General features: G+C 38.2%; 1 protein-coding gene, 1 non-coding gene and 2 pseudogenes across 2 annotated transcripts; 2 read left to right on the top strand and 2 right to left on the bottom strand.

The window, feature by feature from the left end:
• Positions 1-34,501: 34,501 nt before the first annotated feature.
• Positions 34,502-35,117, bottom strand: LOC127675428 (serine/arginine-rich splicing factor 7-like; annotated as a pseudogene).
• A 3,498-nt stretch (positions 35,118-38,615) lies between these two features.
• Positions 38,616-42,525, top strand: LOC127674678 (ferritin light chain 1-like; annotated as a pseudogene).
• Positions 42,526-44,014: 1,489 nt separating this feature from the next.
• LOC127675923 (small nucleolar RNA SNORA17) lies at positions 44,015-44,146 on the top strand. Its single transcript, XR_007975600.1, has one exon. It is a non-coding gene; the product is annotated as a small nucleolar RNA SNORA17 (small nucleolar RNA).
• A 3,887-nt stretch (positions 44,147-48,033) lies between these two features.
• LOC127674778 (olfactory receptor 1468-like) lies at positions 48,034-49,021 on the bottom strand. Its single transcript, XM_052170480.1, has one exon. The coding sequence runs from the start codon at positions 49,012-49,014 to the stop codon at positions 48,034-48,036; it is 981 nt and encodes a 326-aa protein (XP_052026440.1). The 5' UTR covers positions 49,015-49,021.
• Between the last annotated feature and the right edge of the window lie 23,068 nt (positions 49,022-72,089).

A 72,089-nucleotide genomic window follows, 5' to 3' on the forward strand; every position in this document is an offset into this window, starting at 1 on the left:
AGGCCACTGAAGCAGGAGTGGGAGCACCCTCATAGAGGCAGGGGAAGGGAGGAAGAGATAGGGGACTTGCGAAGGGAAAACTGGGAAGGGGGTAACATTTGAAATGTAAATAAATCAAATAACCAATAAAAATGAAAAAATTAAATCCTTTTACAAAGAAAAAAAGAATTGTGCATCATTTTTGGAACAGTTCTTTATTTCTAAAACATTTTGTTGATTTGAAGGAGTTACGTATCCATAAGCAATCATGTAATCTACACACAAATACAAATACAACTTTAGCCTGGCAGGGGTAGTGCACGCCTTTAGTCCCAGCACTTGGGAGGCAGAGGCGGGTGGATTTCTGAGTTCTAGGCCAGCCTGGTCTACAAAGTAAGTTCCAGGACAGCCAGGGCTACACAGAGAAACCCTGTCTCAAAAAAAAATTAAAAAAAAAAAACAAATACAACTTTGTTTCTTCCTTTCTGATATGCTAGATATTTTATTTTCCTTTCTGGTATTGTTATATCACTTTCTGTTTCCAGTAAAATTTGGAACCATAGTGTGGAGGGGAAAATGCTGAACCTCTTCCTGACAATACTCATTAGACATCTCTTTATCATTATTACGTTTTATATTAGCTTCAGGCTACTAGTAGTGGCAGAAGATATTTTATTCTTACTTATGTTGCCTGATATCAGTGTCTTTTTTGTTTGTTTTGCTTTGTTTTTTCAGACAGGGTTTATCTGCTTAACAATGGAACTCATTCTGTAGACCAAGTTAACCTCAAGCTCACAGTGATCTGTTTCTATCTCCTGATTGCTGGGATAAAGGCATGAACTATCATAATCGGGCCATCAAATGAAAGATGCTAAACTATAATTTTAATTTCTTGTGATGTCTTTACTGAGTTTACTTTTATTAGGCTAATACTGACCTTAAAGGACAAGGTAGGAAATGTTCCCTGTTTTGGAAGATATTTTAGGGAACTGATAGTATTTCTTTCTTAAATATTTGCTTTAATTTACTATTAAACTCATTTAGACATAGTGCTGTCTAATTTTTATTATTATTAGATTTTTGTGTGATGACTTCATAGATGATTTCATTCATACCTCACTCTCACTTACCTCCCTTACACTCATGTAAGTTCTTTTCCCTTGTTCTTGCTATGTCTGACTGCCTCTATCTCTCCCTGTCCCAATCCTGCTCGCATTCCCTCTCTTTCTGTCTGCCTCTGTGTGTGTGTGTCTGTATATATCTGTCTGTCTGTCTGTCTGCCTGTCTGTTGACTCACTCAATTTAAATGTATCATCTTTCTGACCATGCTTTATAATTTTAAAAGTCATGGACTCAACAGTGGAAGTGGAACTTAAGATAACCCAGAATATTAGTATCTAAGAGATCAGAATGGAGTAGCATTCTCAGTCTCCTGCAGGTCCAGATATAGTTGCCTCCTACAGGCCACTATAGCTTCTGTGAGCCCATGATTGAAATGATAATGCCTTCCCCAGAAGACAGCATTTTGCATCCTTGTTTTCTACCATGAAGCTCTTTCAGTTGTTCGATACCCTCTTCCATGATGTTTTCTGTGCTTTAGAGTATGTGGCATAAATGTCCTAGTTAAGGCCGGGTGCTCTGTGTTTTTGAATGCTATTGTTGGCCCTGTTTATTTTATTCACAACAACTTACCCAGAATTTTTTTTTTACTTGTGTGAATAGTAGTAGGTTATAACATAAGTAGAGATTGGTTCATTTCAATGGGAGAATTATGAATATGAGTTCCTTGTAGTCACTGGTCAATGGAGTAAGAATCAATGAGACTTCTTTCATTCTTGTTATTGTTCTTTGTGTTTTCTCCATTTTTATATAGCTAACTTACAACAAATATTTCTGCAAAATCATTTGTCAACCTTATTAATCTTGAAATAAATGACTGTTTCATTTATTATTTTGATTTTCTGTTTTAAATTTCAATTATAATTGAACATTTTTTTTATTTTCCTTATTATATATTATGCAAGACCTAATCAACTCCCAGAGGCCTTATGTCTTGACATTATCCCCTTAAGGCTTATATTTCAACATATGAGTTGTACAGAGTAGTCACATTTGACTATCACTAGTGATTCTTAGTTTATTTATTGCCTCCCTTAGGTAAGATAGAGCATTTGTAAAAGCAGTGAGCTATTTCCTTCCTTCCTCAATGGACAGAATAGAAGGAATATTAATAAATTCCATAATCCTACTAAATATATTCAGAATACATAAAGACCTTTAAAACTCATTAATAAAACATAAATAATGCGATAAAAATGAGCTGATGATTTTAATGGGCATTTTTGAAGAAAATATATTAATTGTCACCACACAAAAGGTGCTCAGCCACATTACCTACTACAGAGACAGTACAAGTCAAAACCATAATGAGTTGCTACTTTGCACGTACTAGAATTGCTCTCATAAAAAGACAATATATCCAAATGGTGTTAGAAAATGGGACACAAAATATATTTGTAGAAATAAAGTAAAATGAGTGGTCAACTGACATTTAAAAATATTCAAAAACTTAGAAATAAAGTTAACAATGGCCCAATAATTCTACTTCTAAGAGTATACACAAAATAAATGAAAATACATGCTCACACAAATCTTTGCTAACGAGTATGTATAGTATGTTAATCATCATATCCATAAATAGGATTTCCTAAATGTCTATAAAGTAATAAACAGGTAAAGTCATGATAAATATAAAATGAATTCTTATCAATGTATAAAATGAAATAAGTTACTGATAAGATTCTACAACATGAATGGAGCTTATAAAACACACAGTATGAAAAGATGCACATAATTGTCCACATACTGTATGATTCTGTATGAACTGTTGATTACTAGCTATTAGAAGGAAGGGTGAAGAGTGACTGTTAGTGTGCCTAAGATGGACATTGGACTAATGAAATTCTCTACAAATTATGTTGATGAAAATACTTCAAGAAATACAAATATACCAGGCCATGAAAGAGAATTTTAGGATTCTTTTATATTCTGGAAAATTCACAAGTTGTGGCCATCTATTCAAAAGTGTTTGGGGAAGTACAGTGAGTAACACAGCATCTCCAATGGATTTAGACAACCATTAAAATTTTATAATTTCATCTTTATATGTTATTTTTATTTATCTTATCCAAGTTCAACTATAAACTTGGAAAATCTTTACAAGAGTTTTACATATGAAATTATGTTTTTTGCTTATAATATCTTTTATAAAACTGCATTGTGCTAGCAAGAATATAGAACAAGGCAAATGACATATGTTTTATTTAATCTTCCAGCTTTGTAGCTTAATAATTAGTCTAAAATACAAGAAAACTGACCATTCAGATCTATGTGTTTTTGCAGAATTACTTTAATAGAATTATTCTTTGACATAATGTTACCAGCCTTCACTGAAGTTTATTATTAAAATGAATTCTATGGAAACACTTGCTTATTGTGTTGCAGTGCCAGCTATCAAGAAAACAACATTCTCTATTATTTTCCTGTTTTACAAAAGCCGACAGCACAATTTTCTGTCTCAATTTAATACCAAAAAGATTGTTGCTTATGAAAATTTTGTTTCATTGTGCTATCGCAAGTTCTGGCACTCTTGTGTCTTTTCTTGTGTCCCTAAACAGGTCTGAAAGGATTTATGGATCATTTCATACCACGGTCCATGAGTATATGGACTTTGCCCGTTTGCTTTAACTACAGTTTTCTGTTTATCTTGTTTTATACTTGGCTTTGTAATATCTCAAATAATTTGGTAACAATAATATAAAATATTGAGAAAATAGGTGGGAAAACAGACATAAGACAAGATATTAGATTGATCATCACAGACACAGAATTACCCTGACTCCACAAAAACCCTTTAACAAATTCATACTACGGACCCAAATGAGTAAGACTAAGAACTTGACTGGTTCTATACCACCAGTGATTATTGCTTTCTCTTTGCTCAAAGCTTGTTTTTGCTATTGTATGCATGATTTTCATTAGCAAAAAGTGCTTCATACACAAATGCAACTCAAATTGTGTGACATATTGATTGATGAGGGGTTTTAGAACATTATCAACTCATTTCTGCAACAGTAACATTTTCATTACATATATCTACTTAAACACAAAACTTAAAAAAAATAACTATTTTCTTACCAAAAAGTTGGAAAAACTGTTCTGCTTTTCCTTTTAAGACATGGAAAGAATGGGTCATACTGTGCCTACTTACGTGTGTGAGCCTTTTGGAAAGTTTGACTGATTGATTGATTGAATTTTTTACTTTTTTATTAAATTGTTTAGTGTCATGGTAACCCAGGGTTGTCTCTTACTCAAGAGAGAAGCAGATCATGACATTTTTATTACATGTCTTCAAGAATGACAGGATTGAAAGGCCCCACTTGACTGGGGAAAGTGTAATAATTTGCCAGGATGCCTGAGTTGGTGGCATTTGCGTCATTGCTAACGGGGGTGGACAAACAACTTTGATGCTTTGCTACAAGATTGTTCCAGAAAGAATACTTGAGTGGTCTTTAGAATGACCACACATTCCTTTCTATTTCCTGTCATGCTCAAGATATGGCCCACAGCACACAAAGTATCTAAGTTTTTAAAAACAAAAAAGACAAACCAACTTCTAAGAGGTTGTGAATGCAGGTGCTATTAACTGGAAACTTGTGGATAGTAGAGGAAATTTTACATTAAGAAATGTGGCATTGTATAAATAGTTCCATATGGCATCTTATACACCATCTGTGTTGCAGCCTGTTAAATAGGAACACATAACTAAGCTTTGTAGGCACTGGACAGTGCTTGGCTAGACTTAATGAAATACCTGTGAGATTTGATTCTGAGAGTAGAGAAGAATGGTCAAAAAGGCTGTTAATAGAACAGGTCATTTTTTGTCAAAACTGTTCCCAGCCTGACTCTTCTTATCACAACAAAATGAAATTCCATAAAAGGAGTAATACCAACAAGAAATTTGGAAATTATCCTTTTAGCCAACCATTTTCTTCATTACTAGGATGTAAATTTTATCTTTGAAATCCACAAGAAAAATACTATGTACTCAATTCTAAATGATGCTTTGAACAGAAGCATTCTGTCATACCTCAACCACACTATGTTTTTGACCCTAAATAAGGGATCCCAAGAAGCTTTGACTCATAGATTCTAAAATCCTCCACAAATTAAAAAGTCTTCTTTAAAATAGTGTAAAGTAGAAGATGCCACTGATATAAACATACCACATCAGAAACCCAGTGCAAAAAAATATTACAGTAAAAGTGATATTACCAAACTATTCAGGATATTCATCTTGGGTGGTGATATGATTACTCATTATGCCAGATGGTAGTGGATGCATCATGATAGGACACTGATACTGAGCTTCTGAATTAGAGATCACACTGAGAAATCAGCAGTACTTACATAGCTTTGCTTTAGAACAAAGAGGAAGGTCCTGGGTCAAGGAATAAGACTCAGCATTCTCTGGCAAGAACAAAGCCTAGTGCAATATGAATGAAGGCCAGCTGTCACCTTCACCTATGTAGTTTCAGAACCACATTGGCTGACAGCCTTGCTCATAGACCAAGACTTCAGCATCAGAGTAGGTACAGCTACAGGTGTTTCTCTGGGCAAGATCTGTGCTTGGGCAAATCCAATCTATGAGCTTCCATAGAGTAAAGGAGCACGGGCACCGTCCAGAGTAGAGCAGTCAAAAGGGGCCTATGAAAATCATGCCCACGTGGGCTCTGGCCATCATTACAGAGGTGGGCTCTGTCTGAAGCATTCACTTTCTTCTCTGCAAAGTTTCCTCTTCCTGCAACAAGCATACAAGTAACAGTGACTACTCGGTGCTGCCTAATCACATCTGTCCCTGGTGACCCTGTCTTTCCAGCATGAGGACTCAAGAACAAGTATCCCAACGCCAGGTCAGAGAAGGTCACCCACTGGCCTCACTCAAAAGATGAGTCCATCTTAATAGGGTTCTCTCATCTCTAGGTGAGTTTGGAAACACTGACAGGAAGGAAAATAATTGCATTTTCTCCCAAAGCCACCAGAAATGATTTTCTACGTTAGTGGTGAAAACAGGACTCCTTACATCTCTGGACATTTTATAGTGCAGGCTGTAATGAGTGAGAAAATGCCTTGCTTTTAATAGCTAATCCTCTGATGCTTCGTGTCTTCGAAGGTAAGTTGATGTAGCAAATTGTCAGTGTTGAAGACAGATATTGAGCCCAGAACAGCCTCCTTGCCTGGTCCACTGTGTCACTTCGCTGCTGTTAGCACAGCAGGAAAATTGGCACTTCTTTGAAACAGTTATTTTCAGCAGGGATGGCAGAGTCTCACCATGCACAAACAGACCAACCCAGAAGCCAGAGGAGAGGAGTCATGCTGTCCCAACTTTCTCCACCTGCGCAGGACTCCTTTAGCCTAACATATGGTGAGAGGTACATGAGTAACAGCAACCACGAGTAGTGTTTTAACCATGTCAACTTCATTATGTGGCTATGTTTCAATTCTTCTAATGTAGAGCTGAGTTTTGCTTTATTTCTAAGTCTCTGCTACATTCTTCTTTGTGTGAATGAAAATGACCTTAACTTTCTATTTCTATATGTATCATGTAATCAGATTTATAATGAAATTTGTAGAATTTTTATGTGCCTTTGCCCAAAAAGACTTATTTCAAAACATTTCTTTCTGATCATAGGTATTGAAAATTTTTTGAAATTTCATTTATATCAGTTTTACCTTATTTTCAACAGAACTATATTCTCCAGAAATTTTTTGGTTTTGATAATTTTGAAATATTTTCATTAATATGAAGACTTCTAAACATAAGGATACTACTGTTAGGATTATTTTTTTTACATTGTGGTTAATTATATATGTAGCTTTTAAAAGCCTTAATTAACAAAATTTTCTATACTACCCTCCTCTACATACTTTCTAGTGTATGTGAATTTCAAGACTCATGAACATGCTAACATGTTCTCACTTAAGTTAACTTAGATTTATAGTTCAAATATCTGTTTGGTGAGTCCTTTATAAACGTCCCCTTCACTGAGGAGAAGAGAATAAAATTTTCTTGCCTATTAACTTTACTGATGTAATGTTTTTCTCTAGACCTTTCTTTTTTATTGTGTGATAGCAAGGAAATGATGCAAAGCCATTGGTGGCTTCCTCGTGGCATAATTTTTTTGAATTAACTTTGGCATCTGGTTTTGCTTTCTGTATGTCTCCTGAAGGAATATTAAAGATAATATATAGTCAGTGCTACATAAGGATATTTGTACAAAGGGTGTGTGTGTGTGTGTGTGTGTGTGTGTGTGTGTGTGTGTGTGTGTGTGTGTGTTTTGCTAAGAGAACAAAATACAGATCAAGGTCTTATTCATGCCATAAGTCCTCTTGTTCCTGTATGAACTTGGAACAACTTCAACTATCAAACACTTCTAGCGAAATTTGAAATTTCATTTAGGTTTTCATTAAAAACCTTATAAATTACCCTTAAACATTGGAGTTAGTTACCAATGTTTCATCAAGAAATTCATTACAAAAGAATCCCAGAATTTTGAGACATTGGAAGCATGTGGATTAATCTCTTTGTTTTGCATACAAGGAATCTTGAGAACAAAGAAACAACAATACCCAAGAATTTTCTGATAGAATCCAGATCATTCTTTCAAAACAACCTGTAATTGGCTTGGTGTACATTGTTATAGTTTCAGGTCATGGCATTAAGTCCTGTTATACTGCTCATGATAGAGTCCATTAAAATATATCCATAACTCCAGACCTCATATTTCTTCCAAACTGCAGATTAATGTTGCTAAATAACATGTTGTAGTATCTACTTAACTTTCCTTTGAGGCCAAATTTTAAATGGAAATGTATGTTTCACTTGAAACTTTGAGAGATAGACATTTCACTTAAATGTGTAGGAATTGACTACTTGGTATAGGTCTCTAAAATGTAATTAAATATAATTTCAATGTTCATTTTTATAATGTTTCACGGCTTCATACTCGAAACCATAGGACCATTATAAAATTGCTTTTGTGAATTTTAATTTTACTAATATTTCTTCTGGGTCACAAGCATTTTGACTCATATATGGGTCACAAACACATGCTGGCTGTGTCCTGAGTGAAACTTTGTATATCATTGGCACACTGAATTTATTATCTATCTGTATGGATACTCTTTGAATTACATAAATTTTATCAAATTCCTGAGGAATTATCATACAGTGGCAAAAAGTAGATCATTTAAGGCCAGTTGTGGATCAACAAATTGAGATACAGGCATAAGATTAGAGAGTGATGAAAGTGCTCTGTATTTACTTCTGAAATCGTACTTTCATTTGAATAAACAATTTGTTCCCACTCATTGATCTGTTCACTTTAACTTGTTACATTTCACTGAAAATTAAAACCTAATAAAGTTAATTATGCTATAAGGTAAAAAAAAAAATCTATAATGAGGGTCTATGTGCAGAAATCATTGATAATGTATATTTGGTCAGGACATTGGCTCATGGTTGAGAACTTCTAGATTTTTGAATCTCAGGCAAGCTTTCACTGTCAAGATGCTAATGCTTAAAATCATGGTCTTTTCAAAAAAAAAATCTCTTTTACTGTGGTGAAGGGTTTGCTGTGGAGTAGAACATCATGTGTTCACTAAACAGCTTGATCACTGGCACTGCCTCCAGAGTCCTCAGACTTTCTTACAACCAGAAATAGCATAGAGCTAGAGAAGGCATCATCTTCTCTAAAGGCCAGGTCAACTGTGGCTGAGGTCTGTAGACATCATGTTTAGCTGATGAAGCCATACTGACTCAGTGTTTTGGGTGGTGTGTGTGTGTGTGTGTGTTGTATCTTGTGGGTGGAGCTAATCATTAAGAAATTTGTAGTTCTTGTACAAACTATAAATTTTGCATAGCCATTTGAGGGTGCCCTTGAAAATACAATTCACCTAGAACACAGAGCTTACTTCCTTGTGTAGAGAAATTTTAATTCAGCAACATGGCTGCCCTGGCAAGGGATTCACATCCAAAAAGCTAGGTCTGATCCTTGGAGCCACCATCAAACTGAATTCAGGGAACCTGACGGGGCAGTTAGCAGAAAGACTGGTGGAGCAGAGGAGGATTGCAACCCCATTGGAAGAACAACATAGGGTAGCCCAACCACCCAGTTCTCCCAGAGACTGGACCACCAACAAAGGAGTGTACCTAGAGGGATCCATGGCTCCAGATACATATGTAGCAGAGGATGGCCTTGCCAGAGAGCAAGAGCAGGGGAAGCCCTTGATCCCAGGGATGCTTGATGCCCGAGTAGGGGGATGCTGGAGCAGTGTAACAGGGGAGTGTGGGTGAGTTGGGGAGCACTCTCATACAGGCACAAGGGAGGGGGGCAGATGTGAGATGGGGAGGTGGCAGAGAGATAATCAGAAAGTGGGAAAACATGGAATAGGTGGTTGGTGGAGGCAGTAACTGGGAAGAGGTATATCATTTGAGATGTAAAGAAATAGAATGACTAATAATAATTTTAAAAGGGATAAAAAGGGAGGTCTATGTGATCAAGCTAGAATGCAAACATCCCATACAACTTTAATCCCTCTGACCTGAATACAGGAATGACTTTAGTACACATTGTTAACATAAAATTAATTTATAGAAAGAAGCAGCCATGTTTGAAAGTGACATCTAGTTGAGGGGCAGAGAAAGTGATGAATCAGAGAAATGTCTGATATAATGAGTCAGAGACAGGATGCACCCAACTCCCAGGAGAAAGGAAAAGAAAGAGAGATGACTTAAATTGAGCGGCACTGGGAGAGAGAGTCAGTTCCATTGAGTCAATTGGGAGTCAGTGCAGTGAGTGCAATGCAGTGGAGTTGAGTTTTCTCGTGATTTCATGCAGTTCTGTGCATGCCAGAAGATGCAATTGAAGCCAGAAAATGGAGAGCCAGAATATTATAACAAATTTCCAGAATTAGTTTAAAGCCAGGCAGAGCAATTCAGTCATAAGTTGAGAGAAGCCAGATTGAATCAGTTAGATTGTAGAAGAGTTTGAGCCAGAAGAGCCAACCAGAGTTCAGAAATAACAAAAAAAAATGGGAAAAGTATTTAGCAGTAAGCCCCTCCCAGACAACAATTACATCAGTTGAATACAAGTAACTTTTATACTTGATGTTCATGAACCTAGTCTTTAGGACTTGAATTCTGTGAAACATATCAGGGTACAATGGGCTCTGGCTTGGACCACCTCTGCCAGTGCCTCCGTCATCCCTTCTCTTCAAACCCCAATCAAGCTTTTATATCAATATTTGAAGAGGCATTATACAATCCTATTTTCTGAGGCATGCTTAAATTAAATTTAGTTAATGTGAAATTATTAACAAAGTTCTTTGGCTGTGAAAAATAATACCTCAATTTTTGATTTAGATTTAGTTTCAATTCACAGAAATTTATGAATTTTCCTACAATGAATAATTAGATGATCTTTATTCATTTGTGTTCCTGTTATACAAAATCCATCAAACGAAATGCTGAGGAGATATAAAGCATTTTCTTTTCTTTTTTCTTTTCTTTTTGTTTGTTTGTTTTTTGAGACAGGGTTTCTCTGTGTAGCCCTGGCTGTCCTGGAACTAACTCTGTAGACCAGGCTGGCCTTGAACTCAGAAATCCACCTGCCTCTACCTCCCAAGTGCTGGTATTGAAGGCATGTACCACCACTGCTCGGATCGATATAAAGCGTTTCCTTTGGGTATATCTAAATTACCTAGTTTTAAGAAATATATACTGTTGAAGAGTATATGAGTTTGTAGAGTACTCAGTTATGAATACGGCATATATATCATCTTCCCCACTCTCCGAAAGTCTCAGAGAACAACACTGAAGAAGGACAGAAAGATTGTTAGAGAGAGATGGCTTCTGGACATTACAGGATTATCTTATTCATGAACCTACATGCAGCTATGGTGGCCTGCATAAAACCAGCACAAGATCAAGCCTGAAGTGGAAACTTCTAGTTTCATTGCAAAGTTAGTTGTGTCTAATTCTGGGGAACACAGATGAAAGGATGTATTGCTGAAGCAGACACAGGTGAAAGGATGTTTTGTTATAGCAGACACATGAAAGGACACGTGATGAAGGAACATAAATATGACCCCACAGACAGGGTTTGTTGGAACATTGGTTTGCTTTGTTTTGTCTCCATATTCTTCACTAACATGTATTGGTTTGCCTTACATTGCATTTCTGAGCATGACATGTGGTGATTCCATACAGAGAAGCTCATCAAAGAACTTCTCATGAGGTTCTTGCAGCGTCTTGCCAATTCTGCACCTTAGGCCAGTTGGCCAGCTTGTGGCTTCAACTGCCATTGCTAGTTCATGTATGGTGGCTGCAAAGTGGACTAGACAACAGCGGATGGTTTGTGTGTGGTGTCTGCCGAGAAGAATGGACTGTGGCTGCTGATTTGTATTTGGTGTCAGCTACTGGACTGATCTGTTGATATCCTGACAATGAAAATTGGACTTGCTCCCAAAGAACTATTTCCAAACAGGTCTACTTCCACCCCAACCCTCATGCCCTAATAACATTTCTTTTACACTACTGCTGGTTGGTAGTGTATTAAAGGAGAGAGTCAACATTTAATAAAGTAGGTTGGAAAAAGTTTAAATCTACACAAGCCTGTCAAAATTCCAGCAGGAAGGGGAAGACCTCATGACTCCCAACCCCCATAGCTGAGAATCTACTGTTAGTTGATGATTACTAGGGAATGGAGATTCAGGTTCTTTAATGGATGTGATCCCTGATAGATCAGCCATACACTGGCAAAGAGCCCCGCTTTTTGAGAGCCCACACATATATTGAGAGCAAAAATTGGACTCAGTTGTGTATGAAATAAGAGTTATGAATAACTATTATTAAGAAATATGAAGTTGCAAAATAAGTAGAGAAGTGGAGAAGACCATGAAGGAGTTAGGTGCTAGAGTGTGACAGTATTATAATAAATATATATGCATGCTTGAAATTCTCATTGAATCACTAAAAATATTTTTGAGCAGTCTCTGGCTGGTGCTGGAGGCCATCCTCAGTAACCTTCCTATACACAAAGGAAAAACAGCCTGAGAAAGAAATTAGGGAAACCCTTCACAATAGTCACAAACAATATAATGTATCTTGGTGTGACTCTAACCAAACAAGTGAAAGATCTTTATGACAAGAACTTCAGGTCTCTGAAGAAGGAAATGAAAGAAGACCTCAGAAGATGGAAAGATCTCCCATGTTTGTGGTTTGGCAGGATTAATATAGCAAAAATGGCCATTTTGCCAAAATCAGTAACCTTCCTATACACAAAGGAAAAACAGCCTGAGAAAGAAATTAGGGAAACCCTTCACAATAGTCACAAACAATATAATGTATCTTGGTGTGACTCTAACCAAACAAGTGAAAGATCTTTATGACAAGAACTTCAGGTCTCTGAAGAAGGAAATGAAAGAAGACTTCAGAAGATGGAACGATCTCCCATGTTTGTGGTTTGGCAGGATTAATATAGCAAAAATGGCCATTTTGCCAAAATCAATCTACAGATACAATGCAATCCCCATTAAAATTCCACCTCAATTCTTCATAGAGCTTGAAAGAACAATTATCAAATTCATCTGGAATAACAAAAACCCCAGAATAGCTAAAATTCTAAAATTATTCTCAACAATAAAAGAACTTCTGGGCGAATCAGCATCCAAGACTGCAAGCTGTACTATAGAGCAAGAGTGACAAAAACTGCAAGGCATTGGTACAGTGACAGGCAGGTAGCTCAATGGAATAGAAGATAAGTCCCAGAAATGAAAGCACATCTATGACCAATTGATCTTTGACAAAGGAGTTAAAACCATCAAGTGGAAAAAGATAGCCTTTTCAACAAATGGTGCTGGTTCAACTGGCATTTAGCATGCTGGAGAATGCAAATCAATCCATTATTATCTCCTTGTACAAAGTTCACATCCAAGTGGGTCAAGGACCGCTACATAAAACTAGACACACTGAAACTAATAGAAAAGAAAGTGCGAAAGACCTTTGAGCACATGGGCACATGGGAAAATGTCCCCAATAGCTTATGCTCCAAGATCAAGAACTCACAAATGGCACCTCATAAAATTACAAAGTTCCTGAAAGGCAAAGGACACTGTCAATAGAACAAAATGCAAACAACAAATTGGGAAAAGATCTTTACCAACACTACATCTGACAGAGGGCTAATATCCCATATATACAAAGAACTCAAGAAGGTAGACTCCAGAGAGCCAAATAACCATATTAAAAATGGGGTACAGAGCTAAACAGAGAATTTTCTCCTGAGGAGTATGGAATGGCTGAGACATACCTAAAGAAATAAATGTTTAATATCCTTAATCATCAGGAAAATGCAAATCAAATCAACCCTGAGATTTCACCTCATACCAGTCAGAATGGCTGAGATCAAAAACTCAAGAGACAGCAGGTGCTGTCGAGGATGTGGAGAAAGAGGAACACTCCACTGCTGGTGGGATTGCAAGTTGGTACAACTACTCTGGAAATCAGATTGGTGGTTCCTCAGAAAATCAGACATTGTACTACTGGTAGACACAGCTATACCACTCCTGGGCATATACTCAGAAGATTCTCAAATATGTCATAAGGACACATGCTCCACTATGTTCATAGCAGCCTTATTTACAATAGCCAGAAGCTGGAAAGAACCCAGATGTCCCTCAACAGAGGAATGGATACAGAAAATGTGGTATATTTACACAATGGAACACAACTCAGCTATTAAAAACAATGAATTCATTAAAATTTTAGGCCAATAGATGGCACTAGAAAATATTATCCTGAGTATGCACATGGTATGCACTCGCTGGTAAGTAGCTTGGATACCCAAGATACAATTCACAGACCAAATGGAGCTCAAGAATAGGATGGCATTGTTGGTCATCAAAGGGAGGACAGGCCTTTGGTCCTGAGGAATGGCAGGACAAGAAAGAGGCAGTGGGTGGGTGGGTAAGTAGGGGGAGGGGGAATGGGACATGGTGTTTTTGGATGGGAAACCAGGAAAAGAGATAACATCAAAATTTAAATTAAGAAAATATCTAATAAAAGAAAAAAGGAAAATAAAAAATTGAATGAATAAATAAATAAATAAACCTCTTTGGAAAGTGAAATATTTTAGAATTACCATGGCATTGTGTAAAAATGCAATGTGTTAAGAAATGTGGTATCTTGCTATACCACTTCTGGGCATATACCCAGAGTATTCCCCACCATGTAATAAGGATACATGCTCTACTATGTTCATAGCAGCCCTATTTATAATTGCCAGATGCTGGAAAGAACCCAGGTATCCCTCAACAGAAGAGTGGATGCAAAAAATGTGGTATATCTACACAATGGAGTACTATTCAGCCATTAGAAACAATGAATTCATGAAATTCTTAGGCAAATGGATGGAGCTAGAGAGCATCATACTAAGTGAGGTAACCCAGACTCAAAAGATGAATCATGGTATGCACTCACTAATAAGTGGATATTAACCTAGAAAACTGGAATACCCAAAACATAATCCACACATCAAATGAGGTACAAGAAGAAAGGAAGAGTGGCCCCTTGTTCTAGAAAGACTCAGTGAAGCAGTATTCGGCAAAACCAGAAAGGGGAAGTGGGAAGGGGTGGGTGGGAGGACAGGGGGAGAGAAGGGGGCTTACGGGACTTTTGGGGAGTGGGGGGGCTAGAAAAGGGGAAATCATTTGAAATGTAAATAAAAAATATATCGAATAAAAAAAAAGAAATGTGGTATCTAATAGGACAGAAAACTCCAACTTCATCGTCATGATGAGTGTTCATGTTCATCAAAAATGACTCCATCTTAAAGTAATGGAAATGTAAGTTTGAGATCTAGAGAAGTCTTAAGTCACTGAGTTCCAAAGCCTTATTTATCTGTTGGCTAAAAATACATGCTTTATACCATGTACTCTTTATCTTGCATTGTGAAAAACTTTGTATCTAGCCTATGAGGTCCTCCGGGAAGGAAGCTATATATTTTATATTTGTACCATCATCTTATTACAGAAGTCACATTCTTTAATGTGAAGGCAATGTAAATGTAAATGGAATCCATTAGTGAAATTACTAAGCAAAGTAAACTTAACTATGCATTAGAATACATAAAATACAAGTAAATTAAAAAATGCTAGGATTGTCACAATCAATTCCTATGAACTGTATACCATGTTTGGGTTGGGGGATTTGTTTTTGTTGTTGTTTTGTTGTTTTTAAATTTTTTGGGTCATTTTCTTCAAAGACAGGCTATCTATACAATGAGTTCAAGAATTTATCAAAGCATCTACTACATATAAAATCAAGGCCATATTCCCATGTAGAATTAACAGTTGGTGGAATTACTATTTTGAAAGAATGAAATGATGTGTTTCACATGATATACTAAATTATTGTTTTATTTCCACAGATAAAACCAAAAGCAGTGTGATCTAGACACCTAAAAATAAAGACTAATATTCTTGCATCTATCAATATTCAATATTCCATGATAATACCTGAACATAAACACCCATGCCTATGCATGTGCATAAGAATATAGACAGAAACTTTAACGATTGCTATTCTTACCTGTGTGCTATTTTTATTTTGAGATAAGAAGATACAGCAGTTGAGAACAAATATACACAAAAGAAGCACAGTTTGATTTTTAAAATCCAGAAACAAAGTTTGTTCTATCTTAAAGTACAACTGACCCCTACATGCAAATTTTCAATTTTGAGGTATCTATTTTGGTATGTGTATTCTCTTTCATGGGAATTTTTGATTACCAGTCATGTATAGGTATTAGTCACAATATTGAACCACTGCATTCCTCAGGGGTTCTTTGTTGCAGTTTTGCATTAGGTACTCAGTCACTGTCTCAAAGTGCCAGTGAATATCTTAGCAAAGACACTGTTCTTTCATCCTTTTATGTGATCAAAATGTTGATAGTTTTGTTCTTTGTTTCTACTAAATGTTATCGTCTAGATGTCCTTATATAAAACTTTAATATCATATACATATACAGCCATGTGATCAGGTTTGGGAATTATGATATACAACTAGTGACTACATGAGTAGTCATTCATACTGAGAATTTAGGGGAGTTAATTTGATGTTTAACTTTATCAAAATCATAATAATCTTCTTTTATGCCACTTCCTCCATTTTGATTCTTGTGCTTGGACATTATAAAATGAATCATATGTTTTTAGGTATTTTTGGTTTATTCATTGAGAATTTCAACCATTTAAACTCTCTGATGTGGATCATTCCCTCTGTTGGTAATCTTTCCTGCCTACATATTCATCATTGCAATTCTTCTAATTGAAATTCTTCTAAGCTGCAGACAAAACCAAATTTCTTCCCACTTTTTATTCATATTTGAGTGCTTTATTCTCTTCTGTGGGGCCCTCTTCTTCTCTCTCCCCTCCTTTCTGCCTCACACACATACATACACACAAACACAAACAAATACACACATACATACACAACACACACACACACACACACACACACACATACACACCTACCCCACAGCATTCTTCTAACTATTCTCTGGACTAAAATCAGTCCATGTCCATTTTGTATGTATTTCCAATATTTTTGTTAAATTCCATTTATAGTATTTAAGATTGCTAACCAAGAAGTTTGTCTTAGTTAGGGTTTCTATTCCTGCACAAACATCATGACCAAGAAGCAAATTGGGGACGAAAGGGTTTATTTCAGCGTACACTTACAAGTTGCAGTTCATCACCAAAGGAGGTCAGGACTGGAACTCAAACAGGTCAGGAAGCAGGAGCTGATGCAGAGGCAATGGAGGGATGTTACTTACTTACTGGCTTGCTTCCCCTGGCTTGCTCGGCTTTCTTTCTTTTTTTTTTTTTTCTCTTTTTCTTTTTTGATATATTTTTTATTTACATTTCAAATGATTTCCCCTTTTCTAGCCCCCCACTCCCCGAAAGTCCCATAAGTCTCCTTCTCTCCCCCTGTCCTCCCACCCATCCCTTCCCACTTCCCCATTCTGGTTTTGCCCTATACTGCTTCACTGAGTCTTTCCTGAACAAGGGGCCACTCCTCCTTTCTTCTCATTTGATGTGTGGATTATGTTTTGGGTATTCCAGTTTTCTAGGTTAATATCCACTTATTAGTGAGTGCATACCATGATTCAGCTTTTGAGTCTGGGTTACCTCACTTAGTATGATGTTCTCTAGCTCCATCCATTTGCCTAAGAATTTCATGAATTCATTGTTTCTAATGGCTGAATAGTACTCCATTGTGTAGATATACCACATTTTTTGCATCCACTCTTCTGTTGAGGGATACCTGGGTTCTTTCCAGCATCTGGCAATTATAAATAGGGCTGCTATGAACATAGTAGAGCATGTATCCTTATTACATGGTGGGGAATCCTCTGGGTATATGCCCAGGAGTGGTATAGCAGGATCTTCTGGAAGTGAGGTGCCCAGTTTTCTGAGGAACCGCCAGACTGATTTCCAGAGAGGTTGTAAACCCCACCAGTAGTGGAGGAGTGTTCCTCTTTCTCCACATCCTCGCCAACACTTGCTGTCCCCTGAATTTTTAATCTTAGCCATTCTGACTGGTGTAAGGTGAAATCTCAGGGTTGTTTTGATTTGCATTTCCCTAATGACTAATGAAGTTGAGCATTTTTTAAGATGCTTCTCCGCCATCTGAATTTCTTCAGGTGAGAATTCTTTGTTTAACTCTGTACCCCATTTTTAATAGGGTTGTTTGGTTTTCTGGAGTCTAACTTCTTGAGTTCTTTATATATATTGGATATTAGCCCTCTATCTGATGTAGGATTGGTGAAGATCTTTTCCCAATTTGTTGGTTTCAGCTTGCTTTCTTATAGAACCCAAGACCACCAGCCCAGGGATAGCACCACCTACAATGGGCCCTCCTGCCTTGATCACCAACTGACAAAATGCCCCAAAGCTGGATCTCATGGAGGCATTTCCCCAACTGAAGCTGCTTTCTCTATGATAACTCCAGCCTGTGTCAAGTTGACACAGAAAACCAGCTAGGTCAAAACTATTTGTAATTGATAATAGTGAGAAAGGAAAAAACAATAGTTTTCTCTTGTAAAAGTGTAATGGTTTGTATATGCTAGTCCCAGGAAGTGACACTATTAGAAGGTATGGCCTTGTTAGAGGAAGTGTGTCACTGTGGGGGTGGGCTTGGATATCTTCCTCCTAGCTGCCTGAGAATGCACAGTCTGTTCCTGATTTTGTTTGGGTAAATATGTAGACATCTCAGCTCCTCCTGCACCATGCCTACCTGGATGCTGCCATGTTCTGCCTTGGTGACAATGGACTGTACCTCTGAACCTGTAAACCAGCCCCAATTTAATGTTGTCTTTTTTAAAATTTGCATTGGCCATGGTGTCTGTCACAGCAGTAAAACAGTGTCACTGGGTAAAGCTACTACATTCTGTGCCATGGTTCATGACCAAAAGTAATTGACCAACAGAAAATGGACACAACATTTTTGGTGGTGCTAGTAATGCTTTTCTTTTTCATTTTCTTTTTGTCTCTGTGTGTGTGTGTGTTTGTGTGCATTTGTATGTGTGTGCATGTATGTGAATGTGTGTGCACATGTGCACTTTTTGTTTCGTTTTTTTTTGTCTTATTGAACTTTAAATATTTGGTATTTTTTAGAGAGCAAGAGAAAGAAAAAATAGTGATGGAACCTGAAAACACTATGTCTTGAAACCAGAAAAGACTTCCAATGAGAGGACTGGGACACCAACCCAGCCACAATAACTTAGGCTCACAATTTGTGCTGCCTACAAGTTACCAAGGGTTAAAAATGGTGTATAAATTAAAGGAATGGTCAACCAATGACTGGCCCATCTTGAGATTCTTAAAATGAGAGACCACTGCTCATACTGTTAATTATATTCTACTATACTTGTAGACAGGCACCTATCATAACTGTCATCTGAGTAGCTTCACCCAGAAAATGATGGAAACAGATGCAGAGATCCACAGTCAAACATTAGGTGGATCTTGAAGAATCCTATGGAAGAGGGGAAGAAAGGATTGAAGGAGCCAGAGAAGTCAAGGACACAACAAGAAAACCTACGGAATCAACTAACCTGGGCTCATAGGGGACGACAAAAACTGAACTGCCAAACAGAGAACATGCATGAGACAGACCTAGGCCCTCTGCACATATGTAACAGTTGTGCAGCTCGGTCTTCATGTGGGATAGGAACACAGACTGTATCTGACTCTGTGGCCTACCTTGGAATTCCTTTCCCCTCACTGGGTAGCCTTGTCTAGCCTCAATAGAAGACTGTGCCTAGTCGTACTGCAACTTGGTATGTCAAGGCAGATTAATATCCTGCTTTTTTCCGAGAAGAAAGGGAGGACTGGAGGATGAGTTGGAAAAGGTCAGAGTGAAGGATTGGGAGTAGAGGAAGGAGGGAAAGATGCAATTGCCAAGGAAATTTCAAAATTATTAATTTTAATAAAATTTTCAAGAAGAGCATACTTAATGTCTTCCAGCATTTAAGCAGAATTAATTTTCTATTTAGAACTTTTACATTTCTGATGATAAACTGATTAATCCACTCACTATATTTTAAAGCCCCCTTGTTCAGTATCTAACAATACTGCCTTGAATAGGGAAGGAGAAATTAAGACATCATCAGCAAAAATTTAAGCTGAATGAGTTAATTATCAGTACATCAATCCTGTAAGAAAGTCTCAAGGGGAAATGAAAAACCAAAACATACAATGAAGACAATTCAAAGCAGTGTAAAGAAATAAAAAATGTGAACAAAACACAGCATGGTTTAGGTTATTAAAGTAAAATTAACAAGCTGTATGTGTATATGTGTGTCCATTAACAATATCCCTGTGGCCACGATCGTCCCTCCCAGTAGTCATCTATTGCTGACAGCTTCTTGTATGGGAGTGGGACCTCAGGAGCCCCTCCTCTCTTCTTTCTGGAACTTGTAAGTACCTAGATCTTATACATATCTTGTGTAAGTAAACTATTTTTTTTTGCTGTGAGTTTCTGTGTTCAATAGCCATGTCATATCCAGAGAACAACACAAGTTCTTATCCTCCAACTCTGCATTCTTTCTGCATTCTCTTCCATTAGGTTCCCTAAGCCTCTGAGAAGGTTGCTCATTCAGATATACCACATGCACCTAAACACTAATAATCACTTGTTTTTAGCACTTTGAATGGTAATGCCAGCAACATAACTGCTCTGACTGGAATACAGACATGACCTCGGTACATACCTTTAATCCCAGCACTCCAGAGGCAGAGGCAGAGGCAGGAAAGTCTCTGAGTTCAAGACCAGCCTGGTTCAGCATAAATTCCAGATTAAAAACAAAAAATCTTAGGTGCAGACATGCTGGTACACACCTTTAATCACAGTATTTAGGAAACAGAGACATGCAGATATCTGAATTCTAGTAAGTCAATTCAGTTGAGTACCATTGAATTCTGTTCAATTCAGTCATTCGGTTCCATACAGTTAGTTGAATTCAATACAGTAGAGTTGCATCAATTGGGAGTCAGCTCACTGCGTACAGTGCATTGGAGCTGAGTTTGCTCTTGGGTTCATAAAGTTCAGTATCTGTCAGCAGAGGGAGTTGAAGCCACTGAATGAGGAGCCTGAAGATTAGAATAAACTGCCAGAGTTAATTTGAGGCCAACAGAGCAATTCTGGGAGAAGCTGAAAAATGCCAAATTGAGTCAATCAGCTTGTAGGGGACTTTAAGCCAGAACAGGTGAGTTGATGCCGATGGCCAGAGTTCAGAAAAAGCTAGGAATGGTGAGCTTATTCCATAGAAAGCCTTTGAAATGACAATTATATCAGGGGAATAAAAGTTACTTTTATAATACTTCTCTGAATTAGCCTCTATCTATTGAAAAAAGTTTCTCTAACCAATGTTGGTAGCAGCTAAAATCTGTGTATATAAACAAATATTAAGTCAGTTACCATTTATCAAAACAATAACAATAGATTTTCTCCTAGGGTCTATGAAATCTCTATCCATGAGTGTTAACCATATTTCTAGAATCAGGTATAAATTCTTTCCCATTGATTAAAGTACAAGTCCAGTGAAAACAGAGATTTATTCATCCTATAAAACATTTTGCAGCTATAGCCCCAGTGGACATATCTTGCCTGATGGGTCAGTGTTATAGCATGCAAGTGTTGGATACGACCATTGATTGCTTTTCTTCCACAGCAACCTGCATAGCATCTTCCTTCACTATGAAAGCTAGCAGCAGAGAGTGTTTTCTGATTACTTCAAGACTTATTTCTCTATGCCCTACAAGAAAAATTTGTAGTGTCTTTAGCAATAATGTTTTAAGTACTTACAGCAGGCAGCCAAAAGCAATGGCAATAGTCTATCTCATTATTGGTGCTTTTTAAGATTCTCTGATTACTTATAGCAAGATAACCTGTGAGTGATACTGACTTTTTCATTTAGTAACCAACAAGAACAATATTGTTAAATGATTGTGGTGGTTTGAATATGCTTGGCCCAAGGAGTGGCACTGTTAGGAAGTATGGCCCTGTTGGTGTAGATGTGTGGCCTTGGAGTAGGTATGTCCCTGTGGGGATAAACTTTGACACACTCTGCCTAGCTACCTAGAAGTCAGTCTTCCCCTGACTGCCTGTGGATACAGATGTAACACTCTCAGCTCCTTTTCTAGCACCATGTCTGACTGCATGCTGCCATGTTTCCTGCCTTAAGGATAATGAACTGAACCTCTGAACTTTGATCCAGTCCGAATTACATGTTTTCCTTATAAGAGTTGCCTTGGTCATGGTGTCTCTTCAAAGCAATGGAAATCCAAACTAAGACAATAATATTTGGTACTTGCATTTAAACTCATTTTAAAGGTGTATTTTTAAGTTAATTTATTCAACAATGAGGTTTCAGAAGGCTTCTTTCTACTTAGTTTTGATTAAACCTTCCCTTCCCTTATACTCCATGTTTCCATCTCTGCTTACTCTTTATGCTCACAATATTTTTCCATGTTCTTTCATATAACAAATGTTCTACTATCCCATTTTTGTATTTTTATACAGATTATAAATCATAGTTTCCCAAATGATATTTTCATACAGCAAATATCCTTATAAAATTTTCATACGTACTTAGTTTTGGTCGCAAATTTCTATTAATCTTGTTTCTAACATAATTTTGATCCTTCATCTGTGAAAAGCACCAGAGTACAAAATAGCACCTTAATGATGAAGACATGGCCTCTGCATTTTGAACCTACTTGTTCTAAAATACCTTTTGTCTAAAAAGGACAGAATCAGCAACATAAAAACTTTGGTAGTCGCATTTACATTTCAGGCTCTGTCAGAGAGAAATTTTCTATCAAACACAATCTGCTCTGGCCTATTCTGACCTTATGGTATGACTTGAACAAAAATATTATTTTGTTGGTATGGCAACAATCCTATTTTACGACTCCTTTATTCTTATATAACCTCATTTCATGTTCTCATCAACTTGATGAGTATATGATGAGTCATGAAGAACCAAAGGAAAACTTCATTTCAGCTCAGAGAGGCAGAAAAAGGACCCAGCTGACCTTCATTCTTAGCCAAGGTCCCGGAACAAATACTGCCTTTTCTAGCCATCCCAAAAAAACTCCTTCAAACTGAATGTTCCTCCCTTCAACTTCATGTGCCTCTCTCTATCTGTCCTCCTCATTGCCCCTTATTCTCTGTTTTTTTCCTTAACAATCCTATGTTCACTTCCTGTCAACTTGTTGCTTGCTTCACTTATTTACCTATAGTTGGCTTTATTTAATCCTGTTTATAATATTCAAACAGGAGGCACTTGGATTAAAGGTGTGTGCTAAGACTGATACATACCACAACTAAAACCAGGTTTTTCTAGTAAATAACACAATCTCAGAGTTCACAATGTGATCAAATATCCTACATTTCCCCCCTTTTGTCTAAATAGAAGGGAAAGGTTTTAACTCTAACATAGTAAAACTATTTAAAATAATGAAACCACTCCTACCAAGCTTTCCACAATGTACAGCTGTACTTGGCAGTCTTGATGTATTTTTGAGTTCAAAATTCTGTAAAATGTTTCTGTCAGTCTTGTATGAACTCTTCAATTTCAATGTTCTGAGGAGTTTGTAGTTTGAAACAAATCTTTGGGTGGTGTTTGTCAGCTTAGTGGCAATCCTGGCTAGGTAGAACACATTAGTGAATCCAAAGGTGTCTAGTGTTTGCAACAAATCTGCCATCAGAAGATGTGTGGGACAGTTATTCCCAGTGGTGAGTGTTACCACACTCCAGGTAAATTTCTTGTTGCAAGTCCCCATCATCTACTTGGAGACCTCAAAGGTTATTGTTAGGAATGGTCACGATTTATTATAGCAAACACAAACATTTAAAATGGCATATACAGCTGATCTTTGAAAGGTTTGAGAACCACAAACTATTAAGTATATCCTTTGCACTAAGTTCTAAGTTTTCCTAGTTACCTGCTTCAGACTCAAACCTAAAAGCACATACAGGAAGCCAGATGAAGTTTATTTCTAGACTTAGTGCTCTGTATGACTACTAGTATCAGGAAACAAAGTTTATATATACATGTTACACACTTAGATATATTATTTATGCCATAGCATGTGGCTCTTCTGATATGAGAAGCTCCAGCCCCAAAGCCAGCATTAATTTTTAATTAAATCGGAACCAACTAAAGACCATTTGTCATTCATGTCTTCAGAGGGTAATGGAGAGAAGTTGGAAATGGGCACTTGGCCAATTTGTTGAGACATTTCTCTTGATGATCCATATTTTTTTCTCCAAATGTTTCACTTGTCCAATGATCTCTGGATTACTTAGTTGGATCCTTTTATAATCCTGAAAAGATAAAAGTAAAACCCTGCCCCAACTGTAACTCAGGGGTGGGAGGGGATATATTTTTCCTAGGGCAAAATGGTTTCTGACAACAAAAAAATACTGTATTTCAATTGAAACTTAAAAATTCATTTGAAAATTTGAAACAAAATATACTTTAATATGTGTGGATAAGTATACCTATATTCTGCTTTCTCTTTATATATAAATTAAAGGTTTATGTGTATATATTTTAGATAACAAAGGACATTCACTTTGAATCTCAGCCTACCTTTTGCAAAAGGCTTTTGAATTTGAATCATTGTAATCCTTTGTGCCCGCCTCTGCCTCCCAAGTGTTGGGATTAAAGGCCTGTACCTCTCAAATACTGGATTAAAGGTGTGAATCCCCACCTGGATATAGATTCCTTTTAATACTTATTGTCATAGGGTTGTTTTGGTTTACTTTGGAAATCCATTTCCCCTTATTTTTTACTGATAGGGGTAAACTTTCAAGTTTTTCCAAATGTCTAATCTATTATTCTTGCTTATTTTTTCTGAATTTGTTTCTTGGCAACTTTTAATATTCGAGTCTTAATTATGATGCTAATTTTTCCACTATTTCATTATTTGCAGACATTTTTTTATGTCTTGCCTGTATGAGCTATATATACTTTGTTGTCTTTTCTAAGTTTTGTCGTTCCCATTCACGACTCCTATGACCAGATATCTTTGCCATTTATGTACAGATTAGTGGTTTTCAAGGTTTATGGTCTATACCATTGCACACGCAGCATAAATTGGAGAAGATAGAGATTATCCTTTTGCTTTCCAAGTTGTTTCTCTTATTGCCAGTAATGGTGCACTGATTTTGTGGTTGACCACAAAATAGGTCTGACCTATCAGAATCACACCATATTTCTCACCAGAGACCATGAAATCAAAAAGATCCTGGGCAGATCTCATGCAGACTCTAAGAGAACACAAATGTCAGCCAAGACTACTATACCCAGCAAAACTCTCATTCACCATAGATGGAGAAAACAAGATATTCCATGACAAAACCAAATTTAAACAATATCTTTCCACAAACCCAGCTCTGCAAAGAATAATAGGAGGAAAACTCCAATATAAGGAGGGAAACTACACCCTGGAAAAAGCAAGATAGTTACCTTCCTTCATCAAACCCAAAAGAAGATAAACACTAAAATATAAAAATAACATCAAAAAATGACAGGAAGTAATAATAACTATTCCTTAATATCTGTTAACATCATTGGACTCAATTCCCCAATAAAAAGACATACACTAACAGACTGGATTAGGAAAGAGGACACTACATTTTGCTGCATACAGGAGACACACCTCAGTGTCAAAGACAAAAACTACCTTAGAGTAAAAGGCTGGAAAAAATTTTATAAGCCAATGGTTTCAGGAAACAAGCCAGAGTAGCCATTCCAATATCAGATAAAATTGACATTCAACCTAAAGTCATCAAAAGAGACACAGAAGGACACTTCTTGCTGGTCAAAAGAAAACGCCACCAAGAAGAACTTTCAATTCTGAAAATCTATGCACCAAATGCAAGGGCACCCTCATTCGTAAAAGGAACTTTACTAAAGCTCAAAGCACACATTGCACCTAACACAATAATTGTGGGTGACTTCAACACTCCACTCTCCTCAATGGACCAATCAGGAAAACAGAAACTAAACACGGACACAGTAAAACTAATTGAAGCTTTGGACCAATTGGATTTCACTGATATTTATAGAATATTTCACCCTAAAGCAAAAGAATATAACTTTTTCTAAGCACCTCATGGTAATTTCTCCAAAATTGACCATATAATTGGTAACAAGACAAACCTCAACAAATATAAGAAGATCGAACTAACCCCATGACTCCTATCAGATCACTATGGAGTAAGAGTGGCTTTCTTTTTTTTTTTATTTCGATATATTTTTTATTTACATTTCAAATGATTTCCCCTTTTCTAGACCCCACTCCCCGAAAGTCCCGTAAGCCCCCTTCTTTCTCCCTGTCCTCCCACCCACCTCCCACCCACCTCTTCCCACTTCCCCGTTCTGGTTTTGCCAAATACTATTTCACTGAGTCTTTCCAGAAAAAGGGGCCACTCCTCCTTTCTTCTTGTACCTCATTAGATGTATGGATTATGTTTTCGGTATTCCAGTTTTCTAGGTTAATATCCACTTATTAGTGAGTGCATACCATGATTCACCTTTTGAGTTTGGGTTACCTCACTTAGTATGATGTTCTCTAGCTCCATCCATTTGCCTAAGAATTTCATGAATTCATTGTTTCTAATGGCTGAATAGTACTCCATTGTGTAGATATACCACATTTTTTGCATCCACTCTTCTGTTGAGGGATACCTGGGTTCTTTCCAGCATCTGGCAATTATAAATAGGGCTGCTATGAACATAGTAGAGCATGTATCCTTATTACACGATAGGGAATCATCTGGGTATATGCCCAGGAATGGTATAGCAGGATCTTCTGGAAGTGAGGTGCCCAGTTTTCTGAGGAACCGCCAGACTGATTTTCAGAGTGGTTGTACCAATTTGCAACCCCACCAGCAGTGGAGGAGTGTTCGTCTTTCTCCACATCCTCTCCAACACCTGCTGTCTCCTGAATTTTTAATCTTAGCCATTCTGACTGGTGTAAGGTGAAATCTCAGGGTTGTTTTGATTTGCATTTCCCTAATAACTAATGAAGTTGAGCATTTTTTAAGATGCTTCTCCAACATCCGAAATTCTTCAGGTGAGAATTCTTTGTTTAAAAGAGTGGTTTTCAATAGCAACAAAACCAACAGAAAGCCCACATACACATGGAAGCTGAACAATACTCTACTCAATGACACCTTGGCCAAAGAAGAAATAAAGAAAGAAATCAGAGACTTTTTAGAATTTAATGAAAATGAAGGCACAACATACCCAAATCTTTGGGACACAATGAAAGCAGTGCTAAGAGGAAAACTCATTATCCCTGAGTGCCTCCAAAAAGAAAATGGAGAGAGCATACACTAAGAGCTTAATGACACACCTGAAAGTCCTGGAACAAAAAAAAAGCCAATTCACCCAGGAGGAGTAGAAGACAGGAAATCATCAAACTCAGGGCTGAACTCAATCAAGTAGAAACAAAGAGAACAATACAAAGAATCAATGGATCCAGGAGCTGATTCTTTGAGAAAATCAACAAGATAGATCAACCCTTAGCCACACTGACCAAAGGGCACAGAGAAAGTATCCAAATTGACAAAATTAGAAATGAAAAGGGGGATATAACAAAGGAAACTGAAGAAATCCAAAAAATCATCAGATCCTACTACAAAAGCCTATATTCAACACAACTGGAGAATCTGGAGGAAATAGACAATTTCCTAGACAGATAACAATTACCAAAATTAAATCAGGACCAAATAGATCATCTAAACAGTCCCATAACCCCTAAAGAAATAGAAGGGTTCATAGAAAGTCTACCAACCAAAAAAAGCACAAGACCAAATGGTTTCAGTGCAGAATTCTATCAGACCTTCAAAAAAGACCTAACACTCTTCAAACTATTCCACAAAATAGAAACAGAAGGAACACTACCCAATTCCTTCTACAAAGCCACAATTGCACTGATACTAAAACCACACAAAGATCCAAAAAAGAAAGAGAAATTCAGACCAATTTCCCTGATGAACATCAATGCAAAACTACTCAATAAAATTCTTGCCAACCAAATCCAAGAACACATCAAAATGATCATCCACCATGATCAAGTAGGCTTTATCCCAAGGATGCAGGGTTGGTTCAATATACAGAAATCCATCAATGCAATCCACTACATAAACAAACTATAAGAAAAAAACCAAATGGTCATTTCATTGGATGCTGAAAAAGCATTTGACAAAATTCAGCATCCTTTCATGCTAAAAGTCTTGGAAAGAACAGGAATTCAAGGCGCATACGTAAACAAAGTAAAAGCAATATACAGCAAACCTGTAGCCAGCATCAAATGGAGAGAAAGTTGAAGCAATCCCACTGAAATCAGGGACCAGACAAGGCTGCCCCTTTTCTCCTTATCTTTTCAATATTGTACTTGAGGTACTAGCTCGGGCAATTAGACAACATAAGGAGTTCAAAGGGATAAATAGTAGAAAGAAAGAAGTCAAACTATCATTATTTGCAGATGATATGACAGTCTGACTAAGTGACCCAAAAAAACTCCACTAGAAAACTACAGCTGATAAACAACTTCAGCAAAGTGGCAAGTTATAAAATCAACTCAAGCAAATCAGTAGCCTTCCTATACTCAAAGGATAAGCAGGCTGAGAAAGAAAGGAAATAACACGCTTCACAATAGCCACAAACAGTATAAAGTACCTTGGGGTGAATTTTACCAAACATGTGAAAGATCTGTATGACAAGAACTTCAAGACTCTGAGGAAGGAAATGGAAGAAGACCTCAAAAAAATTAAAAAAAAAAAACCTCCCATGCTCATGGATCAGCAGGATTAATATAGTTAAAATGACCATTTTGCCAAAAGCAATATACAAATTCAATGCAATACCCATCAAAATCCCAACTCAACTCATCACAGAGTTAGAAACAGCAATTCTCAAATTCATCTGGAACAACAAAAAACCCAGGATAGCTAAAACTATTCTCAACAACAAAAGAAATCCTGGGGGAATCAGTATCCCTGACCTCAAGCAATACAACAGAGCAATAGTGTTAAAAAACTGCATGGTATTGGTACAGTGACAGGCAGGAGGATCAATGGAACAGGATTGAAGATCCAGAAATGAACCCACACACCTATAGCCACTTGATCCTGGAGAAAGGGTCTGAAAACATCCAATGGAAAAAAAGATAGCCTTTTCAACAAATGGTGCTGGTTCAACTGGAGGTCAGCATGGAGAATGAATGCAAATTGATCCATCCTTGTCTCCTTGTACTAAGCTCAAATCCAAATGGATCAAGGACCTCCACATAAAACCAGACACTCTCAAGATAACAGAACAGAAACTGGGGAAGACCCTTGAGGACATCGGTACAGGGGGAAACTTTCTGAACAGATCACCAATAGCGTATGGTCTAAGATCAAGAATTGACAAATGGGACCTCATAAAATTCAAAGTTTCTGTAAGGCAAAGGACACTGTTAAAAGGATAAAACGGCAACCAACAGATTGGGAAAGGATATTCACCAACCCTACATTTGATAGAGGGCTAATATCCAATATATACAAAGAACTCAAGATGTTAGATCCCAGGGAACCAAATAACCCTATTAAAAAATGGGGTACAGAGGTAAACAAAGAACTCTCACCTGAAGAACTTCAGATGGTGGAGAAACATCTTAAAAAATGCTCAACTTCAGTAGTAATCAGAGAAATGCAAATCAAAACAACCCTGAGATTTCACCTTACACCAGTCAGAATGGCTAAGATGAAAAATTCAGGAGACAGCAGGTGTTGGCGAGGATGTGGAGAAAGAGGAACACTCCTCCACTGCTGGTGGGGTTGCTAATTGATACAGCCATTCTGGAAATTATGGTGGTTCCTCAGAAAACTGGGCACCTCACTTCCAGAAGATCCTGCTATACCACTCCTGGGCATATACCCAGAGGATTCCCCAGCATGTAAAAAGGATATATGCTCCACTATGTTCATAGCAGCCCTAATTATAATAGCCAGAAGCTGAAAAGAACCCAGGTATCCCTCAACAGAATAATGGATGCAAAAAATGTGGTATATATACACAATGGATTCAGCCATTAGAAACAATGAATTCATGAAATTCTTAGGCAAATGGATGGAGCTGGAGAGCATCATACTAAGTGAGGTAACCCAGTCTCAAAAGATCAATCATGGTATGCACTCACTAATAAGTGGATATTAGCCTGGAAAACTGGAAAACCCAAAGCATAATCCACACATCAAATGAGGTACAAGAAGAATGGGGGAGTGTCCCCTGGTTCTGGAAAGACTCAGTGTAGCAGTATAAGGCATAACCAGAACAGGGAAGAGGGAAGGTGGGGGGGGGGAGAACAGGGGGAGGAAAGGGGGCTTGTGTGACTTTCGCGGAGGGGGGAACAGAAAAGGGGAAATAATTTGAAATGTAAATAAAAATATATCAGAAAAAAATTGGAAAGGAAGAAGTCAAACTATCATTATTTGCAGATGATATGATAGTCTTCCTAAGTGACCCGAAATCTCCACTAGAGGACTCCTACAACTGATAAACAACTTCAGCAAAGTGGCACGTTATAAAATCAACTCAAGCAAATCAGGAGCCTTCCTATACTCAAAGGTTAAGCAGGGTGAGAAAGACATTAGGGAAATGACACCCTTCACAATAGCCACAAACAGTATAAAGTATCTTGGGGTGATTCTTACCAAATATGTGAAAGATCTGTATGACAAGAACTTCAAGACTCTGAAGAAGGAAATGGAAGAAGACCTCAGAAAATGGAAAAACCTCCCATGCTCATAGATTGGCAGGATTATTATAGTTAAAATGGCCATTTTGCCAAAAGCAATATAGAGATTCAACGCAATACCCATCAAAATCCCAACTCAATTCTTCATAGAGTTAGAAAGAGAAATTCTCAAATTCGTCTGGAATAACAAATAACCCAGGATAGCTAAAACTATTCTCAACAACAAAAGAAATTCTGGGGGAATCAGTATCCCTGACCTCAAGCAATACTACAGAGCAATAGTGTTAAAAACTGCATGGTATTGGTACAGTGACAGGCAGGAGGATCAATGGAACAGGATTGAAGATCCAGAAATGAACCCACACACCTATGACCACTTGATCCTCGACAAAGAGGCTGAAAACATCCAATGGAAAAAAGATAGCCTTTACAACAAATGGTGCTGGTTCAACTGGAGGTCAGCATGCAGAAGAATGCGAATTGATCCATCCTTGTCTCCTTGTACTAAGCTCAAATTCAAATGGATCAAGGACCTCCACATAAAGCCAGACACTCTGAAGCTAATAGAAAAGAAACTGGGGAAGACCCTTGAGGACATCGGTACAGGGAGAAAGTTTCTGAACAGAACACAAAGTTTCTGTAAGGCAAAGGACATAATCAAAAGGACAAATCGGCAACAAATAAATTGGGAAAAGATCTTCACCAACCCTACATCAGATAGAGGGTTAATATCCAATATATACAAAGAACTCAAAAGTTAGACCCCAGAAAACCAAATAACCCTATTAAAAAATGGGGGACACAGTTAAACAAAGAAGTTTCATCTGAAAGACTTCAGACTTCTGAGAAGCATCTTAAAAAATGTTCAGCATCGTTAGTTATTAGGGAAATGAAAATCAAAACAACCCTTAGATTTTACCTCACACCAGTCAGAATGGCTAAGATTAAAATCACAGGAGACAGCAAGTGTTGGAGAGGATGTGGAGAAAGAGGAGCATTCCTCCACTGCTGGTGGAGTTGCAAATTGGCACAACCACTCTGGAAATCAGTCTGGCATTTCCTCAGAAATTGGGGCACCTCACTTCCGGAGGACCCTGCTATACCACTCCTGGGCATATACCCAGAGGATTCCCCAGCATGCAATAAGGACACATGCTCCACTATGTTCACAGCAGCCCTATTTATAATAGCCAGAAGCTGGAAAGAACCCAGGTGTCCCTCAATAGAGGGATGGATACAGAAAATGTGGTATATATACACAATGGAGCCATTGGAAACAATGAATTTATGAAATTTTTAGACAAATGAATGGAGCTGGAGAACATCATACTAAGTGAGGTAACCCAGTCTCAAAAGATCAATCATGGTATCCACTCACTGATAAGTTGATATTAGCCTCGAAACTTCGAATACCCAAGACATAATCCACATATCAAATGATGTCCAAGAAGAACAGAGGAATGGCCCCTGGTGCTGGAAATGCTCAGTGCAGCAGTGTAGGGCAATACCAGAACAGGGAAGGGGTGGATGGGGGAACAGAGGCAGGGAAGAGGGCTTATGGGACTTTCCCCTTTTCTAGCCCCCCACTCCCCAAAAGTCCCATAAGCCCCCTTCTCTCCCCCTGTCCTCCCACCCTTGTTCTGGACTTACTAGCCTTTTAAGTTGGGAATCTTCACTCCCTTCTATACCTATTATCCTTAGGTTTGGTCTTGTCGTTGTGTCCTGGATTTCCTGGATGTTCTGTATTAGGAACTTTTTACATTTTGCATTTTCTTTTTCTGGTGTGTCGATGTTTACTAAGGTATTCTCTGCACCTGAGATTCTCTCTTCTATCTCTTGTATAATGTTGTTGACACTTGCATCTATGACTCTTGATCTCTTTCCTAGTTTTTCTATGTCCTGAATTGTCTCCCTTTGTGATTTCTTTATTGTTTCTATTTCCATTTTTAGATACTGGATTGTTTTGTTCAATTCCTTCACCGGTTTGGTTGTGTTTTCCTGCAATTCTTTATTGCATTTTTGTGTTTCCTATTTAAGGGCTTCTACCTGTTTACCTGTGTTCTCCTATATTTCTATAAAGGAGTTATTTATGTCCTTAATGTCCTCTGTCATCATCATCATCATTATCATCATCATCATCATCATGAGATGTGATTTTAAATCCAAATCCTGCTTTTCCAGTGTGTTGGAGTATCCAGGGCTCACCATAGTGGGAGAACTGTGTTCTGATGGTGCCAAGTAGCCTTGTTTTCTGTTGCTTATGTTCTTGTCCTGCCTCTTGCCATTTGGTTAACTCTGGTGTTAGCTGGTCTTGCTGTCTCTGACTGTGGCTTGTCCTTCTTGCTAGCCTCTGTGTCAGTCCTCCTGGGAAACTAGTACTCTCCAGGTGGAATTTGGCTATGGAGAACTGTGGCACAGGATCAACTCTGGGAGCAGACAGAAACCATAAAAATCTTGACCCAGTCTGCTCCTCAGTTCCTGTGTCCTGAGGGCTCTGGGTGGGTCCTTCTGAGCAGAAATGGTGGTCTTACCTGTGTTCACAGGCTTGTCAGCACTCCTGGGACCAGATCTCTCCAGGTGGTATTTGGGTATGGAGCTTGTGGCACAGGATCAGCTCCCAGCACAGGTTCATTGAAGTTTTTGCAGCTTTAGCATTTATAAGCCGGTCTTTAGAATTGTCTAGCATACAGCTTTGAGCTCTCAAGCCTGAAATGGGACCTGATTGAAAAGTCTAGGGAAATGCATTCGATAAACCATCCCGTCCCTGACATCAGTGTTTGTGTGGTTTGTGGAGTGACTCCTGGACCTTAATATAAAGAGATTTGGGAAAATGTGATACCCTAAGAATGGTATATTACTCTGTGTTTGAATGAATCATAAGGGCTCTGGAAACTTTACTTATTTTTTCTGATTTATGCCATGGCTTTCCTGGTTTATTTGCATCAATATGGAATGTAGGAGCTCCAGTAATTGGCATCCTTTTTACTATATGAGGAAGAATCCAATTAATTCTTTATATAAACTGAAGTTTCTTGCTTTGGAGATATTTGTTGTTAAAATCTCCCCCCAAATTACTACAAGCTCTATGCCAATATTCATTCTCTACCCACAATGAGGCACTTTCATCATTAATAAAGGGACTGGAATTTTGGCTGGGTCTAATCCTGCTAGTTGATGAAGTCAAATATTTTTCTTTCAGAATCAATTCAGAAGCCTTTTGCACACAAGGCTTTAATTTCTACTGTGTACTAAAGGTATCCATTCTGAGATATAATGTTCTCTCTGCATAAGAATTTCAGTGAGAGAATGAGTAGCTAGCAAAATAACTAAGATTAGAACGAAGTAATCAATGTATACATTATATAATTTCTCTTCTGCCAGAACCAATTTTCCTCTCAGCCTCAGTGGATAATTTCTTGGACTATTTAAGTCCTTATTACCTTGTAAGGGTTATAATAAATGACTTAGCTCTTGAATAGTTAGTCTAATTATAGACTGTAGCCAGTTAATATTTCCCAACTATTTCTTTCTTTCTTTTTTTAGATAGAAACAATTTATTTAAATGTGTCAAATACACCAATGACAGGAGGGGCCCTTGGTCCTGTAAAGGTTCAATACCCCAGTGTAGGGGAATGCCTGGACAGGGAAGAAGGAGTGGGTGGGTTAATGAGTAGGGGGTTGTGGGGATGTGGTAGGGTGTTTTCAGAGGGGAAACAAGAAAAGGGGCTATAATTTAAAATGTAAATAAAGAAAATATCTAATAAAAAAGTAAAAAAAAAGTGTCAAATAAAACCCCACATTTTCAGACCTTAGGATGTTAATACATTAAACAAAAAAATTTTACTGCTATGAATATTACAGAGTAATAATACAGATGCATTTTTATTAAATAGTTGATGATTCTTCCTATGTTACATTTTAAAGACAGGATATCTCTTATAATAATGTAAACAAAATAACTTTTTCCTAACTTGTAAACTCAAGAATTTCAGTCCATTCTTTCAGGACTTGCAATTCTGTGTGAAGTTCCTAATGGGAAAAACTTTTTTTAGAAGATAGAGATCTCAATTTTTGATTAGCTGTTTCTTGATCATGAAATAGTCCTGAAGCTTGCTCTTGACCTTAAATGGGATTATAAATACCTTGATCCTACACTTAGATCTTCTGAATGAAGTTGATATTGATCTACAAAGAGACACAGACCTTGGTCTTTGAGGAAATGCTGATCTTGACCTGCTTCCCTAGCTCCTGCTGTATGAGCAAGTATCATCTTACCCTGGATCAAGAATGTGATTTAGATCATGACCTGCTTCTCCTTTGTCTGCTATAATGGTGTCAGTAATAAGCATAATGTCTTCTTTCACCGTACACATAGCATCTATCATTAGGATCAAAGGGACAATGGGCAGGTAGCCTACCAAAGAAAGATCTCATAGGCGTGCCTGTTGATAGTTCAACCCTCACTTGAAAACTACAAATCACTTTACCATTCAGTCCTCAAAAGGCATTTTCTGCATCTCTAGAATCTTCAAATTCCACAAAGCACATCCTGGAGGATTTCTGGCAATTCATACAGTTCTTAAAGGTCCATAATAACTGAATGTGCTTGCTAACTCTCCTTTACCAGTACAAGCTCTCAATTTACCATAATATACCTTGGTATTTCCTACATACCATCCATAATATGACATGCTGACCAGCCTTCATACTTGGCTCTAGCCTGCAATGCTCACAGTATGAGTAGCATGGAAGCAGCTGCACAACTTCCTCTACCAACAATCCTGGCTGCACTCTCTCCCAGCAATTTCTGAAAATCATTAAAAGTTTGTGATTGATCTTTCATGATTTGAACTTTCTATGGACAAATTTGCCATAAACCTCTCTTATATACTAGAAAATTGATAGAATCTCCTCTTTGTGTTTTTAGGACCATTTTGAAATCTCCGGCAAAGAAAAATTCTCTTTACTTCATCAAACATTTTTTGTAGGGTACCTGCATCAGAATCAGCCAATAAGATATCATCTATATCATGATAAATATTAGATTAAGAAAACTCTTTATGAATTATATCTAATGGCTACTGTACAAAATGTTGACATAGAGTTGAACTAATAACATTCCTTTGGAATAACATTCCAGTGATGCCTTTTAACAGGTTGAGCATTATTATAAGTAAGCACTGTGAAGACAAATTTTTCATTATCCTGTTCTTGTAACGGTGTAATTTTTAAAAAGAAGTCTTTTAAATCAGTCATTATAGGGGCTGGAGAGATGGCTCAGTGGTTAAGAGCACTGACTTCTCTTCTGAAGGACCAGAGTTCAAATCCTAGCATCCACATGGTGGCTCACAACCATCTGTAATGTGATCTGATGCCCTCTTCCGGGGTGTCTGAAGACAGCTACAGTGTAGTTACATAAAATAATAAATCTTAAAAGAATAAATAAATAAATAAATAAATAAATAAAAATTTTAAAAAATCAGTAAAAAATATTAGTCACTATAATAAACAATGCTTTAGGTAATAACATAGGTAAGGGAAATTCAGGCCGTAAAAAGGACATTCATTGGCTGAATCACCTTATTTATGGCTGTTAAATCTTTTGACATGCACCATTTTCCAGATTTCTTTTTAATGACAAATATTGGAAAATTCCAAGGATTGGTTGAATCTTCAACATGTTTAGCACTTAACTGTTCCTGTACAATCTGTCCTAGTAGTTGTAATTTTTCTGATGTCAAAGGCCATTGTTCCACCTACACAAGATTGTTAACCATTTTAAAGGTTAGTATCTGTGAAAGACTAAAAACTGTTGTGTTCTCCTTACGTACATCCTTAACAGTCTGTGACTGCTCTGGATAATAACTTTTAATATTTTTAAAAGCATTGTTTTTATTTTGGTTTGTTTCTGACATTGGAGGAATGTTAATCTCTATTTCCATTGCTATAACAAATCATGAATTTATGTCCCCATAAATTCATGGTTATATTAACCACATATGCCTATAATTTTGCTATTTGTACTTCTGGTCCTGTACACTTGAAATGTCTTTCAATTTTTTTCTATATGAGATAAAGTTCCAATCATTAGAAGCAGAATACTTATCTTCTGAAGAGGTCAATCTGGATAATAATTGAAATTATTGTTATATCTGATCTGTATCTATGAAAACTTCTATTTCAATGCCATTGTTTTGTGTGTGTGTGTGTGTGTGTGTGTGTGTGTGTGTGTGTGTGTGCATGTATGTGTGTGTGCATTTAGCTTTGGTCTCTGGTGATTTATAGAGGTTTGCCACAATATTTGTTTTCTGGTCTCTCCTGATTTTATTGTTTGGCGTATTGTAGGCGTATTGTCTTTGATTACCTCCAGAGAAGTACTGTTTTTAACAACAAGCATTAATTAAATCTGTTAATTGCTATCTGGATGAGTTCCTCTAACAATGACAGGGAACGACTGAATCAAATTTGATATTGGGTCCTGCAGGAGGACCCCTAATGGCAAAAGGTTACTTTGCCTGTCTCTTGTTGATCTGCATTCATTATTTCAATGCCAGCCTTTGCTACACCTTCTGCGTATTCCAAAAGACTGGGGCTTTCTTTTTGGATTATCTCTAGAAAAAAAATATTTTTCTAGGACCACCTTGTCTACAATCCCTTTTCAAATACTCTTGCTTAGCATAATTAACAATTTTGACATTTTTACTTTTCTTAAAAATTTTAGAAATTACTTCTGGCAGGGTAGCATCATAAATGTGAGAGCCAATATCAGCCATATTTCTAATTCCTTCATTTATTGGTGCTGATTCTCCCTTGAAAGGCCCAATCACCCTAATCAATTAGTTTTTCAAAAGCCAAAGATTTGATTAATATTTGTCTGACTTTTGAATCTGATACTATACTATTTATAGCCGAAGTCAACCTTTGCAAAAAAAAAAAAAAAATCAGTGAAGTCTTCCTGCAGGCTTTGTATGATTTTATTAAATCTCTCAGACCTCTTTCCTGATTCTTCAAACTTTTCCCAAGAATGTAAAGCTAATAAATGACATTAAACCAAGATGTGATGATGAAATTCAAGCTGATTATGTAATTCAGTCTATTGACCTTCACCTAGCAACTGACCTTGGGAATATTAACACCTCTAGCCCTATTTCAATGTTTTTTCTACTGTGTTTATCATGGGTATGTCTATTATCTTCTCATAGTTCTTGCATAGTAAGTGGACATAGTAAGGTTTGCTTTCTAACAACCTTGGGATGCCCCATTTTGGTTTCATCATATGGTAGAACAGTCTATGTGTCTGCCTATTTTTCCTATTTTCATTTATAAGTCTTTATAGTTTGTATATTATCAAACCACTTTTCATATTTGGCATAAAAACCTCTATGGCTATTAAGAATAAAATATTAATAACCAGATGGATAGTAATTATAATAAGTATTATGTCAATCTCAATTAAGCCATTTATATTTTCATTTTCTGATTCTATTTTCAAGCCATGTAGGTACCACTGTAAAGGGCCCTAAAAGTCCTGTATTATATTTCCCATTCTTAACATGGGAAAGACAGGTATCTTACCAAATCTGATAGCATCTCAGTTTGTCTGCAGCTGGTATAATTTTTCTGTGTGCGTAGTTGTACCATGGATTGAAATAGCATTATTTTAATCAAATTCTCAGTCTTGTAATTTTACTAATAACTCAGCATCCAGGTGATGGGGTGAAAGCTTCCTAGCTCAAAGAAGCAGAGAAAGCACCCAGCTGACCTTACTTCTCAGCCAATGTCCCAGAATGAATACTGCTTTCTCGTGCCATAAAAAATAAAAACTCCTTCAATGGCCAGACCCCCAGGAGCTCCCAAGGGTTCGACCACCAACCAAAGTGTACACGTGGAGGGACCCATGGCTCCAGCCGCATATGTGGCAGAGGATGACCTTGTTGGACAGGTCCGAGGGAGGAGAGGCCATTGGGCCTGAGGGTGTTCAATGCCCCAGTGTAGGGGAATGCCACAGCAGGAAGACCGGAGTGTGTGGGTGGGTGGGGGGGAGCACCCTCATAGAGGCAGTGGGAGGGGGGATGGGATATGGGGGTTCTGAAGGGGAGACCTGGAAAGGTGAAAACATTTGAAATGAAATAAAGAAAATATCCAATACAAAAAGCAGAAAAATAAATCAAAAACCTCCTTCAAAATAAATGTCCCATGAGAGCAGCACCTTGGAGGTACTGTGGATCTGTGTCTTGCTTCAACAATGTTTGGGTGGAACATACCTGCGGACTCCCACTTTATTAGCTTCCAGCCTCCTTACAGCTCTCTCCAGTTACAAACTCTGGGACCAAATCCTTGCCTCCCTCGGCTCCTATAACCAGACAGCATGGTCTTCATGGTTAGCACCATACTTCAGATCAGCCATAACCACACATATTCATCAGAATTATTCCACTGAAGTGGAAGTTGCCGTGAACAACCTGGTCAACTTGAACCTGCGGGCCTCCTACAACTACCTCTCTCTCTCTGGACTTCTTTTTTTTTTTTTTCTTTTTTTTCCCATTTTTTCATTTTTTATTTTCTATATTTTTGTTTACATTCTAAATGATTTTCCCTTTCCCGGTTCCCCCCTCCCCATAAGTCCCATAAGTCCTCTTCCCTCCACCCGTTCCCCAATTAACTCCCTCCCACTTCTCTGTCCTGGTAATCCCCTACAATGCTGCATCAAGCCTTTCCAGGACCAGAGCCCTCTCCTTCCTTCTTCCTGGGAATGATTTCATATGTGAGTTGTGTCTTGGGTATTCAGAGCTTCTGGGCTAATATCCACTTATCTGTGACTGCATTCCATGTGTGTTCTTTTATGAATGAGTTACCTCACTTAGGATATTTTCCAGTTCCAGCCATTTGCCTGAGAATTTCATGAATTCATTGTTTTTAATTGCTGAGTAGTATTCCATTGTGTAAATATACCACATTTTCTGTATCCATTCCTCCATTGAGGGACATCTGGGTTCTTTCCAGCGTCTGGCGATTATAAATAAGGCTGCTATGAACATAGTGGAGCATGTGTCCTTATTACATGCCAGGGAATCCACGGGATATATGCCCAGAAGTGGTATAGTGGGATCCTCTGGAAGTGTCATGCCCAGTTTTCTGAGGAACTGCCAGACTGATTTCCAGAGTGGTTGTAACAGTTTGCAACCCCACCAGCAGTGGAGGAGTGTTCCTCTTTCTTCACATCCTCGCCAGCATCTGCTGTCTCCTGAGTTTTTGATCTTCTCTATTCTGACTAGTGTGAGGTGAAATCTCAGGGCTGTTTTGATTTGCATTTCCTTAATGACTGATGATGTTGAACATTTCTTAAAGTGCTGCTCAGCCATCCCAAGTTCTTCAGGTGAGAATTCTTTTTTTTTCTTTTTTTATTCGATATATTTTTATTTACATTTCAAATGATTTCCCATTTTCTGGCCCCTACTCCCCGGAAGTTCCATAAGCCCTCTTCCCTCCCCCTGTTCTCCAATCCGCCTCTTCCCACTTCCCTGATCTGGTTTTGCCCTATACTGCTACACTGAGTCTTTCCAGAACCAGGCCACTCCTGCATTCTTCTTGTACATTATTTGATGTGTGGATTATGTTTTGGGTATTCCAGTTTTCCAGGCTAATATCCACTTATTAGTGAGTGCATACCATGATTGATGTTTTGAGACTGGGTTACCTCACTTAGTAGTATGTTCTCCAGCCCCATCCATTTGCCTAAGATTTTCATGAATTCATTGTTTCTAATGGCTAAATAGTACTCCATTGTGTATATAGACCATATTTTTTGCATCCGTTCTTCTGTTGAGAGATACCTGGGTTCTTTCCAGCTTCTGGCTATTATAAATAGAGCTGCTATGAACATAGTGGAGCATATATCCTTATTACATGCTGGGGAATCCTCTGGGTATATGCCCAGGAGTGGTATAGCAGGATCTTTTGGAAGTGACTTGCCCAGTTTTCTGAGGAAACACCAGACTGATTTCCAGAGTGGTTGTACCAATTTGCAACCCCACCAACAGTGGAGGAGTGTTTCTCTTTCTCCACATCCTTGCCAACACCTGCTGTCTCCTGAAATTTTAATCTTAGTCATTCTGATTGGTGTAAGGTGAAATCTCAGGGTTGTTTTGATTTGCATTTCCCTAATGACTAATAAAGTTGAGCATTTTTTAAGATGCTTCTCAGCCATCCGAAGATCTACGGGTGAAAATTCTTTGTTTAGCTCTGTACCCCAATTTTAATAGGGTTATTTGGCTTTCTGTGGTCTAACTTCTTGAGTTCTTTGTATATATTGGATATTAGCCCTCTCTCTGATGTAGGATTGGTGAAGATCTTTTCCCAATTTGTTGGTTGCCGATTTGTCCTTTTGATGGTGTCCTTTGCCTTACAGAAACTTTATAATGTTATGAGGTCCCATTTGTCAATTCTTGATCTTAGAGCATACACTATTGGTGTTCTGTTCAGGAACTTTCCCCTGTACCTATGTCCTCAAGGGTATTCCCCAGTTTCTTTTCTATTAGCTTCAGAGTGTCTGGCTTTATGTGGACATCCTTGATCTATTTAGAGTTGAGCTTAGTACAAGGAGATAAGGATGGATCAATTCGAATTCTTCTGCATGCTGACCTCCAGCTGAACCAGCACCATTTGTTGAAAAGGCTATCTTTTCTCCATTGGATGTTTTCAGCTCCTTTGTCGAGAATCAAGTGTCCATAGGTGTGTGGGTTCATTTCTGGATCTTCAATCCTGTTCCATTGATCTTCCTGCCTGTCACTGTACCAATACCATGCAGTTTTTAACACTATTGCTCTGTAGTATTGCTTGAGGTCAGGGATACTGATTCCCCCAGATTTTCTTTTGTTGCTGAGAATAGTTTTAGCTATCCTGGGTTTTTTGTTGTTCCAGATGAATTTGAGAATTGATCTTTCTAACTCTATGAAAAACTGAGTTGAGATTTTGATGGGTATTGTGTTGAATCTGTATAATGCTTTTGGCAAAATGGCCATTTTAACTATAATAATTCTGCCAATCCATGAACATGGGAGGTTTTTCCATTTTTTGAGGTCTTCTTTCCTTTCCTTCTTCAGAGTCTTGAAGTTCTTGTCATACAGATCTTTCACATGTTTGGTAAGAGTCACACCAAGGTACTTTATACTGTTTGTGGCTATTGTGAAGGGTGTCATTTCCCTAATTTCTTTATCAGCCTGCTTATCCTTTGCATATAGGAAGGCTAATGATTTGCTTGAGTTGATTTTATAACCTGCCACTTTGCTAAAGTTGTTTATCAGCTGTAGGAGTTCTCTAGTGGAATTTTTGGGTCACTTAGGTAGACTATCATATCATCTGCAAATAGTGATAGTTTGACTTCTTCCTTTCCAATTTGTATCCCTTTGACCCCCTTATGTTGTCTAATTGCTCTAGCTAGAACTTCAAGTACAATATTGAAAAGCTAAAGAGAGAGGGGGCAGCCCTGTCTAGTCCCTGATTTTAGTGGGATTGCTTCACGTTTCTCTCCATTTAGTTTGATGTTGGCTACCGGTTTGCTGTATATTGCTTTTACTATGTTTAGATATGGGCCTTGAATTCCTGTACCCCATTTTTAATAGGGTTATTTGGCTCTCTGGAGTCTAACTTCTTGGCTCTGGACTTCTTTTTTAATCGGGATGATGTGGCTCTTGGGGACATAGGCTACTTCTGTGAATTTGTCCAGGAGAAGCATGAGGGCTTCTCCTCAAGTTGCAGAATGATCGCTGGGGCCATGCACTCTTCCAGGGTGTGCAGAAGCCATCTCAAGATGAATGAGGTAAAACCCAGGTTTCTATGGAAGCTGCCTTGACCCTGGAGAAGAACCTGAACCAGACCCTCTTGGATCTGCACGCCCTGGGCTCTGCCTGCACAGACCCTCATCTCTGTGACTTCTTGGAAAGCCACTTTCTGGATAAGAGGATGAAGCTCACCAAGAAGATGAGCAACCACCTGACCAACCTCCATAGGCTGGCAGGGCCACAACCAGCATAGACTGGTGTGCCGCAGGTGTCTCTGGGGGAGTATCTCTTTGAGCGCCTCACTCTCAAGCATGACTAGGAGGCCTCTGTGCCTTCCAAGGGGCTCTCTGCTCTGCTCTGCACCAGCCCACCCCTGGGTCTACACCTCAATGAACCTCTCAAACCACTAGGGACCTTTTTAACTGCTCTGGAGCCTCTCTTCAAGTCTTCAGCCAAATAAAAAAATAAAGCTTTTTCACACAGGAAAGAAAGAAAGAAAGAAAGAAAGAAAGAAAGAAAGAAAGAAAGAAAGAAAGAAAGAAAGAAAGAAAGAAAGAAAGAAAAGAGAAAAGAAAAGAAAGGAAAAAGAAAAGAAAGGAAAAGAAAAGAATGGCCCTCCCTTCACTTCATGTGCACCTCTCTATCCATTCACCTGACTCCCCCTTGCTTTTTATGGTTTTTTTCTTTTTCTTTTTCTTTTTTGTCATTGCTTTTTTCTTTTCTTTTTTCTTTTTTTTTATTTTAAGAGACCATTCCACTTTATTTTTAGCATTCAGATGCATAAGGACTCACCTGTAAAGCAGTCATACACCATTATCATTAACAGCCCTGTGATAACATACATACACAAATCCGACAAATGGCTAATATAGAGGAAAGCCTAAGCATATGTCTCCAGGTGTTGTCTACATCTACTGGTCTTACAAAAACGCTGTATAATCCAGCTGCTTTGAAGGCTGCACAAAAAAAAAACCTTGCTAGTTTCTACCCCTGCAGTTGATAATAATGAAGCACAGAGAAAAGAAACAGGAGGGCACTGAAACTTCAGCAGGATGTAAGAAAAAGGAAGCAAGAAATTTGAGAAAAAGCACATTGAAACACAGAAGATGCTAATTTAAAAACTAGAGGAAAAACAAAACCCCAAGTCTGAAGATAAAGTAGAAATAATGGAAACATTAGAGATTTTTTGACAAAAAAAAATATTACCAAGTTGAAAGATGAGGTTAAATCTACATCTTCTGGCTGCTGCCTTTCAAAAACGTATAAAAACAAAGACTCAGATGCATAAAGAATTCCTTGACACAAAATTGGATTTATATAAGAAGATGCAGACTAGCGAAGTAGTCACTGAATTTAGGAGAAAATATACAGAATTACAGCTGGAAGCTGCTAAAAGGAATTCTTTCATCTGGCCGAAGTGGCGGAATTCATACAAGAGGTTGAGGTGCAGCTTATGGATTTTTTTCTTAACAATCCTACGTTCACTTTCTATCAACTGGTTGCTTGCGCCTCCTCTTGACCTATGGTTGACTTTATTTACTCCAGTTTATAATATTAAAGCAGAAAGTACTTGGTTAAAGGTGTGCGCTAAGGTTGTGTGCTAAGGCTAAGCCACACCACGACTAAAAACAGGCTTTTCCAGTAAATAATACAATCTCCAGGATCTCAGTATGATCAAATATCCAGTAACATATATTTGAAATATATATGTATATATGTGTGTATATATACATATTTATATTTGGTGTCCAAGAAGGATAGTAGTTGGAAGCTAGAAAGAAAGCTTAGTGGTTAAGAGTACTAGTTGACCTGGCCCCAGAAGTGTTGCAGGAATGGCTGCTGTGTCATATATATATCAGTAGGTAGCAGAGAGGAGAGTGGCTAGGTGTATGATCAGTGTTCTGACCTATGAACACCTGAATGATTAGTGACCTAATATTCCTGAAAAAAGCAAGCCTGAGATGACCACCAATCTGGTACCTCACAGACCACTATAGCTCCTAAGACCAGGAACAAGCCAGAGACTAAAAGAGCCCCATTTGGAACTGAGGTCCCTGGGCAGGAGTGAGCCTGAGACAAATGAACCTTGTATGGGGTCACTTGAGTGGGTCATGTGAGAAGGGAGCCAAAGATAACCTTCATACTGGCACCATAGGACCTGGACAAAGAGCTAGCATGAGATAACCACCAGTCAGGTGCTGCACAGGTCTGGGAAGAGGGGAACAGACCATTCCTGAGATGACCCCTGCCAGATGCCATTATGCAGATGCAGGGCATCACACTTCTGATACCACTCCTAAGATGGCCCCAGACATTCAGGGGCCCTGTGTGCCTCTAAAAGTAGCAAGTAAATGGTGGGAAAATGGAAGAGAAAGAGAAACAAAAGGATATGAGCATGATTAAGAGAGGCATAACTAGACACTCAAGGATACTAAAGAGCAGCCTAATATGAGTAGCTGGTGATACCACCTAAGACCATAGTAAAGTAATGGCCTGTACTGACACTGGGGGCAATGTCTGGATCCATGGCCCTGAAGCAGTGGGATCTGTAATCAACAAAGGCCAGGTGGATGTCACTAGTCTGGGCTGTTGATAAGGGACATGTTGATGTCTGAAGGCTGTGCAGAACTGGCCTCAGCCCTCACTTGGCTACTTTGGGAGAGCTGGACCTTGGGGGCACAAAAGCATATCTGCCCCTGCCCCCGCCCCTAGCCATCTGCAGTACTTGGGAGAGTAGGTTTGCACATTGCTGGAATTGCAAGTGAGCCACCCCCAAGGATATGTGCATGGGAGACATGGCCCTACCACTCATCTCCCATGTGGTGGCATGGACAAATGGCAGATGCTCTCCTCCCTATTTGTCCCTTTCAACTTGTGGCAGGCAGCCCCTCACCAGCTACAGCACTCTGGAGAAGAAGCCCTGCAACCTAACCAGGTCTGCACAGTAAAACTGACCCTGATGGTGAAGACACATATGAGCAGGACCTGAAAGTGTGAGCATTGGAGAGCTGGCACTGTCAAATGTCTGCCATGTAGTGTAATGAGCATCATCAGAGTGGAAGAGTTGGCCCTTCCTCTCACATGGGCTGCATAGTAGAGATGGCCCTGGGTGTGGGGGTTATAAATGAGCTCATCCTGAGGGACTTAACTGTGGAAGACCTCTTACTGATTCTTGTCTGATAGTAAATGGTACAAATGAAGGAGAAAGCCCTTGTCCCCTCCCTCATCCCTCACCATCTACAAATGGCAGGAGAGGTAGCCCAGGGGTCATGAGTGTAGGAGAACTGGCCATGACCCCCACCTGCTGCAGCACATGGGAGAGCTTGTCCTGCATATCACTTGGGCAGCAGGATAAAGCTGGATCTGGTAGCAGGGGTTTCTGGTAAGCCAGGCTAGAGGGTGGAAGGCCTGGTGAGCCAGTAGGCTGAGCATATCAGTTGGCACTCAGGCCTAGATCAAGGTCTCTGAATTGGCCCACCTCAACATCTACCCCAGTGAAGAACTGCTGGAGTGCATGAAGAAGCCAGGCCTACAGATGCAAAGCTAGAGGATCTCCATGATGCAGGCCAACAACAGTATATCCAAGTGAACTCTTAGTAAGGTTCCAATACTGATAGAATATCAGAAGCAAGAGGCCTTGTACAAGATCAAGGGACCACTGCAATGAACATTGCAAGCAAAGAAATGTAGACAAAAGGGTATACTGTGGGACACGCTATAACTTACTACAGCTTCCACAATAAGTTTCTTTCTCCATTTCATGGGAGTATTGAAAGGGTAGAGGGTGGGTATGAAGAGAGATGGATTGAGTGGGATTGGCATGCACAAGGTGAAATTCCCAAAGAACCAATAAAAAGTTGAAAAGAAAACTCACTGAGTGCCATATTCAGTTGATATCATTGAGAACCGTGCTCTTTTCTGAAAGGAAATGAGTCTGAAACAGAAGGGGGTGCTGGGAGGAGTAGAAAGAGGGCAGCCTGAAGTCATGGTATATTGTATAAGACAATAATGAATGAAATTAAAAAGGAGCACTGGATACACTTCCAGAGCACATGAGTTCAATTCCCAACATCTACATCTTGGCTCATACCATAAGTACCTCCAGTTCCTGAGAATCTGATGCCATTCTGGCCTCTGTGGATGCAAGATATGCAAGTGGTGCACAGAAATGCATGCAGACAAAACATAAGCACACATAAAATGAGCTTTTAAAGTTGAAAATTTTAAGAAGGATAGTAGGTGGTTTACAGAAGGCTGGGGACAAGAAAAACTAGTCTCCAAAATGGCAGCCTGTGATTATCCAGCTGGTAATAGTGGTATCTATCTAGTATGACACTTTCACAACCTTCTGTCTCAGGACATATTAACTGCTAACTACTGTATATCATTAATAAATGTAAATAAGAGATAGGCACTAGTATAACTAATTCCCAGATTATATCATAAGAAAGATGAAGATCAGAAAACTTTGATAGTGGATCAGGAATTACTAACAATAATTTGGCAGAGAAAAATTTAAATATTTTTTAAATGTCTACTTTATTCATCTTCAATTCGTCTGCTCTATTTTACTGTATTCTGGCAAGAGCTACAGAGTTTCATATGACAAGATCATCCTCTGCACCTCCAAGGGTTCATAGTGCTTTGGACAACACAAACAAATATTGTACTAATTACAATCCATTGTGTTAAGTGATAAAACATTATTATGGAGTCAGTGTTCATCAGTGTGCTAGGGGCTGGAAATAAAGCTCAATGGTAGCAAATATTTGATGTGTGCACACACACACACACACACACACACACACAGAGAGAGAGAGAGAGAGAGAGAGAGAGAGAGAGAGAGAGAGAGAGAGTGCTATATGAGCGACAAAAAGAAAAATGAGGTATTTTATCTAGAAACACGAGATCCATATGCGAGCTCGGAGGAGGCAGCATGTACTATGGAACCATAAAGAATGTGTTGAATATTTTAGAACAAGAGGGTGAAACACATTTCAAGGAGAGCACATATATTGTGAGGACTAGCATGCTGAAAAGTCATAGACTGCTCAAGGAACGAGAAAATGTTCAATGTAGCTACAACAGAGTGTGCCAAAGCTGGATGAAACATAGGGAGTGATGCTTCAGAGTTCTGGGGAGTCATCATTGCAGAATTTCAGAAGAATTTAATGGCTACAGAGCCAATGTAGGGCTCATAGGGCAAGACATTTGCTATGTTTTGGGGCAACACATTCTTTTCATAGTATATACTTTTTTTCTTTTTACAGGGCACATGAGAATACCATATTATTTCCCTCAAAGGGTTATAGAAAGAAACTATTCATTGGAAGCTGTGAAAGTTAACATTTTTTATGTATATGATATTGTAAGTAATAATCATTCCTCCCTTTCCTCCTTACCTATTCCTTACCCTCCCTGATTCCTCCCTTCCTTCTCTCCCTTACTTCTCCTTTTGAAATTTATAATTCAGTATGTAAAATCTAGTTGAGGACAAAAGGTAATTCAATCTAAACATTAGAGAAAATTATTAAACCTTAACTATACACTCATTTGTATAGGTAAATTAATTTCTTTAAGGAATGGTCTTTATGTCAGCAGTGAAGAAAGATTGTAAGGAAAAATAACAGAGGTTTGTTTTGTTTTGTTGTTGTGGTCCATTTCATTATGACGAGATATCTCAGGACTAGAATCTTGGGAGAGGACTGAAGTTTAGTTGATGGGAGGAGACTGCTAAGGATACTGAGTAACCTAAGGCCCTGTATCCTATTTTACACTCTGGGATTTTAAGGGTTGATAAAGATATCTGCATGGCAGAGTTCACCAACTACATAAAAAGCATTTTTTTGCTGAGTAGACTTCTCAGTGCCCTTTTCATGTCTTTGTTCCTTAGACTGTAAATGAAGGGGTTCATCATGGGGGTTACAACCGTATACAAGATGGCAGCTACCTTATCCCTTTCTGCTGAGTAACTGGAAGCTGGCAGAAAATAGACACCAACAATAGAGCCGTAGAAGAGAGACACTGCGGAGAGGTGGGAGCCACATGTAGAAAATGTCTTCCACTTTCCTTTTACTGATGGCACACCAAGCACAGCAGCACCAATAAGTGCATAGGAGACAAGAATAAAAACAAAGGGGATAAAGATAACTGTCCCTCCAACAACAAGGATGAGCAAGTCGTTGATCTGAGTGTCTGAGCAAGCAAGTCTTAAAACGGGTTCCAGATCACAGAAGAAGTGTGGGATTACTCTCTGATCACAGAAGGCCACGTGGTTCAACAGGCTGAGATGCAGTACTGATACTAGATTAGAGATAACCCATGGAATCACAACCAACAGTGCACAACGCTTGGGATTCAACAGTGCAGCATAGTGCAATGGGTGACAGATGGCAATATATCGGTCATATGCCATGGCTGCCAAAAGGAAATTGTCCAGGTCCACCAGGAACATAAAAAAATACATTTGTGTAAAGCATCCTACAAAGGAGATGGTTGGATTCTGGCTTTGAATGTCTGCCAACATTTTAGGGACTGTAGTGGTTGTGAAGCAGATGTCAGTGAAGGAGAGATTGGCAAGGAAGAAGTACATGGGACTGTGAAGGTGAGTATCCCTGATGATAGCTAGAATGATAAGTGAGTTTCCTACCATGGTGACCAGATACATGCATAGAAACAGTGGGAAGAGAAGCAGCTGCTGCTCAGAACCCACTGTGAGTCCCAGGAGGATGAATGCAGAGATAGCAGTTCGGTTTCCTTGGTGCATGGTTCTGCTGGATCTAAAAAGGGAAAAATCCATCTTCATCATTAAATGGCAACACGACACAAAAGCCCATCAGTACATCACACTAGACTGCAGAAGAGAGTCAGGCCTTGGAGACAACCCTGGGATGCATTCTTTCCCTACTAATAAAACAGCAATAAAACAAGAGCCTGGTACATAGTGAGAGACCAGTAAATTTCAGTAAATGGGTAACGGGGGGAAATGGGCAGTCTATATTTCCAGCTCACTCTTCATATCTTCACTACCTGAGCATTCTGGAGCTATTTCATCAGTTTCTATTTTTCATGGGTACTGTGAGAATCGTACTGATACATGCAAAGTAGTCAGATGTGTTTGAGCCACAACTACACAAATTATAGCCATAATCATTCACTAAATGGAAAAACACAAGGAGTCTAAAAGGCAAAATGAAAGCTCTAAAGAAGAACTGATCTAAACTCCATTTTTCACATTTCAGCAAGATGAAGTGATCATCTACATGAAGTACCACAGGAAAGCCATGCATGAGTGTCCATTCAAGCAAGCAACAAAGAGGTACAATTTAGTGTCCTGAGCCAATTTACACTGAAGTCATTTGAACAGAAAGATACCAAAATAAAGAATGGTTTGGGTTACACTTTAAGAGTTAGTAATTATTCTAGCTTCTAGTTCATCAATAGTCTACTAAGTGCCTTACATGATCCAGGTTTTTGTAAATATTCACATAACTTTAATATATACATAGGACTACTGAAATGCAAATTTATAGATGAAAATGTGGCACATCCAAAGTAATGTTGATCAAATTAATAGAAAAATCAGTGCAGTAGCATCAATTCTGAGCATTGCAAGCATGATTTTAGAGATGTCATGCTTGACACCCAGGCTGTAACAACTCTGTATTGCTTTACGCCTGTGTGAATTCATCAGAGGAGCCAATAATTAATATTGATTCAATGTCACCCATATTTAATACACCTGAAAACTTATTCATCCAGTCATATACTGTCTATCATAATGAAGTTGGACTTTGAGTTGTGACCTAGAACTTAATTGACCCATACCTGGAAGCAAATAGACATGCGAACCTCGAGATTTGTCTTTTCTTCCAATTTGGACCTCTTCTAGACTGTCTTATATGACATTCGCAGATCCATTTTATTAATTTGTTTCATGAAGGCCTGTCATGTCTTCATACCATCTTCCCAGCCTAACACAATTAGAATTGCTATTATGTAAATTTCTATAATTTTGCTGTTTTTCTGTTAAGAGTGTGCCTTCCATGATCAAACAAAAAAAAAAAAAGAGGTTGCTAACACTAATGAACAGTTGGAGCAAGATTACAGGAAGGATGCTGCACTTATTTAATAACACAATTTTTTCTAAGTACCATAGCAGTTCTCATTTGCATACTAACAAATGTGCTAATTGTAAATCAAGCAGGATGGGGTCTGGTGGGACCTCTGCTAGGCAACACTGCTGTTTCATACGTACAAAATGTACTGAAAATAATAAAGTGGCATATTATTATGTACATGTAATCTAGGCTTTTCATTAATGCAGATTGAATTAACCAAGTTTGACAGTGCACGTTTCTGATTTGACTTTCAAGATATCCTGTTAGCTTGCTCCATTTAACTGAATGTTCCCATCTACCCTCTCCAAGCTGATGTTACCCTTCACAACCAAGCATGTTTGTTTCTTCCATCTGTCGCTGTTCATATTCAAGTCACTAAGTCGGCACAATGTGTTTGCAATGAATGTAAGAAATGAGTGTTTATGTTTGGGGTTTGGGGGTCTTCCTCCCTTGGTACTCACCTTGGGTTTTTATAGCTGTTTCAAAGCGCTTACATACAGAAATGGCTTTACTTTATTCACTAAGAAGCCAGCAATTTTTTCCAGCTATAACACCAACTTTGTCCTTACAATAAAACAGTATGAAACAGAAATATAAAAGAAAAAAAAGGTGGAAAGGATAAAAACCTCAACCAGTGTTGTCTCTGCTTCTGCATTCTGGGCTCGGGACACAATCCTCAAGGCATCTTATTTAAAAAAAAAAACCACTCATATGTCCATCCTCTGTGGACCAAGTCTTCCCCACTGGGAATTATTGACATTACCTAATTTTGTGATAAATAAAGATTTTATGTAACCAAAATAGATAAAAAACATTACATACCTGCTATATTTTTTTCTCTAGTCATAAAACTAAGATATTGGATTTGGGAGAAAAAAAAGCAGCCTCTTACACCTAATTATAATTGTTCTTTGGATCTCCATGTAATCTTAGATTTTGATTTGGAGAAAATTAACAATAAAAGTAAAACTGGTGCATTTATTCCATGTACTTTCCTAAGCCCAGTGTATATGTTTATTTTCATAACAAAACTGATATGGGAAAAATTATGATGCCTTTTTCACAGACAAACTGAAGTCAGAGTTGGAGTGAGTTAACTAAAGCCCTACATGTAGGTGATAAAGACACATATTACCAAGAAACCCTCTCCGTGGATGTCATGGAAGCATTGTATGAGACTGTTTCATAATGATCATGGATGGGAGAGTTATAGAATAAAAGGCATACAGAGAAAATTTTCCTTCATACAGTTCTTTCTTCCTCAAATTCTGAGCAAATTTCCTTAGTACCTACTCAAATCTACTATGAAACCTCTGCCACTAAACCTAGAGCCAGCTGTTTCTAACCCTGAAGACTACAGACAATCTTATTACTCTGTTTTCCCTCCATGTTTCCATTTAACATCACAGGCTAACCTACTAGCTATATTCAGGATCGTATCTCCAGTTGTTTTCCATGGAGATTTAAATCATCAACAGATGTTTTGAAACTGTTTTCAAACACTTGGATTTCAGAATTGTTCTGGTCTTTGCAAAGTGCAAGCAAACAGACAAAGCAACCTCCCCTCCCCCCATCTATTTCAGTCAGTTACTAAACTAAATCACTCCTATCACTAAACATAAGGTTTTTTGTATTAGCCGTATTTGTCTCAATTTCTTCACCTCAACCCACTCCAATCTGCCTTCTGCCCCAAATAATTCCACTGAAATAGTTCTTGAAGTTCACAATGACACTTATACTGCTAAATCCAGTTTTCTTGGCAACTTCACAGCATTTACCTCCGATGGTCATCCTCCCTAACATACACTCCTTCCTTGGCTTTGGCCATGACTTTGGGTTTCCTTCTAGTTGGATGACTATTCTTTTGCCATTACCTTTTATGACACCTTCATGAATACTTAAATATTTATGGTGATATGACAGAGTTTTTCTTGCTTGCTCAACTCTCTCCTTCAAATATAACTATCTGTTTATTCTTGAAAATATTCATTTACTATGTGAAGTGAAAATTTCTGGTTTCTTTGGAGACTTAGTTATATCATATGATTTTTTTTTCTGGATGCTATCTGATGAGAGGATGTTTTGCTAAGGCAGACAGGTGAAAGGATGTTTGGCTGAGGCAGACATTTGAGAGAACATGTGATTTTTAGAAAGAATATAAGTAGAGTCCAATAGACAGTGAAGTACATTCTTGCAATGCAACACTTTGTTGGTCTTCACTGATCTTTGTCATGACTTTGCAGAGAGAAATGCGCCAGATAACCTCTCTCATTATTCAAGCTGCTTCCAGGGACTCTGGCCCATTAGGAGGAGCCTCATGATTTCCTGTGGATTTAACCACAGCTAATGATTTGTGTTTGGTGTTTGCAGGTTAGACTGGACTGCCACTACTGATTCATGTTTGATGTGACTGGACTTCTGATATTGTGCCCAAGAAGTTTGGAATCACCCCAAAGAACTACTTCTAAACAGGTCCACATCCCCCTTGTCCTATTAACCATCTTTCTCCCCTACCTTTGGTCATTGGACTAGAAGGGAGGCAGAAGCATTTAAGAACTCTAATTAAAGTAGAAGTGGAAAATCTAAGCCTACAACTATCTTTTTTTTATTCAATATATTTTTATTTACATTTCAAATGATTTCTAGCCCCCACTCCCCGAAAGTCCCATAAGCCCCCTTCTCTCCCCGATCCTCCCACCCACCCCTTCCCACTTCTCCGTTCTGGTTTTGCCGAATACTGTTTCACTGAGTCTTTCTAGAACAAGGGGCCACTCCTCCGTTCTTCTTGTACCTCATTTGATGTGTGGATTATGTTTTGGGTATTCCAGGTTTCTAGGTTAATATCCACTTATTAGTGAGTGCATACCATGAGTCACCTTTTGAGTCTGGGTTACCTCACTTAGTATGATGTTCTCTAGCTCCATCCATTTGCCTAAGAATTTCATGAATTCATTGTTTCTAATGGCTGAATAGTACTCCATTGTGTAGATATACCACATTTTTTGCATCCACTCTTCTGTGCCTACAACTATCTTTATGATGATAGTTCTCAAGAATAAGAATAAAATCTGGTAATGCTCTAACTGGGAATGATATGAATGCCTTTGTATATACCATTTAATTCATGACATCTGTCACACACATGTGCATTTGTATTCATGAATATACATGTGCATGCATACCTGTACATGCACATACCCACTCACACATAGAAATTTATACACATACATACGCATATACACATATACACATGCACATGTACACACACCACAGACAAACAAAATGTATACAAATAATTGTTTCTCCTTTCAGGAAGTCCCTTCTTTGTCCTGAGCTCTCCTGAAATCTGACACCCTATATCAAATGACTGACAAGGCTGTCTCAGATCTGCATCACTCTTTAAGGTACTAGAGAAGTGGCTGCATAGGAAGACTGACAATCAAAAGCCATGGCTGCCAGTTGCAGAACTGTCAACACAATTCCCTAAGCCACTAGAAAAATAGAGTCTCTACATTCCCCTTTTGTGCAGCCTTTTCAGTCTGGTAAATCACAAGTTTCATTGGCTTTGCCATTTCTTCAGGAGCCTTGGACTTTCCTAGAGGAGGTCGGTAAGTCTTTAGACAATTTGTATTCAGTGTTGCAATGTTCAAAGATTTTTTTCTAAAGAGGAATATTTGGAAACAAAGGACACTGACACTGACCTTTTCTCTGAGTGGCTGCCTTTGCATACGTCATAGCAAATGCACTTAGGAATTGCTCATTCTTGAGGGCCGGTCAGAGGCAGGGGAAGGGAGATGTCCTGGGAATTGACAAGCAGCAAAGCAGTGCAGGAAAGAACAGAGACATTCAGAAATGATGAATGGGGTCATTTTTGCTTTGAAAAGATTAGTGTTTCCTCATTTGGAGGATTGATCTATACACATTTATGTTCTTGGGTGAATGTGTATTTGTTTGCTCTGACACAAGACATCATAAACATGCTCACCGTTTTAATCCCATTCTGTTCATAGCTACCTGAGTGACCTTTGTAAAGTCCTCTCTCGGGATGTTAGTTTTATCCTTTGTAAAATGAAGAGGTTATACGAGATGATCTCTATACTCCCATTCCACTCTCACATTTGAAAATGCTATGATTTCTAATTACATTTATTCATGGTATGGTAGAAGTGTGGTTGTGTATGGGTAGTAGAAACAGTACAATTTCTTTTTAACTAACACAGTAGCTTTTGTGTATACATTCTGATGTATACATGAAGTTTCCCAATTTCAAGCTTTGAGAGAATTTGTAACAAAAAATTACATTTTGCCTAATCGGTTCACTTACGTTCTGTGTGGGTTAGGGAGCTCATTAGAAATGTGTGTGTTTGCAAAAGGAGGTCACCTGGGGATATTGACATGGCTAGGTTTCTGTTTAAATGGGGAAAATTGAGAAATGGAAAGGTGTAGGAAAAGGTTAAAACTGCTTTAAATATCTTCCTTAGTAAATTTGTGGAAAACATAGAAATAGTTATGAGCCTCTCAATGAAAGTAGAGGTGATCCAGCTTGGGAGGAGTCATCAAGTTCTGTCTTTATTCATTCTATCATTAATGGGAGATGGAAGTAGGGTTGAAATGCTTCTTCAGTACTGGGGAAAAGAAGATGATGTGAGGAAAGTATCCCACAGGGCCTGTTTCTTTTCTAAATCCCACCTACTGGGTACAGAAGAACAAAGAAGCCTCCTTTCTCACAAGTATCCATAACATTCAAGGAAATGAACCTCAAGAAGAAAGAAAAGGCAAAGGTCAGATAACCCAGCCACCCTGCCCCATCTAGTTCTGCCTGTTAAAAGTTTTTTCTTGGGGCTGAAGAGATGACTCAGTGATTTTGAGCACAGTCCAGTCTTCCAGAGGTTCTGAGTTCAATCCCTAGTAACCACGTGATGGCTGATAACCATCTATACCTCTTCTGACATGCTGGTGGATATACATGAAGAAAGAGCACCCTTACACAAAACAAACAGACAAATAAATAAATAAATCTTAAATTTAAAAAAATTTGGCTTTCTGTGCCCTATAGAAAAATCCTCAAATGTCTGCGTACTTGGGAAGCAATCATATTTTTTATTCATTCTCAGGTCACTTCATAATGATCAGATTCATCAAGGTTTTATTGGCAGCTATTTAAATGTAGCACTGTGACCCAGGGGGGATCTAGTGAAGGGAGAGGTTTGGAAAGCCAAGTTGAAGCACTTAGCTCTCAGTGTTGCAGAAAATCATCACAGATGGCTTCCTATATTACTATTCAGCCTGTTACAGCTGATGCATAAGCTATACTCCTTGAGCTTTTCTGTGATTCTTCCTGACTGCCAATTATTTTGTCAGTGAAAGGAGATGGCAGAAAGTGAGGTTTCAAAGCCATCAAGCATTGATATGATGACCAAAATCAGACACAGCTAGACAGCAGCTATGAGTAAGTTAGGAAGAGCAAGAGTGTGTGTACAGTCAAATCTTCAGCCCTGATTGTTTTAGAGCAGTAACTGAACAGGAGTAAACAGAAAAGTATAAAGCCAAGTCAAGGAAGAGCCAGAATAGGAAGCGTTTTGACCTAAATGTGCTCCTCATTCTATAAGGAGCTGTTTTCAGTCAATTTTTTATTCTCAGTAGAGGTCTTGATATTTTCTATTGTGATATGAGCTTATTTGCCAATGTTAAGTAATATTTATTGTTGTGTGGGATTTAGGGAGAATGCTGTCCTAAAAGACAGCTGGCAGGATTAACAAAGTTCTTGCAAGCTTCTAATACACCTGGGAAAGGGTGAAATTTTGCCACAAATTTTGTGTCAAAGTAAAAAAGACATGGTGTCCTTTCCTTCTTTCTAAGGAAATTTGAAGGCATGTGGAGAAGGTTTCCTTGATTTTTAGCTCCCTGCATGAGATGTCCCGAAAAGGAACTGACCAGTAGAGTGTCCTGTGAGGGTCAGCAGCACAGCACTAGCAGGTCTTAAATCTCAGTTGAATTCCCTCAGAACCACCCCAAAAGCCTGCATCTATTTGGGCAAAAACTATTATCTTTCAAAGGAAGAGCCTCCTGCTAGCAAACAATATTTTTGTGACTCTAATATGGCTGGAAATGTTATTTTCAAGGTAACTATAAATCTATCAATGCTCTAACACAGGTATTTGATTTCTTGACACAAATGATATTCTTCCTTGGCTGCATGAACATGATCCTTTAAGATGAATTAAGATTATGACACATATCAGAGTACATGCTCACAGGGAAGCCTGAGACTGGCATTAGATGACTTTCTAAACCTGTCTCCATCTTATATGTTGAGGCAGAATCTCTTACATGAACCCAGGGCTCATTAATTTGACTAGTACAGCCAGCCAACTTACACTGTGGATCTCTTTTCTCTGCCTCCCTAATGCTAGTACTACATGAGGGATGTCACACGTGTCCAACATTTATGTGGATACTAGTGATCTGAACTCAGACCCTGGCAGCTCGTAAGGCAAATGCTCTTTACCCACTGAGTCATTTCCCTCACTCCTAGAACACAATCATCTTTGTATTCATCCCATATCAATATGGAAAAGTAGAGAGATGAAGAAAGAAGTGTTATGGCCCCCCAAATACATAAATTTATGAGGGACTTGATTTTTACTCTTGCTGTCATCCTCATTATAGCTATGAACTAAATTGTATTCCTCAAATTACCATTGTAAACCTTAAATCCTCCTGTGACATTATTAGAAAGGGAGACAGGCATTAAGGTAGTAGGCTTAGGTAAGGCCAGAAACGGGAGGCATTATGGGTTACTTCTCCAATGTACTCTGGGTCATTCTTTCTTTCCATTCCTCTCCTACTCACTTTTCCTTTCCCTAAGTGGAAGGGCGTGCAACAGATGTCCCCCTACAACCCCCTACACCTCCCGTCGATCTCCCTAAAAGCCAACCATGCTAAAAATCTCATCTTGGACTTCCAACCTCTAAAGCTATATGAGGATTATTTTCTGTCATTTAAACCACCCAGTCGATGATACTTTCTTATGCCATCTCCAGGGAGCAAATAACTTACTGTTTTCTAAGCAAGTTCCATTCCGTGTGCTATAAGGAAAGTTATTTTAATATCACAAATACATTCATGGACTCCAGAAAAGCCTATGTGTTTCATTTGTGACAATCTATGGTTTATGGAAATTGAATAAAGTGAAGAACAGGACCTGACTATCAAAGTCTGTATCAACTCTGTTTACATGTATTCTATTTTACTGTGATGTGTATTTCTTCCCCCACAATATTTTTCTTTACCTTTGGCAGTCTTCTATTATGAAAACTAATATAATGGAGGACATTACAACAGTTCAAAACTACTTTATTCTTTTGAAAGACAATAATAATGAGTTGATATAATCTTGACAGTGGCCTATCTTTCTAAAATTATTAATTTTGACAGCTTCGTGCATGTATATAGTGAAATTTGGTCATTTTCATCCTAATTGCCCTCTCATCCTCATCCCACTCCCTTTGAAATCCTTCTTCTTCTAACAAGTCTTCTTCCTACTTTCATGACTTTTGTATGTTTATGATCCACTGAGTTTAATTGGGGTTGCTTGTAAGATAATTGATCCACTGTTCCTTACTGGAGTTTGGGGAACTTACTAGTGGTATACCACTGAAGAAAATGGCACCTCCATGAAAACATTAACTAACAGTAACTTCTAAGGACAGGGCTTCATGAAGTTCTCCATTATGTGTACATCCTATCTTGTAAAGGTCTCGTTCATGAAACCACATGTATGACATATATATGTTACGTCCAGAAAAAAGATTCATAACAGTCTCCCCATCCTCCAGATCTTCTGCTCTTCCATTTATCTTTTCATTAGTGTTCTTTAAACAAGAGAAAATTGATATAGATGTCTCATTCAGTCATCTATAGTTACCACTTTGACCAATTATTGAGTCTCTTTGCTAATCATTGAGGAGATAATTTGAATGCCTCAATATGGGGCAAATATGTCACCCTGTGCATCCCAGAACTCTAGTTATTTACTGTTTTCTTTAACATCCATAACTTCTTTGGATGAAATGTTGGAGAAAATGTTGGTGGTTTACGTAGGAGTTGTCCCCATAAGCTCAAATATTTGAATGACTGGTGATTGGGGAGTAGTACCACATGAAAGTGATTAGGAAGTATGTCCTTGTTGGAGTAGGTGAAGCCTTGCTGAAGGAAGCGTGCCACTGTGCTGGGCTTTGGAGTTTCAAATGTTCAAGATAGGCCCACTGCCTTGTTTTTCATGTTGCCTTCAAATCCAAATGTAGAACTCTCAGAACCTTCTCCAGCACTGTGTCTACCTGTGTGCCATCATATTTCCTATCATGCTGATAATGGACTAATAAACTCTGAAACTATAAGCAAGCCACAATTAAATGATTTACTTTACAAGAGTTGCCATGTCATGGTGTCTCTTCATAGCAGTAGAACACTAAGACATAATTAGTCATTTAATTCAATGTTTTTAGAAATATGATATGTAAACATCTATTCTAGATATTGAGACACAATGATAATTTAGAAAAACAAATTCATTTTCTATTCCAAACGTATTTGCATGCCAGTTGGCAGAAGACAGGCCTGATATGAACAGGCAATTGGATTTGAAAATGTAATTCTATCTGCTAATACCTGATAGGAATAAAATGTTCTAGAGAATTGTATGGCTACTTTAGATAAGCTGTTTATATAAATGTGTTGAACACATACATAAACTATAGAGATTAGTGTGGTTAAAATGAAAAGGAGGCAGATAATAATGTCAAGAGATAATCAATTATGGACAGCATTATGAAGAGACCAGAAGGCTATTGAAAATAATTTGCATTTAATTCTGTATGCAATATTAGATCTCTTTGGAGATTAAGAATGGAGGAAATGATTCTAATTTATACTTTACCAAGTTGGTTATGGGTGCTTTCTGGTGGATAAATTACATAGTGGCACAATAAAGATGGAGTTTCCCTTTATAGACTGTTATACTATCTCAGAAACATGAAAATGGATTGGATGGAGAAGACACAGAAAAGTCAGACAAAAGTTTCTGAATATTCGATATTCTTTTAAAATAAGTAAGGGAGAATTTGTTAGGTATACATCATTGTACAATTATTTCCACCTCTACAGTACTTAATGCTGCCTTTCTGGTCAATGTCTATCATTAGACATAATCTGCTCTTAGTTTTCAGTGTTTTACATTTCAACATGGTGTACCTTCAGTGTACATCTACTCATGAATTTTGCTAGGCATAAAAGCGTCTCTTTTAATCTGTGCAATAATTCTTAAGTTCTGTTATTGTTTCTTAAAGTTTTTATTGATTTCATCCTTTAAATTTTCTTCACTCTATCTGAAAGAAATACATATCAACTAAAATGGATCTCTTTGATATTCTAATTTAAGAAATAATTTCTTGAGACAGTGAGATGGCTTATCAGGCAGAAGTGCTTGCCAAGCAAGCCTGAACAATTCAATTCCTAGAACACAGGGTGAAAGGGTAGGACAGACACAGGAAAGGTGTCTTCTGACACCCTCATGCACATTGTATCACATAGCACCCCAGCATAAACATAAACATTAATAATAAAATAATTTAAAGTAGTTTCTAAGTATTTCTATAATATGATTTGATCATAGCTAACCCCTCCCAAGATGTCCTGTATCTATTCTCCCTTCCAATTCACTGAACTCTGTGTCCTATTTATTTATGTATTTATTTATTTATTTATTTATTTATTTTAAAAACCTATCAAATTGAATTGGCAATGCTCATATATTTTTGGATGTCTGGCCTTAGACTAAAGTGTGGTCAACTTACTTGGATATACACACTTTAAGAAAACACATTTTCTAAAAAGTCTTTAGTTTCTTTATTTCTGAAAATGAAGGCACAACATACCCAAACTTATGGAACACAATGAAAGCAGTACAAGACAGTAAAAATGGCCATCTTGCCAAAAGCAATCTACAGATTTAATGCAATCCGAATCAAAATCCCAACTCAATTCTTCATAAACTTAGAAAGAGCAATTCTCAAATTCACCTGGAATAACAAAAAACCCAGGATAGCTAAAACTATTCTCAACAGTAAAACAGCTTCTGGGGGAATCAGTATCCCCGACCTCAAGCAGTATTATGAATCAATTGTGTTAAAAAAAAACTGCATGGTATTGGTACAATGACAGGCAGGTAGATCAATGGAATAAAATTGAAGACCCAGAAATTAATCCATACACTTATGGTCACTTGATCTTCTACAAAGGAGCAGAAAACATCCACTGGAAAAAAAGATAGCCTTTTCAACAAATGGTGCTGGTTCAACTGGAGGTCAGCATGCAAGAGAATACAAATTGATCCATTCTTGTCTCCTTGTACTAAGCTCAAATCCAAGTGGATCAAGGACCTCCACATAAAACCAGACACACTGAAACTAATAGAAAAGAAACTGCGGAAGACCCTTGAGGATATGGGCACATGGGAAATTTTCCTCAACAGAACACCAATAGCTTATGCTCTAAGATCAAGAATTGACAAATGGGACCTCATAAAACTACAAAGTTTCTGTAAGGCAAAGGACATTATCAAAAGGACACAACAGCAACCAACAAATTGGGAAAAGATCTTTACCAACACTACATCTGAGAGAGGGCTTATATCCAAGATATACAAAGACCTCAAGAAGGTAGACTCCAAAGAGCCAAATATCCCCCTTAAAAAATGGGGTACAGAGATAAACAAAGAATTTTACCCTAAGGAATATCGAATGGCTGAGAAGCACCTAAAGAAATGTTCAACATTCTTAGTCATCAGGGAAATTCAAATCAAAACAACCCTGAAATTTCACCTCATACCAGTCAGAATGTCTAAGATCAAAAAGTCAGGAGAAGAGGTTCCAGTCTTGAGGCCTCTGGCAGGAGCCCTCAGATCTCCGCTTCGGGATCCAGAACAGCCTGGGCTGCAAAGCCACATCTCCAGGTCCTGCAAGACACAAGAGGGGCATCCGGGAGGCCAGATGGAAGAAGTCAGTGTGCTCTGGTGAGTCCAGCAGGCCCCGGCGGGAGCCTTCAGGAGTCTGCTTCAGGATCTGAACAGCCTGGGCCACAGCACTCGGTCTCCAGGAAGTGCAAGAGACCTGGTGTGGACCCTGAAGCACACTGGGAGCGCACAGCTTGCTCTGGCAGCACTGAACTTAGGTTCCAGTCTTGAGGCCTCTGGTGGGAGACTTCAGATCTCCGCTTTGGGATCCAGAACAGCCTGGGCTGCAATGCCACATCTCCAGGTCCTGCAAGAGGCAAGAGGGGCATCCGGGAGGCCGGCTGGGAGGAGTCAGTGTCCTCTGGTGAGTCCAGCAGGCCCCTGCAGGAGCCTTCAGGTGTCTGCTTCAGGATCTGAACAGCCTAGGCCACAGCACCCTCTCTCCAGGCAGTGCAGGAGGTCAGCTGTGCACCAGAGGCCACCTGGGAAGAGGCAGCTTGCACTGGTGAGTCCAGCATTGACAAGACCAACTAACACCACTGAGAACTAGATGGCAAACGGCAAATGCAGGAACGCAAACGGCAAATGCAGGAACGTCACTAACAGAAATCAAGGCAATATGGCAGCATCTGAACCCAATTCTCCTTTATCAGCATGTCCTGGATACACCATCACACCAATAAAACAAGATTTGGTTTAAAATCACTGGTCATCTTTTGAGTCTGGGTTACCTCACTCAGTATGATGTTCTCTAGCTCCATCCATTTACCTAAGAATTTCATGAATTCGTTGTTTCTAATGGCTGAATAGTACTCCATTGTGTAGATATACCACATTTTTTGCATCCACTCTTCTGTTGAGGGATACCTGGGTTCTTTCCAACAGGGAGGACAGGGGGAGAGAAGGGGGCTTACGGGACTCTTTGGGAGTGGGGAAATCATTTGAAATGTAAATAAAAAATATATCGAATAAAAAAAAGATTCAAAAAAAAATCACTGGTCATGATGCTGGTACAGGAACACATGAAGGATATACTTAAAGAAATTCAGGAGAAAATGGATCAAAAGTTAGAAGCCCTTACAAGGGAAACACAAAAATCATTGAAAGAAATCCAGGAGAATACAAAAGCCAATAAGGAGAAAACGGAAAAATCACTTAAAGAAATACAGGAGATGGGGAGGGGGGATCCGGGAAAGGGGAAATCATTGGGAATGTAAACAAAGAATATAGAAAATAAAAATATTTTAAAAAAAGAAAAAGAAAGAAATACAGGACAACTTTGGTCAACAGGCTGAGGTCATGAAAGAGGAAACACAAAAGGCTCTTAAAGTATTACAGGAAAGCACAAACAAGCAACTGAAGGAGCTAAGCAAAACCATCCAGGATCTAAAATCAGAAGTAGAAACAACTAAGAAAACTCAAAGGGAAACAACTTTGGAGATGGAAAACCTTGAGAAGAAATCAGGGGACATAGATGCAAATATCAACAACAGAATACAAGAGATAGAAGAAAGAATCTCAGATGCTGAAGATACCATAGAAACCATTGACTCAACAGTCAAAGAAAATGCAAAATGCAAAAAGCTTGTATCCCAGAACATCCAGGAAATCCAGGACTCAATGAGAAGACCAAACCTGAGGATTATAGGTATAGATGAGAATGAAGATTTACAGCTGAAAGGGCCAGCAAATATCTTCAACAAAATTATGGAAGAAAACTTTCCCAACTTAAAGAGAGAGATGCCCATGAATATACAAGAAGCCTACAGAACTCCAAACAGACTGGACCTGAGCAGAAATACCTCTCGTCACATAATAATCAAAACCCCAAATGTACTAAACAAAGAAAGAGTATTAAAGGCAGTAAGAGAGAAAGGCCAAGTAACATATAAAGGAATACCTATCAGAATCACAACAGACTTCTCACCAGAGACCATGAAAGCTAGAAGATCCTGGGCAGATCTCATGCAGACTCTAAGAGAACACAAATGCCAACCAAAACTACTATACCCAGCAAAACTCTCAATCACCATAGATGGAGAAACTAATATATTCCCTGACAAAACCAAGTTTATCCAATATCTATCCACAAACCCAGCCCTACAAAGGATAATAGGAGGAAAACACCAATACAAAGAGGGAAACTTCACCCTGGAAAAAGCAAGATAGTAACCTTCTCTCATCAAACCCAAAAGAAGTTAACCAATCAAATGTAAAAAATAACATCAAAAATGACAGGAAGTAACAATCACTATTCCTTAATATCTCTTAACATCAATGGACTCAATGCCCCAATTAAAAGACATAGATAGACTACCCAACTGGATACTTAAACAGGACCCTACATTTTGCTGCATACAGGAAACACACCTCAGGGTCAAAGACAAACACTACCTTAGAGTAAAAGGCTGGAAGACAATTTTACAAGCAAATAGTCTCAGGAAACAAGCTGGAGTAGCCATTCTAATATCAGAAAAAATTGACTTTGGACCCAAAGTCATCAAAAGAGACTCTGAGGGACACTTCTTGCTGGTCAAAGGAAAAATACAACAAGAAGAACTCTCAATCCTGAACATCTATGCTCCAAATGCAAGGGCACCCTCATTCATTAAAAGAAACTTTACTAAAGCTTAAAGCACACATTGCACCTAACACAATAATTGTGGGTGACTTCAACATTGCACTTTCCTCAATGGACCAATCAGGAAAACAGAAACTGAACAGGGACACAATGAAAACTAATTGAAGCTTTGGACAAATTAGATTTGACAGATATATATAGAACATTCTATCCTAAAACAAAAGAATATACCTTTTTCTCAACACCTCATGGTACCTTCTCCAAAATCGACCATATAATTGGTCACAAGACAGACCTCAACAAATATAAGAAGATCAAACTAATCCCATGCCTCCTATCAGATCACTATGGAGAAAAAGTGGTCTTCAATAGCAACAAAAACAACAGAAAACCCACATACACGTGGAAACTGAACAATATTCTACTCAATGATACCTTGGTCAAGGAAGAAATAAAGAAAGAAATTAAAGACTTTTTAGAACTTAATGAAAATGAAGACACAACATACCCAAATCTATGGGACACAATGAAAGCAGTGCTAAGAGGAAAACTCATATCCCTGAGTGCCTCCAAAAAGAAAATGGAGAGAGCATACATTACCAGCTTAATGACACACCTGAAAGCCCTGGGACAAAAAGAAGCTATTTCACCCAGGAGGAGTAGAAGGCAGGAAATCATCAAACTCAGGGCCGAAATCAATCAACTGGAAACAAAGAGAACCATTCAAAGAATCAACAAAACCAGGAGCTGGTTCTTTGAGAAAATCAACAAGATAGATAAATCCTTAGCCAGACTAAACAAAGGGCACAGAGACAGTATCCAGATTAACAAACTTAGAAATGAAAAGGGAGATATAACAACAAAAACTGAGGAAATTCAAAAAATTATTAGATCCTACTACAAAAGCCTATACTCAACACAACTGGAGAATCTGGAGGAAATGGACAGTTTCCTAGACAGATATCCAACACCAAAACTAAATCAAGATCAAGTAGATCAACTAAACAGTCCCATAACACCTGAAGAAATAAAAAGGGTCGTAGAAAGTCTCCCATCAGAAAAAAAAAAAAAAAAAAAAAGCATGGGACCAGATGGCTTCAGTGCAGAATTCTATCAGACCTTCATAGAGGACCTAACACTCTTCAAACTATTCCACAAAATAGAAACAGAAGGAAATCTACCCAACTCGTTCTATGAAGCCACAATTATGCTGATACCAAAACCACACAAAGATCCAACAAAGAAAGAGAACTTCAGGCCAATTTCTCTTATGAATATTGATGCAAAAATACTTAATAAAATTATTGCCAACCGAATCCAAGAACACATCAAAACGATCATCTATCATGATCAAGTAGGCTTCATCCCAGGGATGCAGGGATGGTTCAATATAAGGAAATCCATCAATGCTATCCACTACATAAACAAACTCAAAGAAAAAAACCATATGATCATCTCATTAGATGCAGAAAAAGCATTTGACAAATTCAGCATCCTTTCATGCTAAAAGTCTTGGAAAGAAAAGGAATTCAAGGCCCATACCTAAACATTGTTAAAGCAATATACAGCAAACCGGTAGCCAATATAAAACTAAACGGAGAGAAACTTGAAGCAATCCCACGAAAATCAGGGACTAGACAAGGCTGTCCTCTCTCTCCATATCTTTTCAATATAGTACTTGAAGTTCTAGCTAGAGCAATTAGACAACATAAGGAGGTCAAGGGGATACAAATTGGAAAAGAAGAAGTCAAATTATCACTATTTGCAGATGACATGATAGTCTACTTAAGTGACCCGAAAACCTCCACCAGAGAACTCCTACAGCTGATAAACAACTTCAGCAAAGTGGCTGGTTATAAAATCAACTCAAGCAAATCAGTTGCCTTCCTATACTCAAAGAATAAGCAGGCTGAGAAAGAAGTTAGGGAAATGACACCGTTCACAATAGCCACAAACAATATAAAGTATCTTGGTGTGACTCTAACCAAACAAGTGAAAGATCTATACGACAAGAACTTCAGGTCTCTGAACAAGGAAATTGAAGAAGACCTCAGAAAATGGAAAAATCTGCCATGCTCATGGATCGGCAGGATTAATATAGTTAAAATGGCCATTTTGCCAAAAGCAATCTACAGATTCAATGCAATCCCCATCAAAATCCCAACTCAGTTCTTCACAGAGTTAGAAAAAGCAATTCTCAAATTCATCTGGAATAACAAGAAACCCAGGATAGCTAAAACTATTCTCAACAACAAAAGAAATTCTTGGGGAATCAGTATCCCTGACTTCAAGCAATACTAAAGAGCAATAGTGTTAATAACTGCATGGTATTGGCACAGTGACAGACAAGTGGACCAGTGGAATAGAATTGAAGATCCAGAAATGAACCCACACACCTATGGTCACTTGATCTTCGACAAAAGAGCAAAAAACATCCAGTGGAAAAAAGATAGCCTTTTCAACAAATGGTGCTGTATCAATTGGATGTCAGCATGCAGAAGAATTTGAATTGATCCATTCTTATCTCCATGTACTAAATTTCACTCCATGTGGATCAAGGACCTCCATGTAAAACCAGACACACTGAAACTAATAGAAAAGAAACTGGGGAAGACCCTAGAGGACATGGGCATGGGGGAAAAGTTCCTGAACAGATCACCAATAGCTTATGCTCTAAGATCAAGAATTGACAAATGGGACCTCATAAAATTACAAAGTTTCTGTAAGGCAAAGGACACTGTTAAAAGGACAAAACTGCAACCATCAAATTGGGAAAGGATATTCACCAATCCTACAACTGATAGAGGGCTAATATCCAATATATACAAGGAACTCAAGAAGTTAGACCCCAGGGAACCAAATAACCCTATTAAAAATGGGGCACAGATCTAAACAAAGAATTTTCACCTGAATAAATTTGGATGGCCGAGAGGCACCTTAAGAAGTGCTCAACATCATTAGTCATTAGGGAAATGCAGATCAAAACAACCCTGAGATTTCACCTTACACCAGTCAGAATGCCTAATGTCAAAATCTCAGGAGACAGCAGGTGTTGGCAAAGATGTGGAGAAAGAGGAACACTCCTCCACTGCTGGTGGGGCTGTAAAATGGTACAACCACTTTGGAAATCAGTCTGGCGGTTCCTCAGAAAACTGGACATGGCACTTCCAGAGGACCCCGCTATACCTCTCCTGGGCATATACCCAAAGGATTTCCCAGCATGCAATAAAGACACATGCTCCATTATATTCATAGCAGCCTTATTTATAATAGCCAAAAGCCGGAAAGAACCCAGATGTCCCTCAAAGGAGGAATGGATACAGAAAATGTGGTATATATACAAAATGGAGTACTATTCATCCATTAGAAACAATGAATTCATGAAATTCTTAGACAAATAGAGTTGGAGAACATCATCCTAAGTGAGGTAACCCATTCTCAAAAGAACACTCATGGTATGTGCTCACTGATAAGCGGATATTAGCCTAGAAGCCTGGAATTCCCAAGACACAATGCACATATCAAATGATGCCCAAGAAGAAGGAAGGTGTGCCCCCTGGTCCTGGAAAGGCTCAGTGCAGCAGTGTAGCAGAATACCAGGACAGGATAGTGGGAAGGGGAGGATTGGGGAAAAGGGGGAGGGAAGAGGGCTTATGGGACTTTCGGGGAGGGGGATCTAAGAAAGGGAAAATCACTTGAAATGTAAATAAAGAATGTATCAAATAAAAGATAATATTAAAAAATAAAGAAAAAAGAGAAAAAAGAAAGCAGTGCAAGGAGGAAAACTCATAGCTCTGAGTGCCTCAAAAAAGAAACTGGAGGGAGCATACACTAGCAGCTTAACAGCACACCTGAAAGCTCTAGAACAAAAAGAAGCAAATACTCCCAAGAGGAGTAGATGGCAGGAAATAATCAAACTTGGGGTTGAAATCAACCAAGTAGAAACAAAAAGAACTATACAAAGAATCACCAAATCCAGGAGCTGGTTCTTTGAGAAAATCAACAAGATAGATAGATAAACCCTTAGCTAAACTAACCAGAGGACACAGACACATTATCCAAATTAACAACATCAGAAATGAAAAGGGAGATTATAACAACAGAACCTGAGGAAATTCAAAAAATCATCAAATCCTACTACAAAAGTCTATATTCAACAAAACTAGAAAAATCTGGATGAAATGGACAATTTTCTAGACAGATATCAAATACCAAAGTTAAATCAGGATCAGATAAATCTAAATAGTCTCATAACCTCTAAAGAAATAGAAGCAGTCATTAAATGTCTCCCATCCTAAATAAGTCCAGGACATGTTGGGTTTAGTGCAGAATTCTATCAGACCTGCAAAGAAGACCTAATACCAATACTCTTCAAACTATTCCACAAAATAGAAATGGAAGGAACACTACCCAATTTGTTCGATGAAGCCACAGTTACTCTGAGTATTCACCCTTGGAGATAGAATGATTTCTGTCTAATCAGGAACCTGTCACAATTTCCTTTCACAGAGGACTTCATAAGATGTATTAAGCCAGACACTCTGAAGCTAATAGAAAAAAAACTGGGGAAGACCCTTGAGGACATCGGTACAGGGAGAAAGTTTCTGAACAGAACACCAATAGCGTATGCTCTAAGAGCAAGAATTGACAAATGGGACCTCATAAAATTACAAAGTTTCTGTAAGGCAAAGGACACCATCAAGAGGACAAATCGGCAACCAACAAATTGGGAAAAGATCTTCACCAATCCTACATCAGATAGAGGGCTAATATCCAATATATATAAAGAACTCAAGAAGTTAGACTCCAGAAAACCAAACAACCCTATTAAAAAATGGGGTACAGAGTTAAACAAAGAATTCTCACCTGAAGAACTTCGGATGGCGGAGAAGCATCTTAAAAAATGCTCAACTTCATTAGTCATTAGGGAAATGCAAATCAAAACAACCCTAAGATTTCATCTTACACCAGTCAGAATGGCTAAGATTAAAAATTCAGGAGACAGCAGGTGTTGGAGAGGGTGTGGAGAAAGAGGAACACTCCTCCACTGCTGGTGGGGTTGCAAATTGGTACAACCACTCTGGAAATCAGTCTGGCGGTTCCTCCGAAAACTGGGCACCTTACTTCCAGAAGATCCTGCTATACCACTCCTGGGCATATACCCAGAAGACTCCCCACCATGTAATAAGGATACATGTTCTACTATGTTCATAGCAGCCCTATTTGTAATTGCCAGATGCTGGAAAGAACCCAGGTATCCCTCAACAGAAGAGTGGATGCAAAAAATGTGGTATATCTACACAATGGAGTACTATTCAGCCATTAGAAACAATGAATTCATGAAATTCTTAGGCAAATGGATGGAGCTAGAGAATATCATACTAAGTGAGGTAACCCAGACTCAAAAGGTGAATCATGGTATGCACTCACTAATAAGTGGATATTAACCTAGAAAACTGGAATACCCAAAACATAATCCACACATCAAATGAGGTACAAGAAGAAAGGAGGAGTGGCCCCTGGTTCTGGAAAGACTCAGTGAAACAGTATTCAGCAAAACCAGAACGGGGAAGTGGGAAGGGGTGGGTGGGAGGACAGGGGAAGAGAAGGGGGCTTGCGGGACTTTCGGGGAGTGGGGGGGCTAGAAAAGGGGAAATCATTTGAAATGTAAATAAATTATATCGAATAAAAAAAAAAAAAAAAAAATTCTTAACATTGTAAAACACCAATATTTTATGTTTGAAGGGGAAAATATAATGGCTACCATTCTATTTTTCATTGCTTACTTTCAAATAAATGAAATTTTTAGTGGTCTAGATTCAGTATTCTAAATTTTTGTTATAACCACCCTAACAACATAGATTAATGCTGATACTGTAAGGTCGATTTGAATGCTGATAATGAATAGCAGCCAAAGACATACCCTTGAATACATATTTACAATTATATGAAAGTAAAATTCATATCACATAAACTAAGAGAGCATACATCATTTGTAACACTTTGAATTCATATTAAATATTATAACTCTAAATTTAAAAAAGTACTTCATTTTATGTACTTTATATGACTAATTATATTCATATTTTTGTTTTTGATTAAAAAAGATTGTAGGGGTTTTTGGTGAAAATTCTAACAGTTACTTTTATATTAAAGCTGAATTATGTGAAGGTAAGCTTTAAAATCTTGAGTCTACTGATTGAGCTAGGAAAAAGTGACCTTGTGGTACATAGGTGTTCCTATGTCTAACTTATGTGAAGTTTACCCTCTGTATTAATTCTCAGCCATATTTTGAGATGTTTGATTCATGCTAAATTTTTATAGACAATATATTATAAATTTAAAAATCAGACCATAATGATGCTTATATTTTCCTGTACCCTATTTTAGTTTGCCACTGAATATCAACTTGGGATTAAACATTTTGAGAACATTCTGTCTGCAGTTGGTTTGGCAGCTATCTCTTTGAAAATATAAATTTTTATTATTTATTATGAAAAAAAAAAAAAAAAAAAAAAAAAAAAAAAGATGTATTTTTCTGCTTCTATCATGTTTAATATTCCAAATAGATTTTAAAAACTTGTTGAGTACATACTACTTTTAGCCTCAGAAGATATCATGTATATTTAAGAGGCATTTAAATATTAGAAATTATTTTGATGACTTAAATGTCAATACTGAGCTGTATATTTTAAAATAATTTTTATTAGATTAACAAAAAATAAAAAAATAATTTCCCTCTTTCAGAAGTTATCAGCAATCCTCCTAGGAATTGGAACTTCACCTCCTGCCTGGCGTTTGGTCTGGCCTGAGCTTACACAGGTCTTGTGCATGCTCTCATAACAGCTGTAAGTTCATATGCTCAACTTCATTGCTGTATCAAGAAGAAAGAGTTTCTCTGTAGTCATCCACCTCCCCTGGCTCTTACATTCTTTCAGTTTCTTCTTCTGCAAAGATCCTTGATTCTTAGGAAGATGGACTTTAACTTAGAAGTCCCATTTGAACTGATAATTCTACAGTCTTTTATTCTTAAACACCTGTGGGTTTCTGTGTTACTCATATATGTGGTGTCTTCGTGGATAGAATGTTAATGTCAAGTTCTGAAAAGGAAACAAGAGCATTGACAATAGCTGCAAGTTTCCTTTTATTTATTATTTTATTTTATTTTTATTCAATATATTCTTTATTTACATTTCAAATGATTTTACTTTCAAGGATTTCCCCCCTCCCCAAAAGTCCCATAAGCCCTTTTCCCTCCCCCTGTTCCCCAATCAACACCTTCCTGCTTCCCTGTCCTTGTATTCCTCTACACAGTTGCACTGAGCCTTTCTAGGATCAGGGGCCTCTCCATTCTTCTTCTTGGGCATCATTTGATATGTGAATTGTTTCTTGGTTATTCCAAGCTTCTGGACTAATATCTGCTTATCAATGAGTGCATACCATGTGTGTTCTTTTGTAATTGGGTCACTTCACTCAGGATAACATTCTCCAGTTCCACTCATTTGCCTAAGAATTTCATGAATTCATTGTTTCTAATTGCTGAGTAGTACTCCATAGTGTAAATATACCACATTTTCTCTATCCATTCCTCTGTTGAGGGACACCTTGGTTCTTTCCAGCTTCTGGCTATTATAAATAGGGTTGCTATGAACATAGTGGAGCATGTATCCTTATTACATGCTGGGGAATCCTCTGGGTATATGCCCAGGAGTGGTATAGCTGGTTCTTCTGGTAGTATTATTCCCAGTATTCTGAAGAACTGCCAAACTGATTTCCAGAGTGGTTATACTAGCTTGCAACCCCACCAGCAGTGGAGTAGTGTTCCTCTTTCTCCACATCCTCACCAGCACCTGCTGTCTCCTGAGTTTGTGATCTTAGCCACTCTGACTGGTAAGAAGTAAAATCTCAGGGTTGTTTTGATTTGCATTTCCCTGATGACTAAGGATGTTGAACATTTCTTTAGGTTTTTCTCAGCTATTTGATATTCCTCAGATGAAAATTCTTTCTTTAGCTCTGTACCCCATTTTTAATAGGGTTATTTGGCTCTCTGGAGTCTAGGATTAATATAGTAAAAATGGGCATCTTGCCAAAAGCAATACACAGATTCAGTGCAATCCCCATCAAAACCCCAACTCAATTCCTCAAAGAGTTAGAAAGAGTAATTCTCAAAT

Source organism: Apodemus sylvaticus, chromosome X (assembly GCF_947179515.1).
Source record: "Apodemus sylvaticus chromosome X, mApoSyl1.1, whole genome shotgun sequence".
Lineage (NCBI taxonomy): Eukaryota > Metazoa > Chordata > Mammalia > Rodentia > Muridae > Apodemus > Apodemus sylvaticus.

Bases quoted from the DNA above. Each gene is read 5' to 3' on its own strand.
- LOC127674778 (XM_052170480.1), bottom strand. From the start codon at position 49,014: ATGATGAAGATGGATTTTTCCCTTTTTAGATCCAGCAGAACCATGCAC.